Genomic DNA, 72,089 nt, shown 5'->3' on the forward strand with positions numbered 1-72,089 from the left:
TTCCAAAGTTGGAAAGCCCAAATCCACTAAGACAAAGTTAGTCCCATTAAGCACCATTTTCTTTATCCGTAATTTAACATTCTTGGATCATAACTATAACTCTGATGAAAAAACTACGACAGATTTTTTCCCGTTTACAGCCCTTTATAAGAAGCAAAAAAATACAACCACATTTGATTTCAGAGAGACCTGAAATAACAATAATACTAAAATTTATCATCCAAATCAAAGTACACAAATTTGAACGGTCTATATATTCCAGAGATAATCATAAGAACGTAATTTTACACATACCAAACAACGACAAACCCATCCCCCACCCAATAAAAAAAAAAAATTACCCTTGGAGAAAACTGGATTTTGGCCACTGAGCTGCTCCAACACCTACATATGAACCAAACATGAGATCCCAAACAAAAAAAAACTAGAATTTATATATACAAGAATATAGGTGGGCAGCATGGGAATTACAAGGGACCGAGAACGAGGATACAAACGAAGATATGCAAAAATAAAAGACACAAGAAAAATACCTTGGCGGCCCTGGTGAGACGGTCACCGCTCTCACCGACGGAGATGTTGAGAACGAGCTTCTGTACCTTGATTTCCCTCATTGGATTACTCAGTTTCTTCTCCGAAGCCTGCTTTCGTTTTTCGTTTTTCATAGGAAACAAAAACAAAATACAGAGTTAGAAATCAGCACAAAATTCAGAGACAGAATATTGGAAACAACTAGGTAGAGGAAGGAAGACCATTTGAGTATGTCAGAGGGGTGTCGGGGGGAGGGCGGAGAAGGTCTGCTGCAGCCGAGAGGGTCTAGACTTTAGCGTGGGAAAGGAAGCCTAAAATGTGTGCTAGGGTTCTTCGTGCGCCTGTTTCATTCGGCTCTGAAAAATCCATTGCGGGCCGCGGCTCCGCTGATCTATCGTAATAGCATATGCGCCGGGTTTTACGCGGATGGAGGACACCTGGCAAAAAATAAAGAATAATATTAGTATGCCGCTTTAATTTATCTCCTTATTTTGACTGCTCATATATTTAATTTTTTTTTTTATATTTTTTTCTTTTATTTATGGATTAAGAAAGTGACTATTAGTATATTGTTATTTTTTTATACTTATTAAAAATGTTTAAAAATATTAAAAAATATGAATAAAAAATTATTATTATTATTATTATTATTATTATTTTGCCTATGGACGTCATTAGGGATGAAAGGCAACGGTTTCGGTGAACCGATAACCACTACACATGGATAGAACTGGCCGAAACTGGCCAGTAAAGGGGAGGAAACCGGAGTCGTTGGTTTTAGTGTGATCCCGATTGATCATTGATGTCCCTTCGACATTGTGACTAGTGCGAAACTAAAAAATGGAGAATTAGATATGCGAATCGCAATGAGAGAGAAAGAGAGAGAACGATATGCGGCAGATGGCAGAGAGAGAGAGAGAGATGCGCTCTATGTAATGCGTGAGAGAGGAGATAGAGAGTGAAAGAGAAAATTAGGAGAAGAAAAAAAAGAAGGGGAATTAAACTTAAATTGAACGGCATCATTTCATTCTATTTTTTTTTTTTTTATAACCGGTATGTGTATAAGTGAAACGGTGTCGTTTTATTTAAAATATATATATATATAATATAATTTATATAATCGGTCCGGTTCAGCGGTCCAGTTCAACTTCAAATCGAGGCCGAACCAACCTAAGACGGTTTTGACATAATTCTACCGCTAGCCGACTGATTCTACATCGGTTTTGGCAGGTTCCGTGCGCCGACGGCCGGTATGAGGCAGTTACGGTCGATTTTAACGGTTTTTGTACACCCCTAGGCGTCACCCTAGCAGCACTCAAAAATAAAATCTAAAGGTTAGCACATAACCAGGTTAAAAATAAAAAAAAAATAAAATAAAAAAAAAAAGAGAAAAAAACCGAGTTTTACACGGTTTGAAGTGTTAGAGCATTAGGTCAACTAGCCAAACTTTTAAAATACATAAAATAATTGGTTAGCAAAAGCTACACTAAGGCCTGAGTTGATCTTAACTCATCTTATCTCAACTAATTATTATAATTTTTTTCAAATTTTCACACAAAATATAATAAATAATTCAACTTTTTCAAATCTCAAAACAATAATAATATTAAAAAATAATATTCTAACAATATTTTATTCAACTTTCAACTCTTATATTAACTCATATCATTTCAACTCATTATCCAAACTTAACCTAAATTGAACACACCAATAGGAAACTTGAAAAGAGTCTTTTCCTTCAACTTCTCCCATTCGTGAGGAAGAACCATAGGTGAAGGTGTGGTTGTTTTTTATAGGATTGAGAATAAACTGTGGACAAACTTGGCAAATGTATGGAAAAAGATCTCTTTGATTGAGGAAGAAAGTGTTGTCATAGAGACCCATCCAGGATATCATGATAAATAGTTGATACGATCGGAAGCAAGGGATCGGAGAATTGCTTGGTGGGTTAAATTGAGACAGAATGAACAACAGGAAGAAAAGCCTTGCTCATTTAACCATGTTGAAAGTGTGGAAACTAAACAAAGAAGTTTTCTTTTTGAAATTGGCAGCAATGTTTTCTTAATTGGGTTCAATGACGTTAGACATAAGGAGAAGGTGAAGAGTGGGAGGCCGTGGTTATTTGACCAAACTCTATGGTACTAAAACCATTCACTGTCGAGACGACATCAAATACGGTTTGATTTAGAACTTTAATTTATGTATCCAACTACACATGCTTCCTTTGACTTGCATGAATGTGAGGATGGTAGTGAATGTAGATGATGTTCAAGAGGATGGTACAAGCTGGTAGGGGAACTTTCTATTGGTGAAGGTTGAAATTGATCTTAGGAGACCTTTGGCTAGAGGAAGACATGTTAGGTTGAAGGATAGAAGTGTAAGGGTATCGTTGAGGACGTGTTTCATTGCCAACTGATCACGACTTCAAACTTGCAACAAGGAAAAAGGGTGGCCTGGTGTGGCTGATATACCTCCGATGCCTAAGTAAAAGATATGAGTGTATTGCTTGGTAAGAGGGGTCTAAAATCATACCCGGGTTTACTGGTGTTGGTCCCTTATACAACAATGAACTGCTTGCTGATAAAGATAATTTTTTTTCTCCAAATCTCAGGGTAATGATCGCCATATTCTCAAGATATGATCCCATGAGGAATGGGTTGACATATCAGAGACTAGTACCCCCAATATCTCGCCGTTTCCTTGAGGGTATATATTCGTTATTAGTGTAAGTTACCATAGTAATCTTATTCGGAGGTGATATGATCCTGTGGCACCTAGTGTATGGTGTTCATGCAAATTTCTGGACTCACAGGACCCATTATATGGGCCTTTTACTTTGTGTCACTGGGCTCTTCTAATAGCAATTCAAATAACTCTCCAGTTACCCTGCAAATTCTTGCCACGTTGGCATGACAGGGATTTAAAGATTATGAAACATTCTGGCTTGTCACATCATTTATCGAAATTGATCGTTCATGCTTTTGTGCCAGAGGGGTTGCAATAGCCTCACATCTGCCCCCAATCACATCACCAGATCGTGGGATTTGCTTGCGGTGATTGTGCTATCAGACTGCCCGTATTGTTCCTGGGGCATTTCCACCATTGCACCCTTGGTTATAAATGGTCCCCTCTGTTTCACTGTTACCTTTTTTAGTTTCGCGCATTCCCCTTCCTTATTGTCTGTGTTCTTCATGGAGACCCATTTTCTTTTCTCCATAGTTCTTCGTTTGATTCCATGGCTCATCAGAGTTCTTCTTGCCCTTTTTCTCGCAGCTCTCGCCCTCTAAAGTCCTCTATTGCTCGCGATGTTCCTTATTATGAGGGTTATGACTGGACGTAGAGCCTGATCGTGGCTGACCTTTGAAAGCTGAGGGATTTGTATGGAATCCCAGATTTTGTGGTTCTCGAGGTCCCCCCTCAAGGGGCTGTCAATGAAGAGGGCTTTGTTGAGAAGGTGGCCCTTACTATTTGCTCCTTCTCTCATGAGTTGTGACTTACCTTTCTATCGCCCAGTGCACGACATTCTTGACTACTTGAAGAGTCACTCAGCTTCGCTCAAATGCCTGGAGAATCCTCATGTGTTGATGTGTCGCATGGAGGATGGTTTTGGAACCCTTCTGTATTTTTTATCCCGATTTGATGACCCGTGAGTTTTTGGCTACCCACGCGGTCAAGGCACTGGAGGGAAACAATGGTAACTTTCACTTTTGCCCTCGCTATTGCCTTGCTCGTTCCGAGGGTCACCACTCGAATACCAAGCTGATAAGGCTGAAGAAGTTTTTCTTTGTTTTCGGGTAGGGACGAGAATTCCTTGGTAGAGAAGCTGATAACTGAATTCCCAGTCTATGCCATCTGGGGAAAAGTCCCCGACGACAAAGTCATGGTTGTTACCCTTTCCCAACGGGAGCAAGCCCATGTGGAAGGAATTTACTCTTAGGTTGAACACAACCAGGAGTCTGTTTGGACATAGGCCGTATTGATAAGGGCCCACATTGATAGGTTCTTGGTGATGCGTGACCGCTCTTGCATCATCGATTGCTATTTGTCGAAGGATTCTGATGCCTCCCAGGGTAGGAAAAGGCTTGCCGCTACCCCGCTGGAAAAAAGAGGGAAGTGCTCTCACCATGAGGCCGAGGGAGCGACTGAGTCATAGTCTCACGAGTCTTCTATCTGAGAGGGTTCCTTGGACTCTAATGGTATGGATAACTTAATGGGGTAGGCTCGGACCTAGCTACTGCCCTTGATTTTTAGTTCCTTTCGCAGGGACTCAACTCCATTCGATCACCCAACTATACTTTACCTTCAACCCCACTAGTCGTCTTGGAGTTGGTCGATGAAGGGGATGCAGACATCGATTCCGCTTTTGCTTGTGGCCTTATAGATTCTGCTGTAGGCCACTATGATGCGACTTCGACGGGAAGAGTCAAGATTAGAGCCCCGATTGACGAGATTCAAGTTGATATTCGCTCTCAACGGGAGGCTGGGGAAAGGGAGCCTACTCCAGGCTCCCTTCCCTCAACTATCTTTGGATGTGAAACTCAATGTTTCCCCTCGACTACTTTGAAGGTTCTGGGTTTGAATTTCCAATTTTTGAATCTCTCCTCACCCTTCAATGCTTCTTTCGGAGGCGAGGAGGGGACTTCTTCACCTCCCGTCGCTAAAGGGGTTCGTCTTTCCCCGTTTGGGCAAATGACAATGTGGTGGGTAAGGAAGTGGTGCAACTGCCGCCTATTGACTTCACTGCAGTAGGTTCGTGTCTGCCTACTATCAAGACAGGGGTGGGGCCCCCTGAGGGCAATCCCAGCCTTTACCTTTTGGGATCTTTCCCTGGCACAAGGCCTCTGCCCCAAGGCGAAGAGGGTGTCGGTCCATCTCAAGCCCTAAATGTGGCAGGGTCCTTGGAGAGAGATGACTCTGTTCATGCCATGGCTTCCTAATTAAAGGACTTCCCCTCCTCGGTAAGTAGTTTGTCAAATTGAGTTATAGTCTCTCCTTTTGGGCTCGGATCCTTATTGGGCCTATAGCTTTCCCCGTCCCCCCTTTGTCAGGTGGTGCTTGTGTGGGCGGTGCGCCACCAGAAATCGAGCTTGAAGCTCTTGCCTTACCAACGAGTCGACAACTAATGGTTGTTGGTCACGACTACTACCAAAAAGCTCTAATGAAGATGATTATTTCACATGGGGAGTTTGCATTTGTATGTTGGGTGTTCTTCTGTCGTGGGACTCAGTAGCTTATGTGTGATCTTTGGCCCATGCCTATTATTTGCTTAGGGCGGGTGGCATAAACTTTGATTCGATCCGGGTATTCAATCCTGCCTTTGAGATGATCAGTTTACTCCTTAACCTTGATAGGAAGATATGGCTTATTAAATAATTCATGCATAAGGGTAAGGAACTTTGGATGAATTAATGCGAATGAGTGTAAGCCTCACTGCTTGAAAACACCCAGTGCTGACCACACTGCGAGACACGAAAGCCCAAGTAGCGCCAGTTGGCAAGTGGCCTTAAGTATCCCTAGCTGTATGGAAAGAGAGATCGTGATGATATCATCTATGTCCATACAACTCCTTGTGGAGTAGACCCAGCACCCAACCAAGTCTTTGACTAGCAAACGGGAAAATCCCCACAATCGTTGGGCACGATGGAAATAGGCTTCCCAAAAAGCCAGCTCCGAGCTGGGGTCAACATAGAATGAAAGGGACGACACTAATTTTGTGTTGACAAAGCCAACTTCTTAGGTAGTGGGTGAAGAAGAGTGGACATGGGGACTCGTGTCAGGGCGCAACGTAACTAAGAGAGTCATTCCATTTAGGGTGAGATAGAATGGACAGGTACGGTCGGTCTGGTGGCCGAGCTAATTATTCAAACGACAACTACTTCACTTATTAGATTCGTATTAGTCACCTCTTCCGAAATGAAATGGGATGGAATATAAATAACACAAAGCTCTAGCACTATATGATCAATTTTTTTTTAGGGGATAAGCTTGTGAAGAACCAAGCTTATCCCTGCACTGACCGGCAACTGCTGGGTCTCCCATCTTTTCTAAACTTCCCCAGGTCTTCGACTCGATCTGTATGAGGCAGAAACTCGTCTCAAGCACAATTAAGGCTTGTAATGTGTCTTCAGCGTTGACGAAGTAGTCGGTGTTATCCATGAATTCTCTTAATGATGATGGAGTCCGTCGTGCAAGTTCTGCCATAAATGGACTTTGGGGCCATACTCCTCCTAGAAGAGCCGTCAATATGGTTTTCTCATCTTGGTCGTCGATAGTTAATCGCTCCTTATTGAATCGGGTGAGGCATGCCTTCAGGCTTTCTCCTTCTCTCTATTTGATGATAAGGAGGTATGCAGCAGATCGTTTTCATTTCCTGTTGGCCATGAACTACATTAGGAATTGTTTGGCCAATTCCTCAAAACAATCGATTGATCCTAATTGTAGGTCCCCAAACCAACTTCTCACCACGCCCTTCAAAGTTAGAGGGAAGTCCCGGCATTCCATCTCTCTTGGGAACCCATGGAGGGCCATATGTGCTTTGAAGTTTTCCAAGTGGTCCACCGGATCTAGCGATCCATCATACAACTCCATCTACGGGACCTTGAACTTTGGTGGGAGTGGCACAACCATCACCTCTGCATTGTATGGTAGGTCTGTGTGGTTAAGCAATTGGTCGACTGAGGATGATCCCCCCATCTTCTTGGCCATCTACTTATATTTGTTGATGAGGATGCGCAACTCATCATACAGCTTCTTTTTCTTCGTTTCCTCAGTGTTTACTCTTCTTGCGCCGAGTGCCTCTCCTTCTGGCACAATGCCCTCGCTATAAGCTTGATTTGTTTTTGCTTGAGGCTCTCATTCTCTTGTTAAAGGGCCTCCATCATCTCGCTCATATTCTTTAACTGCTCCACCATCTCTATAAGTCGCGCCTCGATATTCGTAGAGGCAGTATCCTGGTCACAGGTTGTTTGGAAGTGTGTAATAGTATACATGTGAAAATCATGTTGAAAGGTGTTCAAGGAATCTATAAAGATCTCACAGACGACACCACTATTGAGGACGTGTTTCACCACAAATTGATTATGACTCCAAACCTTCAACAAGGAAAAAGAGTGGCCTGGTGTGCCCGATACACCTCCTATACCAAAGTCAGAAATATGAGTGTATTGCTCGATAAGAGGGGTCTAAAATCGTACCTAGGATTACTGGTATTGGTCCCTTATATAGGTGTGAATTGCTTGCTAATAAGGATAGTTTATTTTCACCAAATCTCAAGGTCCTGATCACCATATTCTCGGGATATGATCGTATGAGGACTGAGTTGACATATCAGGGACTAGTACCACCAATATCTCGTCATTTGCTTGAGGGTATATACCCACCATCAGTATTAGTTTCCATAGTAATCTTATCTGGAGGTGATATGATCCTGTGTTAGTGAGCGTATGGTGTTCCTGCAAGTTTCTGGACCTGTCTAATAGCGATTTCAATGACTCTCCAGGTACCATTCAAACATGAGATGCTCCCAAGGCTATGTTTTACGTGTGGAGTGATTGCTCATAGGGAGAAACAATGTGAGCATACCAAGCTTCGTCAATACTATAAGAGTGAGGTTGGGGAACAATTTGGTAGTTAGTAAAGAGCTCAATCATTAATTAAGGTTAGATCAATGCAAAAACTAAATGAGAAGAGGAGTAGAGATGGAGGCTATTAACCTAGATCATTCTGTTGTAAAAACACTAGGGAGACTTTAGTATTTTTCTATACTCAGATTTTATTCTTTTATCATTCTCCTTGTAACAAAATAGATTCCCTTATAGTTGTGTATAAAAGGGACCCTTGTTCATGCATTAATAAGATAAGAAATTTAAGAATCGTGCCTCTGTTGACATGGTATCAGAGTTGCTCGACTAGCAGTCTCACAAATGATTTGAGTAACTTGAACTTATCATCAGACCAGTACCAAGGTAGTGAGTCAATCTGTGTTGGGGATGGAGCATGCCTACCCATTCAACATCTCAGTGACTCCACTCTTCTCTCAAACTCTTCCTCCTTTTATTTACATAACTTAGTTCATATTCCTAACATCACAAAAAATATTGTATCTATTCTTCAATTCTGCACTAACAATTCATGCATCTTTGAGTTTCACTCTACCCATTTCTCTGTGAAGGACTGTCGGACCAAGACCATCCTCCTCACCAGACCAACTCGTAATGGGCTTTACGTGTTTCCTTCCTCAGTCTCTTCGTCATCGTTGTCATCCACTTATACTGTTTCCTGGACCTCTCTTCCTCAGTGGCATCGCCGCCTGGGTCATCCATCGCTTGCCATCGTCTCTAACATTTTGCACAACAACTGCTTGAGTTTTGCTCCAGATGACTCTCCCTTTTTTTGTTCTGAATGTCGGTTGGCCAAGAGCCACCAATTACCCTATGTTTCAAGTCGAGCCATGTATAACAGACTGTTAGAATTAATGAGTGTCGATCTTTGGGGCCCAGCCCCTATACTATCCAGACATGGTTTCAAATACTACATCTTGTTTGTTGATCACTTTACACGTTTCTCTTGGGTTTTTCCTTTAAAAATAAATTTGATGTGTATTCCATTTTTTCTCAATTTTTACCATACGTTGTACACTTGTTTAATGCCAAATTAATAACACTACAAACGGATGGAGGGGGAGAATTTACACCTCTTACCTCTTAATGTCGAAAATTTGGTAATACTCATCGTTTTTCATGTCACCATACACACTAACAAAATGGCATGGTTGAACATAAACACCATCATATAGTCGAGACTGGGCTTGCACTTCTAGCCCAGTCCTCTCTTCCCCATAAGTTTTGGCTCGAAGCGTTTGAAACCACGGTTTATCTAATTAACCGTTTTCCTTTCAAAAACACTTCACAATAAATCTCCCTATTCTTTGGTTCATAATTGTGAGCTTGATTTTAATTTTCTCAAGGTCTTCGGGTGTAAATCTTGGCCCAATCTCAGGCCCTATAACAAGCACAACTTCCTTCCTAGGTCCATTTCTTGGTTATAGCCCAGTCCACAAGGGCTACAAGTGTTTGGACTTAAAGTCCAACAGACTTTACATTCCACGAGATGTCCTCTTTAATGAGAGGCCTCTTTCCCTTTTCATAACCTGAAGCCCAATACTCCTTCCTCCTCTCCTTTGTCTCCAACGATCTCACTTCCTCTCTTCTCTCCTTCTATCCTTGGCCCAGGTCCATGCCCACAATTATCTTCTCCCTCATTTGGCCCACAATCACCTTCCAATTTACTTGGCCCACCTCTGTCTTCTACCTCTAACCCTAATTCCTCTCGATCTTTAGCTACCATATCTCCTTCTCAACCCAGTTCCTCTGTTCCACCGCACCCTCCATCGCCCCCCTCCCCCACTACTCTTCAACCTCCACAATCCCCCATCATCACCCTTAGCCACACCCATTCTCCTCGACCTCGCGTTCCTACTAATGGCACCATTCCTTATCCGAGATGACACTATCTTCTCACCACAAGTATTGTACTCGATGAGCCTTCAAGTTACTCAGTCGCCTCCAAGTTCCCTGAGTGGTGTGCAACCATGAGCACCAAGCACAATGCCTTGCTTCAGAACTGAACCTGGAGTCTGGTATCCCCTCATCCCTCTTTTAATATACTTGGCTGTCGTTGGGTTTACCGTACCAAGTTTAATTTTGGAGGTACTTTTGAACATAGAAAAGTCAGGTTGGTAGCCAAGGGCTCCACCAACAATTTGGCTTGGACTATAATGAAACTTTTAGTCCTGTAGTCAAGCCATCTACTATCAGATTGATTATCTCTGTTGCTGTTAACTGTGGTTGGCCTTTGCACCAATTAGATGTCTAGAATGCATTTTTGCATGGGGAATTATCTGACACTGTGTATATGCAACAACCACAAAATTTTATTGATGCAAAATCTCCCCAGTATGTGTGCAAATTGCACAAAGCCATTTATTGCCTAAAACAAGCACCGAGGGATTGGTTTGCCCAATTATCTTCATGGCTAAGTGGTTATGGTTTCTCCGCTTCCCAATTTGATCCTTCTCTATTTATTTTACACAACGGTGATCTCCATATTTTTGTTTGGATTTACGTTAATGACATGGTCATCACATCATCAAAATCGAATGTAATTGATGATTTTATTCATGACTTGGGTATGGCTTTTCCAATTAAGGACCTTGGTAGTTTATCCTATTTTTTGGGTCTGGAAATTGATTACTCTGCTGCTGGAATACTTCTATCTCAATGCAAATATATTAAAGATTTGCTTATGAGAAGTAGCATGTTGCAAGCAAAACCTATGTCATCCCCCATGGCAGCTTCTCTAAAACTTTCTCAATTTGATTCTCCATCCTTCGATGACAGCACACTTTTTCAGAGTATTATTGGGGGACTGCAATACTTGTCATTTACACGACCTGACATATCTTTTACAGTAAATAAAGTATGTCAGTTCATGCATTGTCCCAAACTTTTCCATTGGTTTGTGGTTAAAAGGATACTACGGTATCTTAAATCCATTATCAATTATGGATTATTTTTTTAAGTAGTCATCCTCGTTGACTTTGCAAGCATACTCGAACATAGACTGGGCTGGCTATCCAGATGTTAGACGGTCCACTGGTGGTTTTTGTGTATTCCTTGGTCACCATCTCATCTCATGGAGCTCCGAAAAGTAGAAAACTGTGGCAAGATCCAGCACTAAAGCAGAATACAAAGCCCTCTCTCACATGACTGCTGAATTAATCTAGCTTCAAACCATGCTTCGAGAGCTAGGCATTTTTCTTCCCAAGCCCCCTATCCTATGGTGTGACAACATAGGGGCTACCTACCTCTCAGCCAATCCTGTTTTTCACTCAAAAACCAAACACATGGATGTCGACTATCACTTGGTGTGGGACAGAGTTGCGACCAAGACTTTGCAAGTATCATTTTGTAGCTCAAAGGACCAGATTGCTGATATATTTACTAAACCCTTGGTTTCAAACAAATTTTCAAGTTTTCGTTCTAGTCTCACTGTTGGTGATACCCCAATGGACTTGTGGGGCATATTAACCTAGATCATTCTGTTGTAAATACACTAGGGACACTTTAGTATTTTTCTATACTCAGATTTTTTTCTTTTATTATTCTCCTTATAACATAATAGATTCCCTTATAGTTGTGTATAAAAGGGACCCTTGTTCATGCATTAATAAGATAAGAAATTCAGGAATTGTGCCTCTGTTGACAAAGGCAGTGTCAACAAAAGAGAAGAAATGGGAGTAAAAACTGGTTTCAATATGGCAGAAGCAAGGAGGAGAAGAATTGACGTTCATTGGCGATGGACAACCAGCTAGAAATAGAGTTTGGATACAAGTTCAATACTACTACAAATGGAAAGACCGGAAAAATTAGAAGGGAAGAAATTCTATTATATGTGGGATGAGAAGATATAAGGACAACTAATGAGTTGTTGTTTGAAGAATTTGAGGGAAGGCATTGGCTCTCTATTGCAAACATACTTCTAGCAGCTCTTTACATGTTATCAGCCAACAAGCATTGATGTCTGTTTGGAGAATTTGGCCCCTCGAGTAATTGGTGACATGAATTCTATGCTGACCAAGCCTTATTCTCATAAGGAGGTGAAGGAAGCACTTTTCCAGATTAATGGTTTAAGCTCACCTGGCCCAGATGTATACCCTGTTGTTTCTATCAAAAACTCTGGTCAACAGTTGGATCTAAGGTTTGTGAAGCTGCTTTGTTTGTGCTCAATTCCAAGGGTAATATTGCTGAGGTTAATAGTACTTTTATTACCCTTATTCCAAAGAAGAAATCCCCCTCAAAAGTGTCTGATTTAGGCCTATGTCGCTTTGTAGTGTGTTGAATAAGGTCATTTCAAAAGCTATAGCCAATAGACTTAAGAAGATTATGCCACTCATTATTTCTCAACATCAGCCAGCTTTTAATCTTGAAAGATTAATTACTGACAATGTAATTGTAGCTTTTAAGGCATTGCATACCATGAAATGTAAATTGACAGGCAAAGAAGGCTACATGTTATCGAAACTAGATATGAGCAAGGCTTATGATAGAATCGAGTGGAGCTTCCTACAAGCTGTTTTATGCAAACTGGGGTTCAGTTCTCAATGGATAGATTTGGTGATGGGATGTGTTGAAACTGCCTCTTATGTTATACTAGTAAATGGTTTTCCTCAAGAGGTTTGCCATCCATCTAGAGGCATAAGGCAATGAGACCTTCTCTCACCCTATTTATTCATTTTATGTGCTGAGGCCTTGAGCAATTTAATTGGGAAAGCAAAAGAGAGGGGACTGATTCATGGGGTTCCAGTGGCCAAAGGTCAGATGAGGGTCTCTCACCTTTTCTTTGCAGATGATAGTCTCATTTTCTACAAGGCAAATTCTATTGAATGGAGTAGGCTCTTTGGATTGCTTAAAGTATATGAAGATGCTTTTGGTCAAAGGCTCAACATTGAGAAAACCTATATCATATTCAGCAAGAACACTTCAAAGGTGACTCAATCATATGCAAAACATAATGCTTTCAAGGGCATTTTAGATAAAGTTAGAATGAGATTGAACAGTCATATAGTGAAGACATTATCCCAAGCAGAAAGAGAGATCTTTATCAAAGCAATTGTTCAAGCACTACCTACTTATACCATGAGTGTCTTTAAGCCCCTTAATTCACTCTTGAGAGACATTAATAGTGTAATACAAAAATTTTGGTGGGGGCAATAGCAAAAGGAAAACAGAATCCATTAGGTTTCTTGGAGTTGAATGGGAAAGGCTAAAATCGCAAGTAGCATGGGTTTTAGGGATCTTGAATGCTTCAACAAAACTATGCTTGCAAAGCAATGTTGGAGATTAATTTAGACTCCAAACTCTTTAGCAGCCAAGGTGTTGAAAGCAAAATATTTCAAGCATTTTGACTTCCAATCAACAAAGTTGGGAGCTAGTCCATCTTTTATTTAGAGGAGCTTCATTGTAGCAAGACTAGTCATCTTTGAAGGTTCAATTTGGAAGGTGGGCATAGGTGAAAATATCTACATTTGGCAAGATAAATGGTTGAATGCTTCCCAACATAAAAAGGTACTCGGTGCTGTCAAAGTCTTGGATAGAAAGGTCACAGTAGCAGAACTAATTGACCCAAACACTAAAGTTTGGAAGAAAGACCTTGTGCAACAGATTTTGGATAGTGGTGAGGCGAAAGCAATTCTATGAACACCAATCAGCTCTTTGAATAGCAAGGATAGATTGATATGGAAGGGCACTCATAATGGCTATTTTTCTGTGGGGAGTGCTTATCACATGGTGAAGGAGAGGGAAACTCTAGACCAGGGTTAGTCATCAAATAGTGACCAGTTTAAGGGGGTATGGCAGTAGATTTGGCACTCAAATGTGCCCCCTTGTGAAAAGGACTTTATGTGGAGGTCTTGTCTTGAAGCACTTCCCACTCAATCAAGTTTATTCAAAAGAAAGTTGATAACCCTTTATGCCCCATCTGTAGCTTGGAAGAGGAAACTGTGGTTCATATTCTTTGGAGGTGTGGAGTTGCAAGGGATGTTTGGAGTCAGTGTTCAAAAAAGCTTCAAAAGTGTTATATGCCTCAACTTTCAATGCTGCAACTTCTCGAAGCCATTACAGTCTCTATGGATCATTGTGTGTTACAAGAGTTTATGGTAGTAGCTGAAAAGATATGGTGGAGAAGAAACAACTTTGTTTTTAACAAAGAATTTAATCATCCTAATTCTTTGGTTACGGAGGCCAAGCACATCCTAGAACTGATTAGAGAGGAAGAACAGAGAACTGGCAGCAGAGTCATACCAGTGTGCTCATCAGCAGAGGTCTGGTCACTTCCTCCTTCCAACTGGTATAAAATTAACTGGAATGAGGCTATTGATAAACTTAAAGGTTTGATTGGCATTGGCATGTGTGTTAGGGATTGCAAGGGTTTGATTGTTGCTACTTTGAGGATTAATAAACAACTTTTTCCTGATCCACTGCTAGTTGAGTCTTATGGTGCATTGCATGCAGTTAAATTTAGTCTTGACTTAGGCCTTGGACAGTTGGTCATTGAAGGGGACTCAATGCAGGTTACAAATGATCTTAAGGTCACTGCAGAGGTTTGGTCCAATGCAAGCATGTTTGTGAGTGAAGCTAGAGTTTTATTAAGACGTTTTGCTAAGTGTGGAATTTCTCATGTTAGGAGAAATGGTAATATCATAGCACACTTGTTAGCAAGAAAATGCTCTTTCCATTTTAGATTTCATTGTAACAATGGAGGAGGCTCCTCTATGTATCTCATCTTTGTTTTAATGAAATGTGAGAGAAGATTTCCTTTTAAAAAAAAAACTAATGAGTTGCTAAATGGTAAAATATTGTATACCATGGTTCTAATATATATTCCTGGAAGAAAATCTTTCCAAAAGAATAACTGAAGAGGGTCAAGTGGTAAATGGGCTGCCATGTAGATGGAAAAGAAGAGGACGGACAACTCGAGGGTTCCCACATTAATGGTAATAATGGTGGTGGATGAAGCCAATGATGTGTTTTAGAGTAGTGCAAAAATGGTCCAATAGGAAGAGGCTAGGGGATTAATTTACTAATGGAAATAGTGGAAATGAAACAGGCCTAAGCAATGAAACACGGAATGAAGATAACAACTTATAGCCTGAAAGGGCAAACAAGGCTCAAGTAGATGGAGAATAATGTCTAGAAGCTTCAAGAACGAGCAAGTAGTAAAGACTTAGGCTTGCATGAGTACTAAGAAGAGAAAGGGGATTTCGGCAAAGGATGCAAAGGTGCAACGGAAAAGGGTCAAAGAAAGGAATGGGGTTAATGTCACAGGTATTAGGACATGAAGATGAGCAAGTGGAGGCTGGTTATGAGCCCCGTTACCAGTCATGATTCTACTAAGGTGAAACTTTTGGGAGATTGGAACCCTTAAACAAGTCGATACGTTCACAATTTGGTAAAAGTAAGGAAACCCATAATAGTATTCTTATTGGAAATGACCAGTTTTGATGATGAGATGAGATGAGATGAGATGGTTTTAGATGAAAATTGAAAGTTAAATAAAATATTGTTAGAATATTATTTTTAATATTATTATTATTTTAGAATTTAAAAAAGTTGAATTGTTTATTATATTTTTTGTGAGAATTTGAAAAAGTTGTAATGATGAGATGAGATAACATGAAACGAAACCTTTCTGCATCCAAACGGGGCCTGAAAAGTAGGATTATTTAACAATGAAGTTTGGGTATGAATGATGTTTTCCCGTTGATCCTGTTGGGTATAGTGGTCGTCTGGTTGTGTTATGGAAAGAGGGTATTGGTCTTACAGTAGGCATGCAATTACACGCTAAATATTCATATATATATATATATATATATGTGCAAAAATTCATGGTTGATGAGGCCTGGAGGTATGGTCCCTAATAGGACTGTTCTTCCGGGTCGGGTTTTTTTCCAGCCCGGTCCGGAACCTGGGTTGCAAAACTCGGGTACACCTGGTCCTTGCACCGGGTTTTTAACCCAGAACCTAGACATTTTTTTTTTAAATGTTTGGATCTTTCCTTTTTTATTTTACAGAAAAATAGGCAAGAGTAATTGATTTGGATATTAACTTGCTAATTAAGCAGCATAATTGCATTTTTATGCCTAGAATATATAAGAAAGGAATAAATAAATTTGCAAATTAATGTTTAAAACTGTCATGCAAAATATCTCTTATGTAGTTATGTTTGATCCACCAGGCACCGATCACCAAAACATTAAATCAGAGCAACTCTCAATTATTGCATGCAACATTGTTTTCCACGATGCCGTAATTTATTTTTGTAAATTAGGTTGCATAATTTATGCCATAATTTAGCATAATTTCCTAATTTCTGTAAAACAATGGAATTTTCGTGAAATTTTTCTTTTATGCATATATATAAAGTTACATGAGATGGGATTTCTCAATCAAATGAAAAAGGAAATTAAGGTAATTTCCTAATTCTATTAAGATACCGCGTCCAAGTTTTAGCTATTTTTTAATTAGTCATAAACCTCCATTCAAACTAACCTGAAACCCGGAATCTAGGTTTTGAAAAATCTGAATTCACCCGGGTTCTGGCCTAGGTCTAACCCGAACCAACCCACTCTAGGTTTCGGTCCAGGTTTGAAACCCAAGACCCGGTTCGGGTATACTTGAGTTCCCAGATTGGAACCCGGACAAACACCCTTAGTCCCTTATAGAATTCTATGGTAGACCTGAGGTAAATAGAAGATATGAGTTGCATGTGGAACTTACTAGATCAGCTATTGCGAGATCAGTCCAATAATGCATGGTTTTGCCTCAGCGATTTTAATGAGATTCTCGAGTAGTAAGAGAATGAAAGAGGTGGGATACAAATGGAGAGACAAATGGATGGGTTTAGGCATTCACTGGAGAGTAGTCAGTACTTGGGATTCAAGGAGATAAGTTCAGCTGGAGTAATGTAAGATCGGATGCAAGCTAGTTTCACAAATGAAAGGTTAGGCAGTGTTAGAATATGTTAGATATTCATAATATTCTAGTATCTTTTCTATTATAATAAGTGGCTATCTAATTGCTACAATATTTTTTGTTGTTTTTCCGTTAGTTTTCTTGTTTTCTCGTTTATATTGTAATTAACTCCATTACTTGTATACTTCTCTAGAGAGAGAAGCTCCAACTTCTCTCTAACAACTTCTCACTTTCGAAATTAGCTTGAGGGGCTGAGGGGGAAGAGACAACGCTCCCACCCCCTCACCCCCTCCCCGTTTTGCATTTTTTTGATTTTCTTTTCCTTTTGTGTTTTATTAGATCTAATAAAAGCAGAACACGTTCCTGTTCCCCCAGTCTCAGCTCTTTCTTTCGATCTCTGTTTCTTTTTATTTTAGATCTGTTTTCTCTCTCGGCACCATCTCTCTCTTTCATTTCTGTGTATCCTCACATGGTGCTGCCGGTGCTGGGGCTAAGCTTTTGAGCCACAAGGACCAGAAAACCTGCATGAGATGGTACCGAGATGGTGCTTGTGCAATGGTGTCGTGTGTTGCTGTGTGCTGGTCTAGTGGTTTGGTGCGAAGGTCTTGTGCCGTGTTCAGTGCGATGTCGTGTGAAGGTGCGTTTGTGCCGTGAAGGTGTGAGGATGCCGTGCGTTCATGCTCGTGCGATGGGTAGTTGTTTTTGTCTGATGGGTGCTCGTATGGCCTTTGTTCGTGCGATGGGTGGGCAAAGCCGGGGCTGGGTGAGAGGGACGGTGGAGGAAGCTATTTTTGAAGCCTAGGTGGAGGCAACTGAAGCTCACATGGAGGATGGGTGACGGAAGAAGATCGGGCTAAGGAGGAAGAGTTTCGGGTGATGGAGGAAGAAGAAAAGAAAAGAGAAGAAAGAAAATAGAAAATAGAAAAAAAAAGGAAAAAGAAAATTGAAGAAGGGTGGCGGCAATTAACTTAGAGATGAAACCCTAAGACTGCCCTCCCACTTGCAAATAGGCTGGACTTTTTTTTTGGCTAGGCCTTGTGTTTTGTTTATTGTGTAGTGTACCTTTGCTCTTTTTGTTTTCTAATGTATCCAAATATATAATTATTATACTTATCGACCTACTATTATCCAAAGATATTTGCTAAAGTTTGTTTTTTTGTCTCTATGCATTAAATTATTCATTAATCAAGTTTTTTTTTAACAAATCATATTTTTTTTGTAAAAAACCTGTTTAACCCAACTAGGCAAATGTGCTTTGCACGTGCTCCTGACCTACTATACAGAAATATGACTTATTTTTCTAATATATTTAGTTTATTGTGTAAGTCAATTACTATTAATTAGTATCATTGTTTGATTGTATTTTTATTATTTCTCTAACCTCATTCTTCTATAAATAGGGACATATGTTATATATTAAAAAAATTTTCAGAATAACATAGATGTAGTCCTAAAAGTGTCTCTCCTCATTCTCCCTATCCCTTTTCTTTTCTATATTTTATTTTATTTTTATTTTCTACATAGTATCAGAGCCCTTGACTAACACCAAGCACGATTCTATATAATATTTCATTTTCTATTTTATTTTATATTTTCCAAAAAAAAAATCTATTCTATTTTTTTTTTCACCTCTCTTCTTAAGCTGCGTACGTGTAGTCACAACTTGGTTTAGCTTACCCATTCGGTGTCTCGGTGTTCCTCAAAGTCTTTTACACGAATCCAAACGTTATTATTGCTGGCATGCTTTGGTATTGTTGCAGCTTGGCTTGTTTCTAGCCATTGGATTTTAAATAATTTGTTGGGCATCTCCATATGTAATGCATTTGAGAGCCAGGTGGGTACTCCTTTGACATCACATTCATGCGCATCCGGACTTACAACTCCAATCTTCTCTTCGTCTTGGTCTTTTTAGATTATCTATATTTTACATATACTAAACTACCATTCTATTCATATAATAATATAAATACATAAGATAAGAGTATTCTCTCAACCGTTTTATGTTTCTGGAAAGCGATAAAGGTGAAGTCGTTAGTCATCTTTCTCAACTGAGGAAGAGAGAATCTCTTTGCTTGCATAGTAAGTAGAGGAGAACGATGGAAGAGATGGAGGATGTATGGAGGAGGTTAAAGTTGAACGATGAAGAGGAGTGTCCGATTGAAATTCAACAGGATGTGCTAGGGTTGACGAAATTGAAGGGCGAAAGAAGTTTGGTTGGGAAAGTGATTTCGGATCGAAGGATTGGAAGGGATATTGTCAGATCGATGATGGAGAAGGTGTGGAAGGTTGGTAAACCATTAGAATTTCATGATATTGGGAATAATTGCTTTGTTATTACTTTTGTTAATCGAAGAGATAAGGTGAGAGTTCTCAATAGTTGTCCGTGGCTGTTTGGTAATCTTCTATTTGTTCTTAAGGATTTTGATGGCGAGACGCAACCTAGTCAACTTGATTTTGATCACGCTTGTCTATGGGTGCAAATGCTGAATTTACCTCTGAGCTATATGAATAAGAAAATGGGGGAGGTTATTGGAAGATCTTTGGGGGAGGTTAGGGAGTTTGATGTTCAAGAGGATGGTGTGGCTTGGGGGAGGTGTTTGAGGGTGAAGGTGGAGTGTGATTTAAGAAGGCCTTTAGCTCGTGGAAGAACCATTATTGTGGAAGGAAGATCTAGCTGGGTGCCTTTCCAGTATGAAAAACTGCCTAGGATTTGCTTTAATTGTGGAAGGATTAAGCATGAGAAGGATAGTTGTAAGGAAAGGGATGGGAATTCTAGTCAGTATGGTGCTTGGCTGAGAGCTATTGCTCAAACTAGGAGAGGTAATGCAAGAGGCACGAATCAAAGAGAGAGTGAGTTTAATGAAGAGAAGAAGGAAAAGTCAGGGACTAATGGTGATTATGAGGATAAGGGAGAAGTGCTTAAAAGGAGAGGAATGGAAAATGAAGCTGTAAATGAAGGGGAGGATTTGAGTAGTGGTTTGGAGTTACAATCTGCAGTTACATTACACGTGGTGAGCAAAGAAAGGCTAGACGTAGTTGACTGTGAAAAAGATGGCCAGAAGGTTGGTTCTGAAAGCAAGGTGCAGCTGGAAAGAAAAAGTCCTAATGTAGAGGAAGAAGTCCAAGAAAGCAGGAGATCCTCGAGATGGAAGAGAAGGGCTCGAGCTAAGCCTGAGGTAGGTAAGCTTTCTAGTTCCCTTGTTGCTTTGAAAAGAAACTATGAACATGGAGAAGATGAATGTGAAATGATGATGGATGGGAAGAGGATGAGAGTTAATGATTTTTTGGTATGTGATGAGGACAGACTAGGCATGGTGGCTGCTGAGCAGCACTACCTGGCATTATGAAAACTTTATGTTGGAACTGCCGAGGGCTTGGCAACCCTCGGACAATTCAGGACCTTAGCTATATGGTTAAGGAGAATAGGCCTCCTCTAATTTTTGTTTGTGAAATTAAGGCTAAAGCTCATAAAATTGCAGGATTGCAAAGAAGATTAGATATGGAGGGTTGCCTGGTTGTGGATTCTGTTGGGAGGAAATGAGGTCTTGTGATGTTCTGGAAAGAGGGGAGTGGAGTGGAGGTGATTAATTACTCGAAGTGGCATATTAGTGTGCTTCTTAATGGGGATAAAAGGGAAGGAGATTAGACTTTTACTGGTTTTTATGGTAATCCTGAGACAAGTAGGAGATATCTTTGTTGGGACTTATTAAGGATGTTAAAGCCCTTAAATGATGTTGCCTGGTGTGTAGGGGGATTTTAATGAAATATTGTGGCAGGAGGAAAGATGGGGGGGGGGGGGGGGTAAGAGAAAGGCTGAGAGTCAAATAAATTTGTTTAGAGAGGTGTTGGAGGATTGTGGACTTGGGGACCTTGGATGTTTTGGCAATGGTTTTACTTGGTCTAATAAGCATTCTGACCAGTCTTTCACAAAAGAGAGGTTGGACAAGTTTGTGGTTAATGACAAATGTTGATCTCTCTTCAAAGAAATGAAAGTTGAGGCTTTGAGTGGAAGGTGTTCAGACCATTTGCCCAAGCTGTTATCTATGGATGAAGGTGAGCAAAGAAGGTTGAAAAAACATTTTCCTTTCATATTTGAAGCTTGTTGGATTAAACAGGAGGAGTGTGAAGATGTTATTAGAAGAGGATGGGGGAAGGGGCAGTCTAGTGCAAAATCTTTTCAAAGTGTTCAGTCCAGACTCAAGACTTGCAGTGGTTCTTTGTCTTCAATCTTTAAAGGAAGGGATAAGGGGAGAGGGAGAGAGATTGAGCAGATATCATGCAGAATAAAAAAAATTCAAGAAAATCTATGTCAGGAAAATATGGAGGAGCTAAAGGCTTTGCAAGACCATGGTTTGGGTTTTGTTGGAGCAAGAAGATGTGATGTGGAAACAACGTGCAAATAGAAACTGGTATAACTCTAGGGACAAAAATACTAGATATTTTCATGAGTGTGCAAATCAGAGGAGGAAAAGGAATAAGATTGTGGCAATTAGGGATGAGCAGGGAGTACTGAAGGAAAATGAGGAAGATATTGCTGCTGCTTTTAGAGATCATTTTTCTGTGATTTACACTAGTGCCAATCCTTCTTGTCAAGCCATTCAAGAGTGTATTGATGTTGTGGAGCCAAGGGTAACAGTGTCTATGAATGAGTTTCTAGAGAATGAGTTTCAAAGAGAGGAGGTAGAGGAGGCTTTGAAAATGATGGGTGCTTTGAAGGCCCCGAGACCTGATGGTTATGGGGCATGCTTCATTCAATCCTTCTGGCATATAGTAGGGGATGATGTGTGTAAAGCAGTGTTGAATTTTCTAAATGGTGGTAATTTGCTTGATGCCATTAATAAAACCTTTGTAGCTCTGATTCCTAAAGTAGGTGAGCCTGAAGTCTTTGCAATGTTGTTTATAAAATCATTGCAAAGACTTTAGCTAATAGACTGAAAAAGGTGCTAGATGAGGTTATTTCTAAATGCCAAAGTGCATTTATTCCTAGGAGGTTGATCTCTGACAATGTAATTGCAGCATATGAGATGTTGCATTCGATGAAATGTAGACAAAGAGGAAGAGTGGGAAGCATGGCAGTAAAACTTGACATTTCAAAGGCCTATGATAGGGTGGAATGAGGGTATCTGAAGGCTGTTATGGAAAAACTGGGATTTGGTGCTAGGTGGATTGGGTTGATTATGAGGTGCATTTCATCAGTTTCATATGCTATTCTTGTAAATGGAAAGCCAGGAGATTCTATTAATCCAACTAGAGTATTAAGACAAAGAGATCCATTATCTCCTTATCTTTTTCTGATTTGTGCAGAGGGGTTAAGTGCTTTGTTGGATCAGGCTAAGAGGAGAGGTGAGATTAAAAGGGTTTCAGTGGCTCGAGGGGGGTTGAAATTGACTCATCTCCTATTTAATGATGATTGTCTGATTTTTGGGAAAGCTTCATGGAATGAATGGATGAAAATCAGTGGGATACTGGAAATGTATGAGAAGGCATCGGGGCAAAGCTTGAATAAGCATAAGACAACTATCTTGTTTAGTCCTATTGTTGCTTCTGAGGTAAGAGCAAATATTGTGAAGGATTGTGGGGCGAGAGTGCAAAGCAATTGTGAGAAATATTTAGGGTTGCCAATTATGGTTGGTAGAGCTAAATATCAATCTTTTAGTAACATCAAAGAGAGAGTATGGAAAAAGTTGAGTAACTGGAAGAATCAATTTTTGTCACCCTCAGGTAAAGAAGTTCTTCTCAAGGCAGTCATCCAAGCTATTTCCACGTATTCCATGAGTGTGTTTAAGTTGCCTTTGAAGCTGTGTCAAGAGATAGCATCACAAATGGCTAAGTTCTGGTGGGGTTTTAAGCAAAGGGATAATAGAATCTAGTGGAGGAATTGGGCAAAAATGGGATTGTCAAAAGTTGTTGGAGGTTTGGGGCTCAGGGAATTAGATGCTTTTAATAAGGCCCTACTTGTAAAGCAGTGCTGGAGGTTGTTGTTAAACCCGCAATCTATGGCTACAGTAGTTCTAAAGGATAAGTATTTTCGAAATTCTATGATTTTGAAAGCTTTTTTGGGGAAGTCTATGGGGTGCTATGGAATTATTGAAGGATGGTTTGGTTTGGAGAGTTGGGGATGGGAATATCCTAAATGCCCTGTGAATATCCTAAATGCCGAGGCAAGAGTGGAGGATCTGATTATTGAGAAGAAAGGGTGGAATGAAGAGTTAGTGAGGCAAGTTTTTAATGTTGATGAAGCAAATATAATTTGCAGATTACCTGTTAGTATTGATGGGCTCCCAGATAAGCAAATATGGGATTGTTCAAAGGATGGTTTGTTTAGTGTGAAATCTACCTATCATGCTAAAATGAGCAAAAGAAGAAGGGATAAATGGGAGTTATCAGAAGAGGTAGAGAAGGCTTGGAGGAAATTATGGAAGCTGAATATTCCAGGGGTTGCAAAAGTTTTTGTTTGGAAAGCTATTACTAATTGCCTTCCAACAAAAAGAAATCTGATGAGGAGGAAGGTTCTAAGAGAAGCCTTATGCCCAATGTGTAAGATGGTTGAGGAATCAGTTTGTCATGCCTTGTGGAGTTGCAGTGGGGCTAGTGATGTGTGGGCTTGTGAGAGGAGTCCAGTGCAGAAGTGGTCTAGTTCTGAAATGGATATGTTTGATCTATGGACAGAATGGACCTCAAAGCTTTCTCAAGACCAATTGGAGGTGATAGCCGTGGTTCTGAGAAGTGTGTGGCTAAGAAGGAATGGTGTGGTTTTTGAGAACAAGTTTGAGGGTCCAAATGAAGTTGTTAATCTAGCAGCAGAGATGTTGAGTGACTTTCAACAAGCTCAGAGCAAGCATGGAAGTGGCCAGAGGTCTGGGACTCAAGGCAGTAGGATTACCCGTTGAAACCACTTGTTGGGGAAACAGTCAAGGTCAACTGGGATGCAGCCTTGAAGATCGATGAGAACAGAGGTGGGATTGGGTGATTATCAGGGATAATTGTGGAGAAGTATTAGTTACTTTATGCTGTCCAAAGCTAAATGTTGCAGATCCTGTTATGGTAGAAATCTGTGCCCTTTGGAGGGCTATGAAGTTGTGTAATGAATTAAATTTTGTAAGGGTGCAGTTGGAAGGGGATGCCTTAACTGTGATTGAAGCTGTCAACAAGGCGAAAGCCTTGTGGGTGTGGCATGGCCAAATGATAGAAGAATTGAAGGTGGTTTTGACTAATAGAAGACATTGGAGGGTTGGGTACGTGAATAGGATATGTAATAGTGTTGCACATAGTCTTGCTAAAAGTGCTTTACATGTAAATGAAGAGATAGTGTCGATGGAGGACTATCCTTAAGAGATTAAGAAACTTGTGAAAATTGATAAACTTTGTAATTCTGTTGATTTAAGACACAGATTGTTCTTTTCAAAAAAAAAAAATATATAAATACATTATTTTATAATAATTAGCACATTCTAATATAATATTGAATTTAACTATAATCTATATAAGTTCTAAACTTTTTATGAGTACATATGATCAAATATATAAAAATGTATCTCCAAAAAGAATATATATATATTATAATTCATTATGCCAAAAATGTATTAATCTTTATATATATATATATAAAGTAAGCTTATATTAATAATTTAATATTAATGTTCATGTTTAAGATAAGATTTTATGTTATATTAATTTTATGCTATAAGATTAAAATTTTATTTGTTATATTAAAAATTATAAGATTAATTTTATCTTATATAAAATGTTATATTAGTTTTATGTTATAAGATTAATAGGCATGGATAGTAAAATTAAAATTTTATTTTATATTAATTAGCAATTTAGCATAAAATATCTATAATATAATATAAAACATATCTCTAACCAACACGGCTTGACACAGGCATTCTCTTGAGAGGATACTTTGGTGCATTTAATGTGGTAACCTCTCTTGGGTATGACGTAACGAGGGCCACTCTAACTTGACTTAATCATTATCCAAGTCAATAGTGATGCATTGGCCTATCTTGATGGTGTTGGTTCTCACAGGTTGTAACCCGCTGGGGCATGGCGGAATGGGCATGTCGGTCCGCTGGTCTCTCCTCGATGGGCCGATCTTTACCTTGGGGAAAAGGGCCTCCTAGTCTACCAGTTGTTGCCCTTTTGTGCATATTGCCCCTAACTCAATCAGTGCTTGTATGGATTAGTTGGCCCAACAAGGTTCAGCCCACTTTCTAAGGTGAAGATTGGGCCTAATAGTTACACCGCAAATTTCCATGTGCAATGAGAATTTCACTTCTTCCTCTTTCTTCTTTCCTTCCTATTTTTCTCCTTTTTTTATTTTTTATTTTTAACATATGTTCCCTTGTCAAGTTCTGATGTTTCCCATGTCATAATTGGTTTACTCGTGCAGGGCAACACCCATTGATTCATTTCCTTCACATCCCTTCATTAGTGTGTTTCACGGGATGCATGTGATTTAACCTTAATGGGCGACATGTGTTGTTTTTCCCTTTGGATCAAGCCTTTGTTTCTCAATTGCCGATGTTCTCCTTTAAACCTTTACACCTCTTCCCTTCGCATTGCTTCTTCATTTCCTCTTGCATTTTTCTAGTGCGATTATTTTTCCTCTTCTCGAATCCTTGTTGTCCCCTTGGCTTCGATGTCCCCTCGCAATGCTCCTCACTTTGGTGCTTATGGTTCTTGTCCTACACATCCTCCCATGTCTCCAGATAGCTATGGCGACACTAGTTTTTGTAACAGCCCACCATAAATTCAATGGATGAATTTCTTTAGGTTTTAGAAATCTAGTAAAAACTTCGAATAGGCTTCACAAGTCAATCGATCGCGTAGTTTTAGTATGTCATCACAATCAATTTTTCTACTCACTATGGTGCACAAAATGGGATTTTATTTATTTGAGGTACATAGAAGCGTTAGAATGAGAAACGGTCTATGCCATTAAACTCTGAAGAATATTTATGATTTTATGGTGCAATAAAATAATTTTCAATTTTCGGAATAACGCTTGTTTGAAAATGCGTTTTGAATTATTCGAGTCACCTAGGAGTTGAATTTCATGAAATGAAGTACGCTCCTATATCATATGAGTATTTAGAATTTTATGGTGCAAGTTATTTTCTCCTTTTTCAGAGTGAATAGTACCCTCAAGATATTAGCACCTATATCAGTGTTTTCAAATTACAGTAGAAAATGTCTAAATTAGGTTAGAGAAGTTTTATTTGGACACTTGACAAGATCTTAGCCACACTTTGTGAATAGTATTAGACACTTGGAACCAAAAGGAACCATGAGATAGAAAATGTGAATAAAATCAAGTTTTGTGATCATGCCACTTAAGCAAAACCCTATTCCATCCAACCATCCAATTTGTGCCAAACCAAAGAGGCTTTCAATCCTAGAGAAACCCTAAACACTTGGAATCCAATTAAAAACCTAAAAGCTTGGAGAAAATCGAAACCCCAAATGGTTTCACCCCAAAGTTTGCCTCTAGCCCTAATTGAACTCGGTTTTGGCCTAATGTTTAATCACTTAATTAAATCACTTCTACATGCTATTAACCACTTAAACTAATGTTATTGCATCTTTATTTATTATTTTAAACCTTAGTGATTTTATTGGCCCAATAAAGATTGGATTTGGGCTTGATAATAACCCAAACCCCAACCAAAACCCATTGAAACCCTAAATATAAGCCCATTTGATTAAGGCTCATTAAGGCCCACAAAATTGAGCCACCAAGTCAAGGCTTGTGGAGGAAGTTTCCCCTTGCCATGGCAGTCCTATCACTATGCAAAGTATCCCCAAACAATGCTTGATGGGAAGGCCAAGAGCGACCTCACCCTCCCTCTCACATGGTAGTTGCTGGTAGAAAACCATGGGCTGGTTTTGCCCCTGGTTTTGGCTGACACTCCATCACTCAAAGTATCTTTCACACACCTCTTGTCACCTCCCCAGATGTTTAAAAGTTTTCCATGTCCATTCCCCTTGCATTTGTTCACTTTCCAACCCTTTTCTTTTGAGAGAAAACCAAAGGAGCTCTCGGATAGTTTTTCTAACTTACCTTGCTCTAATTGTTTGAAACTGTTGTAAGTGTTTTCTTATAAAGTACCCTTCACCTAAAATGTTCCTATTCAATTTTAGTTTCTGTTGGTATATTTTTTGTTAATTTTCATGGTAATTTGATGGGCGAAAAGTTGGTTTAAGCTTGAAGAGGTCATTTTAGGCAATAGTTTGGACAATGTGTGATATTTTGATGATTTTGATGAAGCTATTGACAATATCTTGGCCTGATATTTTTATGGGTTATAGTTAACATGCTAATATACAAGTTTGATAAAGATTCGTTGCATGTTATATGTTTTTGATAAGAGATTTACAAAGATCTAAGATTTTTCCTTGCTCCGGCCTCCACTAGCACTTCCTATCGTTGACCACCACCTAACCTTTGTTTCTTGTAAAAAAACAGAGCACCCACAACCATGAATCAGCCACCGGCCAAGCAAAACAGTGAGAACCAAGACACCCATTAACCTCCCAGCCAAACCATCACCCAAAATCAGCCGACTGCAAGTTTCCCTTCATCCTCGCACAATTTCGGTGAGCCTACGTCCATTTCCTTTTCTCTTTTCATTCTCGTTGTTTTCTTGGTTTAAGGCACCACATATTCTTCTATCTTAGCATTTTGCCACCGTGCACAGAGGGGTTCATATATTCACCATCGTAGTCCTTGGTTCAGCTATCAGCTTTGTCGTACTGTTTTTTTCTCGGTAAGCCACATCCATCTCTCTCCCTTTGCTCCGTTGTCTTCTATCAGGGCTCGACTAGTAACTCATAATAGATTAGGAATTACCACCGAAAACCAGAACGAGAAGAACAAGAATTCAAGAATCCAACAACTGAAATCTTGGAGAGAAAATGGATTTATTCGAGGTAAATCCCACCTCCAAAGGAATTAACAAACAACGAATTCGATACCTCTTACCTTTAGACTTACGCTTTTATACTTCAATGTGTTTACAAGGTTTACACATAAAATGCCCCATTTCTACCAATGTTCAAATTACATCTAAACTCATCGTTTCACTTATGGATGCTAAACTCACCATTTCACTAACAGCATTGCTACATGCAACCGGCGTGCGGAACCGTTGTGTAATCGTGATGTCAGCATCTGTCAAAAATTAAAAAAAAAATTGAAAAGTGGACTAAAACCGATTGAAACTCATTGTTTGAGTCCAAAATTCACTAAAAAAATAAAAAACTCTCGAACTCCAATATGTTGTCCCACACGTCCCTCTCTGGAACGTGCTTTCTTAGAGAACCTTTGGCCTCATCCAAAGCATACATCACCTCCTCATCCATGGCTGCCACTGGTCCTCTCCATCCTGCTAGCATGCCTTCTGGCATCTCATCCTAAGCATCCTTTTCCACATCGTAAATCATCTTGTAAGTGCAGGTCCCGATTTTTTTTTTTTAATGGGGTGTCGTCATTTTTTTTAGGGGTTTCTTCATTTTCTGATTCTTAATCTTGAGCTAAGGTCATTGGTGTTCTTTTGTGGGTAGAAAATTTACACTACATAAATATTAATAGACATTAGCCTCTTGATTCACCCTGACAATTACAAAAGATTCCACCCAGCAAAAAAAAGGACAAAAAAAAAATAGAGAAATAAAAGATTGGGGACATAGGAACAAGGGAAGTGGTGGAGAAGATTAAGACAGTGACTTCGGGTGTTCGTGTGGGTTCTGTGGGTCTGTGGGTTCATGAAGAACACAACGACGGCTGTGGAGAAGACGAAGATTGGGTTGCGACGGGCTTCGACTTTGTGGGGCGGCGACTTCTTGGAGGATGATGGGGCTTCGTGTGGATGTAGAAGACGAAGAAATGAAGACAGAGTGGAGGATGTAGCATTCGTGGGTAGGGGTGTAACTGGTCCGGTTCAGTCCGGTTTTGGACAAAATTTAGGACCAAACCGGTATATACCGGTTTTGTATTTTTCAAAACCGATTACGCACCGGTTACCCACCTAAACCGGTGCTTCCAGTTTTACCGGTTTCCAGTCCGATCTGGTTCGATTTTCCAGTTTTTTTAAAATGTAAGTTTTACAATTTTTCATTAAAAATTTGTTTATAAAAAAAAATTTGATTTAAAAAAAATTGTTTTATACTTTTATTAATATATTAGACTATATAATAGTGTATTAATATTAGACTATTGGTATAGTTATAAGTTATATATTAGTATTAGTTATAATTTTTTAGTGATTTAGTATTAACATTTTATGTATTAATTTATAAATTATAATAAGAAATTATTTCATATATGAATATATATAATTATATATAAAAATTTCACATAAAAATTTATAATTATACATAATATATAAAACTTATATATATTAATATATATATATATATATAATATTTTGTATAAAACTTATATATACAGTAATACAAATATTATTTTATATATATATATTTTTTATCAACTAGTCTGGTCCGGTCTAAAAAATCCTAAAACTAGAACCAGACCGGAACCGGCCGGTTTTCACATTCTAAGAACTGGTTCAAAACCGGTAAAACTGGTTCGGTCCGGTCCGGTTCATATCTATTTTCTGATTTTTCGGTTTGAATTTACACCCCTATTCGTGGGGATGGGGGTGAAATAGGAACGAAGACAGAGTGCTAACGACGTCGTTGCTTTGCCACGTTGGACACGATGCCGCAGGGGTTCCCCAAGGCGGTTGCGGGTAGCATTTTTCTTTCACTAATTACAATTACATCATATACAACATTTGACAACGCACCGTTTAACTAAACTCAATTCATGTTTTTAACTCTTTAAATTTCTATTACTTTAGCCGCACCCATGACAATTCTCCCCTGCTTACAAGAGCCTTATCCACAAGGTAGTGGCTATGAACTCTTCTACTCTTCCTTGTTTGCCTCTATACTTCCTTTCCCTTACTTGATAACCTTCTTAAGACTCCTCTAGCTGCAGATTCATAGGCCATCGTGACATTCTGAACCCTTCCTCTTTTAAGAACTTTGCCCACAAGGTGTGGGTAAAGGTCCCTCAACATAGACTTTTCCAAGTGCTGTCCCTGATGAAGTAGCCAACCATTTCACTAGTACCTCGATCACTACCTGGCCACCGTTTTTTGCCATTCTTCTTTCCAAAATATTTTCCTAATTTTAACAACAATATTCTCACACCTACCTGTACTCAACAACTTTTTCACCATTTGCAACTTTTACTTGCTTTCTCTTCAATTTTCAAACTTGCTAACTGTGCCACCCTTGGATCCAGGAAATTGTGTACCTCCTGAATCAACCAAAATCACTATAGGATGAACTCCAATCATCCCCATTAATCTCATAGTATTAGGACTTGGTGAACTAGAAATTGCATGAGTTGAAATATCCAATTTATCTTCAGGCACCTCTACTTCTTCTTCTTGCAACACTGACTCATTGACTACACTATCAAAAATTAACTCCTCCCCATCACCCCTTTCATCTACCTGTAACAAGTACACATTCGAGTTTACAAACATGGCTTGGGTTCCACTTTTCATCACAGTGGTAACACAAGCCTTTTCTGCTCTTCTCATTCATCTGCAAGGAAAATATCTTCCTACTAGGCCCCAAAGTTTTCTAAAATCTTTTGCCAATATCTTCACTGCTAATAGAAAACTGTCCCTAACTATTAACTACTGATCTCAAGGCCCACCTAGTGCTTCATGGTTGCTTTTTGCTGGTGAACTATTAATTAAAGGCCTTTACTCCACACACTACTCACATGGCATAATTTGATTCGTAAGATTCAAATTTTAAAATTTATCTTCCAAATCAAATTATGCCACGTAAATGATATATAGTGTAAAGACATTCAAATAAAATTATTCATAGCCTGAAGCCCATCAAACATTGCTCATGAAGAGTATGACGCCCCCAGGTTTCTGCTTGGGATTGGACATACTCTGAAGCGTCGGGATATGCAACACAAGCTTACTTGCCCCCCTTCATGACAATTAAAGATGCAATGTATGCAACATGCATCTAACAATATGCAATATGCAATATTCATAGCGGATAATTTTTTTCTTTAAGTAATACTTTGCACCAAACAAGATATATCCCAAAACATAAAAATCATAAACTTAAAGTGATAGACGTTTCAGATTACATCATAAGTCCAAAAGATCTATAATCATAAGTGTTCATAAGTGTACGAGAGATAGGGCTTCTTAAGTACAAGCGTAAGTGAAAATATCTATTAGCTAATCCGTCGAGTAGCTCGCGCAACTTAGTCAGAGACGTCATAATATTATCTATAAATAGAAACATGGACGCTATGAGCTCCACATCATGCCTTTGTTGTCTAATCAACCGTCTCCAGTTGGTCAGCCTCCGGTTCGTCTCTTCGTCCTGACACATGGTTTACCATTCTGAGGGGAATGGTATTTAGGACTACTACAGTGAAATTTCAAATCTCACCAAGTTAATGAAGAACTTCAACTGACAGTTTAAAGATGCATGTATGATAGTAAAAGCATGAATGCATATCGTGTTCATGAATAAACTTGACGTGACTTGATGAATAGCATAGCACGCACTGACATGATTTGAACTGGTGTGAGATAAACTGAACTTGAACATGGACCAAACTTGAAACTGGACTTGGAATGACATGAACTTGAACATGAATTGAACATGTACTTGAACTTGAAACTGAACATGAAATGACATAAACTTGAACTTGAAACTGAACATGAAATGACATGAACTTGAACATGAAATGCATGAACTTGGAATCTTGTTTAATAATTAAACATGATTAATAAACGTGAACATATGGCTGCTACACAGTTCCCATTGAGCCATGTGCCCCTGCCGATATCGCATCCCAACACAAGTATCTACACTAGATGTAAGTGCGTAGCATACATATTAGCTCATAGGTATCTGCACCTGCTATGAAAAATGTAATGTACATATCTCGTGACAGGTATCCGCACCTGCACAAGTATGTATAACATGAAATTAAATGTATGGGTTGCATCATTGGCGTTGGTGCCTTACTTCGCTTCGGTGACCAGTTAGTTAGGCTTCATTTGAAGCCTATTGATGGTACTTTATCAACTTAGGAAATTTCACACTAATTTAGATACTCTAGCGTGAACAAAGGAGTTCTACTAGGATATTACCCTATCCTAGCACTTCGAGTCGTGAACAGACTTTACTTGACTTAGAAAATCTATTTTCGAGATACACTCTGTACTCGAGATATAATGTGACATGAAATAACAGCACAGATGAGTTGACGTATCGTAACGTGACATATATGTGAGATGAATGCCAAGGCATAACATTAAACAGATGAGCATTTCATGAGATGAAGTAGTGTGTGATAGATAACATTTCGTGACATGATATAACATATACCACATAAACATTCCATGACATGGCATAATATGTGATAGATAAACATTTCATGACATAATATAAAGTGCAACCGATAAACATTTAGTGACATGATATAATGCGTAACAAATAAACATTTCATGACATAAGATAACGTGTAATAGACATACATGTAGTGACACAGCATATCATGGCATATATAAGAACATAAAGACATGAACAATTATTCTCTTACAAACACACACACTATTCTGACAGTAAATTAGAAACTAACTTACAGTGATTGTAGCGTGACAAATTAAACTCGTGAATTACAGGAAATTGTAAGGAGAGAGTTCTATACAGTAGGAACTCCTTACTAACAGCTTAGAAACATAAAAATACCAATTTAGAATAAAATTGTCATTTTACCCCTCTACATGTGGGAAAATGATCATTTTACTCCTAATTTAAGGATTTTACATCCTAATTCAAGAACTCACCAAAATTTGCAAGAAAAATGTAAATTTTGTCATAAATCCAAATATCTAATTACAAAAATTTAAAACTAAAATATGCAACATAAAAAAATCATATCCGATGCTCAAATAACACACTATAAAAACCAATAAAACTCACATCACAAAACCACAATTTCTTCAATACAAAACTTCAAGTTTTTTAACATTAAGCACAACCCTCAATGTTCAAGGTTTTAGCTCTTTTCAAAATAACTCCAAGAATTCCAAATTTTAATATCATACTCTCATTAAATTCATAACACATTCGTAAGAACTATCATGCTTTGAATCATCAAGCCAAAACCACAAAAAGTTACAAAATCCAACATAAAAAATTTGGCTTTCACACTTTCACCAAAACCGAAAACTATTTGGTTTGGTTTAGATCAAACCATTAGATCTAAATATTTCACAAATGAATAACATCACATGGTTAATAATCAAGTCCTAGAATATATCTAAGCATGACTGATTGAGTTGAATTATTGCATATTTTATACATCTAGAACCAATATATTTTATTTATTTCATTACATTATTATTGGTTTTAGATGGAAAAATAGTTAAGAAGCATAAATCCAAGTAGTGATTTAAAATGATTTATAGCATAATTTATGTTTAATTTTATACCTTGTGATTTAATTGGGCAATATTTCTTCACGTCCACAACACATCTTTGATTTTTTATTCTTCCACTTTATTTTATTTTTTTCTAATTTATATTTTTTATATATAGGCCAAGATGCACTATTGCTTAAAGAGGCAAAAAAAAAAAAATGTTAGAAGAAAAATGCACAAGAAGAAAATGCATGCATGGAAGGGAGCAGCCAAACATGAGATTTTTTGGAGTTTATTTAAAAAACAAAAAACAAAAAAAAAAAGTATTTTTGGTTTTCACAAAACTCACGCACGCCGCACGAAAAAGAAAAAAAGAAAGAAAAAGCATGGGCTTTTTTGGTTTTGAATAGGGAGAAAATCTAAGGACGCAGCCGCGGCGCCGGGGGGGGGGGGGGGGGGGGGAGGGGGCTTTTCACTTTTGTTTTGGAAGACACAAAAGAGTTTCTTTTTTGTTTGGAGACAAGATGCACGCAGTAATGAGGTTTTGGGTTCTGGAGAAGAAAACAACACAGCGACACGCTGGGTTTTTTTCTAGGGACGAAGCCGCTGCCCAGCCTTCCTCCACTGCCTACCACCTCCATCTCCTTTCATTTGGCTTGCTCTTTCCACTCTCTACTATTTATTTAATTTTAGTTTAAAGTTTATGATATATTTTTGAGATATTTGATTTAGACCTCTGGGCATTTTATTTACTGTTTATTTACTTGATGTTAGTTATTTGTCTTACTTGTTTAAGCTTCCATTAAATAGACATTACAATTGTTTTGGATTGATTTTGAGAATTTGTGATTTAAATAAAGGATGAACCCTAGAATTTTGATTTTGGGGCTTTTCAATCTTCACTTCATATTGCATTAATTATTTTCTAATCTAGCTTAGTTCTTAGTTTAGTGTTGTTAATCTTTTAGTTCCATTGCATATTAGGTTAATTAAGACCTATATAATTTCAGTTTTATTAATTAATTTTCTGATTAATTGAGATTTTTTTAACTTAGTTGGTTCCTTGATTGTTAATTTCAATTTGTTAGTTTTTTACATTTCATTCCGACACTCGAAAAAATCTAAAAATATGAATGTAGTCCATAACTAGTGCCCTTTTTATTCCCGTTGCACTCTTCCATTCATTGCACATATCACAACTTTTATTTTCTCTTTGTGAATATTTTCACCATTTTAAACGAGTTTGATTTTAAGCAACTTTCCCTGAGGAGACAATCTAAGAATTTATTCCTAATTATTACGCGACATCCTCCTACACTTAAGACAACATTTGTGCTGCTCATTTTTGAGTGAGTCAATGACACCTAAGATCACTTGAAAAATTTGCATTGAATCATAGATATACCCGGAAACCTCAAATACAAGACCTATCCGAACCTTTTTATGCATAAAAATTAGTATCTTTAAAACCAACACCATAAATTCTCAAACTAATATCCTAACATATAAATCAAAGTCCTAAGAATATCATATATAAATATTAAAGTCATTGGAGCATGCTTTCACAACAAAAGATTCAAGTTTAGTCAAAACAAAATTTGTTTTCAACCTCCCAGTTTTCAACTTTTTAAATCTTTGGAAAACTCTCATAAAAAACTTATAACACGCAACAAATCTTCATTAAAATTTTATATTAGCATTTTAGCTATAATCTATAAAATAAAATAAAATAATCAGACCAAGATCTTGTTAATAACTTGGTCAAAAGCATCCAATTATCACATACTATCCAGACTATCACCAAGAATGACCTCTTCATTCTTAAACCAACATTTCACCATCAAATGACCTTGAAAATTAACAAAAAGTATAGCAACAAATACGAGACTCGAATAGGAACAACTTATGTGAAATGTACTTTGTGAGAAAACAATTACAATTACTTCACAAAAGTCCAATAAGTTTAGCCATAAAAGCTATCCGAGAACTCCTCTAGTTTTCTCTCCAAGAAAAGGCTTGAGAAGTGACCAAATGCAAGGGGAATGTACAAGTACGACACTTAAGCATCTATAGGGGTGATAGGAGGTGTGTGAAAGACACTTTGAGTGATGGGGTGTCAACCAAAGCCAGGTGCAAAACTAGGTGCTGTTGCCCATGGATTTCTACCTTGCTGCTGCCGAGTGAGAGGGAGGAGGTGTGGTGGCTCTTGGCCTTCCCATCAACCACTATTAGGGGTTTACTTCGGTAAGGGGAAACTTCCTCCACAAGCCTTTCCTTGGTGGCTCAATTTTATGGGCCTTAATGGGTCTTAACCGAGTGTGCTTCCATTTAGGGTTTCAATGGGGTTTGGGTTGCTATCCAGCCCAAATCTAAATTTTCTTGACCCAATAAAATTACCAAGATTTAAAAGAATAAATAAGGATGCAATAACATGAATTTGAGTGGTTAATGAAATTTAGAAGTGATTAACTAAATGATTAAATACTAAGCTAAAATCGAGTTCAACTAGGGTTTAGAGGCAAATTTTTGGGGTTTGGGGAAACCACTTGGGGTTTTAGTTTTCACCAAGATTTTGGGTTTCAATTGATACCAATTGTTTAGGGTTTCACTAGGGTTGAAACCCTTTTTGGTTTGACATAAATTAGATGGTTGGATAGAATAGTGTTTGTCTTAGATGGCATGATCAAAGCTTGATTTCCTTCACATTTCTATTTCATAGTTCCTCTTGGTGCCAAGTGTTCACTATTATTCACCAAGTGTGGCTAAGATCTTGCCAATTGTCTAAATAAAACTTCTCTAACCTAATTTAGATATTCCACACTATGATTTTGAAAAATACTGATCTAGGTGCTAACATCGAGGTTACTATTCACTTTGAAAAATGAAAAAAAAACTTTGCACTATAAAATATTAAATAATCATACAAAACTAGGAGCATACTTCGTTTAGCAAACTTCCGCTCCTAAATTCCTCGAACAATTTAAAATGAGTTTTCGAACAAGCGTTATTTCAGAAATCAAAATTGTTTTATTGCTCCATAAAATCTTAAATATTTATCTGAGACTAATGGCACAGACCATTTCTCATTCTCACAATTCTAAGTAGTTAAAATAAATAAAATTGCATTATTGGCATCATAGTGAGTAGCAAAATTGATTATATCAATAGACTAAAACCTAAGCGATTATTCGATTCGTGAAAACTTTTTGGTGTTTCCACGAGATTTCTAAAACCTAAAAAAATTCATCCAATGAATTTCTGGCGGGTTATGACAAAGAGCACTAAGAAGATAATGATAGAACACCTATGCAATCATTGAGTGCTTCAATCGCCTTACAAATAGTATTTGAATAAACTTATTACATGATCTCCTACCTAATTTAAAAGTTCTTTTAAGAAACTTATGTTTTTAGACATTAATGGTTATAACTTATTGTGCATATATGAATGTGATTTATTTACTTTTTTAGCAAGTAATTATCTCCATATCTCGTAGCTAACGCTCATTAAATTATATAAATAATTATCACAAATAATAAATAATGTCATTATTTTTGGATAAGGATATCCTTATCCAAAAATAATTACTGTACTGGCCTGCCATGCATGTTTGAATTACAGGTTTCACTACATATAGGGAATTGGAAATGATCTAGTTTATGAAATTATTTATTACGAGCTTATAACCTGTGCAATGTGCGAATTGTTGTGTATGAGGGAGAGAGATTTTGAGAGAGACCGGGTTTTATAGTAGAGAAATTTGAAACGGTTTATAGGGAGGTTTATTTGATGAAATAATATAAAGGTTGACATAGTGCATTTGAGTGGAGATTTGAATCGGTTTATATCTTTATATGTAAGAAAAGAAATGAAACTTAAAAGTTACAACAGTTCATGATGAAACATTGCCTTTATAAGGATTACCGCTCCATAAACGTAACACTTCAAGTTTAATGGGTAGAATGCCTATTTTTATAGGTAAAATGTCACGTCGAAATTATATGACTCCGCTTTTATATATAGTAATAGATATAAAGGTACTTTATAAAATTATTTAGAAAATAAATAAATTCCTAAAATGATAATGTTGTTTGGATTTTGAGCAGAATAATTAACAAAAGCTTTTTAATTATTTTTGGGCATTGTTGGTAATGGGTAAATCCCATGATCAAGTAGTGTCCACATGGGTGGGGAAGTTATTTGTTAATTCCCCACCACTATCACAACTCTATGAAGGTTATTTAACTTCCACATATTTAGGGAAGTTAATTAACTTCCAGATGTGAAAACTCTTTAAAATAAGAGTACGTACATTAATTGTCTGTGTGTGATATAGAGTCCTACAAACACTCATTTCTCTCTCTCTTTATTTTCCTAGAGAAACCATCTAAATCTCTTGATCTTGAAGTATGCAATCTTTTAGGAGACTCTAGTAGCCTCCTAAACGACATAGAAGTGAAAACAACAAAATGATGTGGATTGAAATACGAGCAAAGATCCGACCTTGTGGGAATTTTGCTCCTTGAGATAATTAGATTTAACCTTATTTAACATTGGTATCAGAGCCTGTGATGCTTGTTTTCGCCCATATGAATATGATTACATGTTGTTTGATGTTTTGAAATGAGTGTAAAAAGCATGTAATTGATGATATGCCATGGTCATTTATGTTTCAGTTTTTTTCATTAGAGCCTATAGTATGACATGTTTAAGGTTGAATTATTTACATGAAAACATTCCTTATAATTTCATAAACATGTCTATTAAATTTGGTGAAGTCTCGTTGCATATAGAAGAAGAAATCTGAAACCCTAGTTTTAAAACTTCTTGTTTGGATTGTGACTTTGAGCCAAATTTTAGCCAATCCAGTCTTTTTTTTTATAATAAATTTTATATTGTTGGAAATCTTGGTTCATTAGCTTTAATTTGATATATCATATGCTTAATTTGGACTTCATATGAGTAAGTTAGGATTGATTGAATATGGTTGTTCGAAATCTAAAAAAACCAGAATTTTGGCTTGAGGAAGAAGATGATGAATTGTATTTTTTTTCCAGTCCCGCTCTCGGTTGGAGAGAGTGTAGTCCACCCATCCACTTGGCTCATTTTTTAATCACTTTATCGATACACATACACATTAAGATGATTGAATTTTAAGTTTAGAAGTCTGAAAACACTATGAGCGGAGGGGGTGATGTACACTCTCCGTTGTGGCAAGTGAAGTAGAGGCATAACAGCCTCTAGAGCCAAAACGAAGCCCACATGCATAGGCGGCATATGGAGGTGTGTACGGTGGCTTTTGTTGACATTTTTTGACACGTGTGACACGTGTGACACATGTAATCATGTGTTGGTGTCTAAAGTTTATTCATATTTTTTTTTGTTGAAACAGAGAGCCTAAAAAAGTTTTTTTTAAGGAAAAAAAAAAAGGACATTTGTCATACTTCCTCAAGTCCAATTTTTTTGTGTTATGTAATATTTATATAGATTAGTTGTGGATGCATCTATTGAATTATTATTAAATGCATGTCCATTATATTGAACATGTGTCCCTAGATTTGATGACCTATTAAACCCTTCTCATTAGTTGAGAATGTGGGCTCTCTATCCATTAAACCATCATGCATACTACTGTGATCGAATGTTATGAGTTCATTAGTTTTTTTTTTTTTTAGATGGATAGAGTTGACATTGGTAATTTGTTGGACTTATGTGTAATGTATGTATTTATTTTTATGTGAATGAATAAAGTGTACCTTATAAGTATATTGATGATGTGACATTCCTATTTATTTATTATTTTCCTAGAAAATTTATTGTAGGATTTTTTTTGGAAATATAACATTGAGAATGTAATTTTATTGTTGAGACCATATAAAAGGATGTGTTTCACGTCTATCGATATATTTTAAGGTCACCTTAACATGATGCACCAAATTACCAATGTGGCTTCGGGTGGAGCTTGCACTATATGTTTAGCGCAATAATTGTTGATTTTTCATATTTGATGAATAGACTATATGTGTATGAGTTTTGAGGATTTAAAAAAAAATCATTCATAAATTTTATTCAATATTAATTAGATATGGTATTTGGACGTATATAGTAGGAGATGATTACTAGTTCTTTGCGAAATTTTCGATCTCACTATATAGGAAGGAATTCCATAGTCTAATTAGATTTTAGAATAAAATTAAATGTGTGCTAATGTCAATCTCGCGCAATGAATGTAGTGATGGCTACTAAGATCGTAGTTACTAACCTTACTAAAGGAGAAAAACTGGATGAAACCAACCATGATATGTGGCATAGAAAAATTCAATATATGCTTAATGAACAAGAGGTCTTTGAAAATCTATCTCACCTTATGATACAACTTGAGAAAGGGAATACTTCCCAACATCATTGTGATATAGAAGCCTATCAGGCTTGGGTAAAGAAAAATCGGTGTGCGCACTTTAACATGCTTAGTAGCATGCACAATGATCTTATTGGAGAGTTTGAGAACTGCCCAACTGCCCAAGATATGTGGAACCAGCTGAAAATCATCTATGGGGGACATTAACTAGCTTCGTGCTCTCACTTTGAGGTTTGAGCAGTATGTTATGGACCTTAAACATACCATGACTGAACATTTGAGGTCGATGTCTGCCTTGATTCGTGATCTAAAGGCTGTTGGAAATAATCTCACTGATGAACAACAAGTTACCAATGTGATACGATCTTTGCCCGAGTCAACTCTGGGGCAAATGAAGCTTGTTTTGACACACAGTGAGAATATTAAGACTTTTGGAGCTAGAGGCGGAGCACATAGATGTGCACCGTAATATTCTACTTGTTGCCTAAGTTGGGAAGCGCAAGACATTCAGGCCTAAGTACAAGCAACATGGGAGATTTGCTAAGCGTCAAATAGTTTTGGGCCAAGGGATGGAAAAGTAGTAAAGTGCTACAGAGGCAAGCGTGCTGGCAAGGACAAGTCCAAATTGAAGTGCTATAACTGTGGAAAAGTGAGACACTTTGCTCATGAGTGCACTGAGGCAAACAAGGTATCCCCTAAACACAACTCTCTCATTACTTATGTTTGTTCACATATTTTTGTTGCTCACTCAATCCCTGAATGGATTGTAAACATAGGAGCAACCAAACATATAGTTTGAGATTTAGTTGGGTTCATAGATTATAGAAGAATATCAGTTGGCAGATAATACGTTATATTAGGTAACGAAACTTGAGAGGAAGTGTTTGGAGTTGACACCTACCAACTCAAGATACGTCTAGGGTGCTTGTTACTTCTTCATGATATGCTATATGCACCTGGTGTTCAATGTAATCTATTTTCAGTTATTTTTATGTTGGAACTTGGTTTTACTTTTCACTTTGATGACCCTCAGCTAAACTTTTATTTAGATATGGCTTTATATGGACATGGTTTTTTTTCGAATGGTTTTCTTATATTGGATTTAGATAATTCTTCATTTTCTTTTATGGCTTCAAATGATGATGATGTTGTTTCTAACTCATAGAAATGACATGCTAGACTAGGCCACATAGGAAAATATAGAATGGCTAGACTAGCTAGAGAAGGAATACTGGGGTCTCTCGCTAATGTCCGCTACCTGTGTGTGAGCCTTGTTTAGCTGGTAAGGCTTGTAGGAAGCCTTTTGGAAAGGCTCTTAGGGCATCTTATCCTTTAGAGCTAGTCCATTCTGATATTTGTGGACCAATGAATGTGAAGGCACGCCATAACACCTCTTATTTTCTCACATTTATAGACGACTACTCACGTTTTAGTAATGTCTATCTGATCTCTCATTGCTTTGAAACATTAGACTGCTTCAAGTGCTTTGTGGCTATGGTTGAGAATCAGAAAGAAAGAAATTTAAAAATTCTACGAACTAATCGTGGTCGAGAGTACTTGTCTAAAGAATTTCAGGGATTATGTGAGCAAAAAGGGATACACAGACAATTAACGATTCCTGGCACACTACAACAAAATGGTGTTGCCAAAAGGAGAAATCGTACATTATTAGAAATGGTTCGATCAATGATGGCACAAACTAACCTGCCAATATCTTTTTAGGGGAATGCTCTTCTAGCTGTTGCCTACATTTTGAACCGTGTGCCTTCTAAGTCCATTCCTTCAATCTCATATGAATTATGGAGTGAAGCAAAACTAAATTTGGAACATTTGCAGTCTCGGGGTTCTATGGGTTATGTTCACACCACATCCCAAAAATATGAGAAACTTGGCCCTAGAGCAAATAATGATATCTTCATAAGATATTTAGAGACCTCAAATGGCTATGTAATGTTTGGTGAACATCCTAACAGAAGGATGACAGAAATAGAGTCACGTGATGTCACATTTATCAAGAATGATTTCTCCAATATTTGTGAAGCAAAGAATGATCTTGAACTTTTTGAGTTGCAAGAACTTGAGAGAGTTACACAATCTTTAGGCGAGGGTGGAGAATTATCATATCCTAGAATCACAAAAGATAGTGGGAGTAACTTACCTCCTAATGAGAGTATACCACTAGAATGTAATTCACAAGAGTCTTAGTCACGTAGAAGCGAACGTGGAATCATTCCTCGTCGTTGTTTTGAGAATGAAGGGAAATTTTTCATGTGTGTTCCGTGTGACTTTGATGAACCTTCTTCTTATGAGGAAGCACTAAGTTCACTTGCTTCAAATAAATGGTTGGTTACTATGAGAGATGAGATGAGTTCTATGGCAAAGAACCAAGTTTGGGAGTTAGTTGATCTTCCATCTGGGAGCAAATCTATTGGAAACAAATGGGTTTTAAAAATTAAGCGTTAGGCAGATGGATCAATTGACAAATATAAGGCCCGACTCGTGGCGAAGGGCTATACTCAAAGAGAGGGTATAGATTATGAAGAAACATTCTCCCTTATGGTGAGATTTGCTTCCATTCACCTTATTCTAGCTATAGTTGCACATATAGATTTAGAACTTTTTCAAATGGATGTGAAAAAAACATTTCTCAATGGAGAACTAGACGAGAAGATCTATATGGATCAGCTTGATGGTTTTGAGATTCAGCGACAAGAGCACAAAATATGCCAGCTGAAACGTTCCATTTATGGCCTTAAACAATCGTCTAGACAATGGTATTTCAGATTTCATGATGCCATTACTTCAATTGACTTTGAAATACTAGAAGAAGATCATTGTGTGTATGTCAAACGTACAGGGAAAAGTTTTTTAATTTTGTCGTTGTACGTGGATGACATCTTACTAGCTGGAAATGATATAGAGATAATTGTCGCCACAAAAAAGTGCTTGTCCTCTACTTTTTAGATGAAGGACATGGGGGAAGCAAATTATGTGCTGGGAGTTAAAATTTCAAGGGATTGATCTAGGAAGCTTCTTGGTTTGTCTCAAGAGACTTGCATTAAGAAAATTTTAGAACGATTTCGTATGCACAACTCCAAACCCATAGACACTCCAATTGAGAAGGGTTATACTTTTAGCCTAGAACATTATTTTAAGAATGATGAGAAAAAGAAAGAAATGACCAGAGTTCCTTATGCAAGTGCAATTGGAAGTCTGATGTATGTTATGTTGTGTACAAGACCTGACATTTGCTTTGCGGTTGGATTGGTTAGTCGTTATCAGAGTAACCCAGGACCTATTCATTTGTAAGCAGTTAAGAAGATTTTTCAATACCTTCATGGGATAGCAGACCTTGTTCTTTACTATCAGGGTGGAGATATGAGATTAAAAGGTTATAGCGATGCTGATTGAGCTAGTGACAAAAATGAGCGAAAATCCACGACGGGTTACGCATTTATGCTTAGTGGGGGAGCTATTTCTTGGTGTAGCAAGAAGCAATCATGCATTACTTTGTCCACGATGGAGTCAGAGTACGTTGCTTGTTCAATAACTGTACAAGAGACTGTTTGGTAGAGGATATTTTTCCAGCGCCTAGAGGTTATGACTCTTGCAGATGAAGCCATTAAAATATACAATGATAGTATGGTAACTTTAGCATATGCCAAAGATCCCAAATACCATGGCAGAACCAAACACATAGATATTCATTTTCACTACATTCGAGATGTTGTTACGTAAGGTGATGTGATCCTACAACATATCTCTACTAGCAAGATAGTAGCTGATCCTCTTACTAGGGCTACTAGTAGAATTGTTTTCCAAACTCATGTTAGGAGCTTGAGACTTCATCGGATTTGATATATGTTGTATTAAGGATACCTTAAATTTTATTGTATATTTAACACTATTAGTATCTATTGCAGTGAGATTATTGTGTTTATTTCATATTATTAATTAATTGATACTAAGTGAAAAGCACATATTATAAAGAAGTGACCAGACAAAGATTAGTTCACTCACATGGATGATCATCTTGGTGCTTGAGTAGCGAGCAAGATGAGACAAGTTGATTACTTTAGCGCCTAGAAAGCGAGCTAGTAAATATCTTAATGCTTTGAAGTATTTAAAATAAATTTAAAGAATGTCGTCTTAACTTAGTTAAGATGAGACTTACAAGTGTAGTATATAAATTATTTGCACAAATTCAGAAAGCCTGATTAAAGCGGAATATGAGATCTTAGACAAACGCTAGATGAGTGATTGTGCTAAGAAACTCAAGTTAGAGCGTTTTTGTGGTGACTAGACTAAGATTCCTACGGCATTTGAAAGTGACAAGCCCAATTAAATGGGAGTTTCGTCGTAACATACATTTTATACTGTGTGTTGTAGACGACCATATGAAAGAGTGATTGGATAGGTCCCTGCTCCACCACTAATGGATTAATAAATGATCTATTCATATGCCCTTGAACTTGGAACTATGTCATGAAATGAAAACTTGATGTTGCTACTTTTGCATGTTTTCTTAAGGTCACAAATAATATGGTCTAGCAGAACATGTATAGAAAAGTAGTCAAGTCTAATTGAATTGACACGAGTGTCTAAGGAAGATTGTTTAGATTCTTACTTGTTATTTTATGTCTCATAGCCTGGGTGATTGTGTCGTTTTGACTCGATATAATCATGAGCATATTATATATATGAGATCAAGAATTGCTTTGAGTTATAAACTTGTGAGGGATTAAGGACGCTTGATCTAGTGAGATCAAATAATTTAGGGGGATCGCACGCTTTGTTTTCTCGTCAGATCGCACGCTTTGTTTTCTATATGATAGATAATTGATTGAGAGAACATGAGGGGATTGTTAATGGATATAGCACCAATAGTGGACAAGTGGGAGATGTTGGTAATGGATAAATTCCATGACCAAGTGGTGTCTACATGGGTGGGGAAGTTATTTGTTAATTCCCACCACTATCACAAATTTAGGGAGGTTATTTAACTTCCATATATTTAGGAAAGTTAATTAACTTCCAAATGTGAAAACTCTTTAAAAAAAGAGTACGTACATTAATTTTGTGTGTGTATGTGATATAGAGTCCTAAAAACTCTCCTCTCTATCTCTTCATTTTTCTAGAGAAACTATATAGATCTCTTAATCTTGAAGTGTGGAATCTTTTAGGAGACTCTAGTTGCCTCCTAAACTACGTAGAAGTGAAAATAATAAAGTAACGTGGGCTATAAGATGAGTAAAAATCTGACCTTGTGGAAATTGTGCTTCTTGAGATAATTCAATTTAACTTTATTTAACAGACATGGATGCATATTTATAATTAGATAGTATAACTTCCAAATATGTCCATCAAATATGCCCACTCATATATTTTAATTTTTTTTATCTTTTCTTAATGGTTAATTCAGGAATTGACTATATATTAGTAAATTTATATTATTTATTTATTTATTTTAATGATTAAGAATGTTTAAAAAATACTTAAAAGAAAAAAAAACAAAAATATTTACACGAGTGTACATATATATTTAGGGATGTGCACCCTAGCTCATTGTCCATTGTCAATCTTTCCGCTGCCCATTCCCATTGACCAATAAGCTAGGCTAGCCTAGAGTTTGGATTGCAGATTTCTACCAAGCAATACATCAAACAATAACTCTACTATTTCAAACTTTGTCCTGAAGTTAATATATAAAACTATCTAAGAAAATGAGTCAAATACTAAACTGATATGGTTTGGATTTTGGGATATTGATCCCTGGCCGCCAGATCATCTCCAATAATGGTTTTTTTATATTTGTAAATCCTTATCTATTTTAGTTAGCAAAAACCTAGTTACTCTATTTAGTTTCGGTGGCCAAATGAATTGTATAATCGCTGTATAATCATTTTGAAAAAAATAATAAAATATGGGATTTAAATTTTTTAATAATAAATTTTACTTTTTTCAAAGAGATTTTTTACAGTTGTATATAAAATTACTCGTATAATGATAAATTTGTAACAATAACATGATGCTTTAAAGCAAAACGATTTATTGACGTACGTGGGAATTAAACCCATAGTACGTATAATTTATGCGATCTATATCCATATTAATCAACTTCAGGTCTAATTTATTGTTCCTGTTGGTGTCGGTGGTGGTTCCAAAGGGTTCGGTCCACCTGGAACTAAATGGGCGGTCCTCGCCATAGGTGTTGGTGGTGGTTCCATAGGGTTGGGTCCAGTACCTGGAACTGAACGGTCGATCGTCATAAGCGTAGGTGTTGGTGGTGCATCCATAGGATTGGGTCCACCTGGAACTGAACGGTCGATCGTCATAAGCGTAGGTGTTGGTGGTGCATCCATAGGATTGGGTCCACCTGGAACTAAACGGTCGATCGTCATGAGCGTAGGTGTTGGTGGTAGAACTAAACGGCGGGTACTCACGATTCGAGCTGCATCGGTAGTGCTGATCATGATGAGCAGCACTGAGAATATCACCACAAAGAAAACCTTTGCAAACATTGTCTCTCCGTGCCCGCTGATCTTTACTTCCGGCAACGTACGCCTTCTTGAAGAACAAAAACACAATGGTGGTTTAAATTGTTGAGATCATGAGATTTGCTGGTCTCATGCATCATCATTTATATAAGGATCACCAGCATTTAGAATACGTTAATTAATGGCATATATAATTAGATATTTATTGTTTTAAATGCGAATTATCCGGTTTATTACTGTTTTGACCTGTACCTACGTAACGCCATATAATTAAGAGTTGGATTATTCTACCGTCTAGAGTAATCCATTCCATTTGACCGAATGTGTTTTTTAAGTTTTATTTTTATTTTTATTTTTATTTTACATTTTTTTAATATATTTAATTATTTTAAAAAAATAAAAAAAATTTTAATACACTTAAAATCACTTACTTAATCACTAAGTTAAAAAAAAAAAAATTTCTATCAAGCGGTCAAATAGAGCGGTACATTAGAGAGGCAAAGTAGTTTTATTCTATAATTAATTATAATCTCTAAATTATATCTCTTCTATTATAAATATTATAGCATTCATTTCATTCTTAAGATCTAGAAGATCAAAATTTAATTTATTATTGAAAAAGATATCATGTTGAGATATTGATAGGTACTGATCTTGTGTTGAGAAAGAAATCAAGGTTGACGTATAGGGAAAATAAATCCTTAAACGCATATATAATAAAATCATAAGATATGAAAATGATTTATTATATATAATTAACTCGATTTTGTTTCTTACCAAAATGTAATAATATTGCAGGTTCTACAATTAATGTCTATTTTTACTTTTTTTGAAATAAAATAATATTTGACATTAAAAGTACATAAAAGAGTCATAATTTGATATAAATTAAATGATAGCTGTTGGGAATTCAAACATGATTGAAAAGCGAAAATGCCATGAAAAATAAAATAAAAATACCCAATTCTTTTGTTTTTACATGACCATATTAAGGATATTTTCTTAAAATAACTAGTATTAATATTTTACAAAAATATCATTATTTTAAAACATAATTATATAAAAAATTGTAACAAGAGTCATCTATCTATTGTGAAAAGTCAAGATAGGCTGCATGACATTAGATGCAATAACCAGATTAAGTCATGTGATAATATCCAATCAGTTGTGCATAATTTTACCATTTTAAATAAAGCATTATCATAATTACTTACATTTTTCTTATTTAAATTTAAATTTTATTTTAACGAAGGAATTGAAGTTGAGAAATAATTGTAAAGTCAATATTATATTTAGATGTGTGTCAAAAGATAGATTTCTATTGAAAATAGAAAATTGATATTTGCAGTCATTGGTTACGCAAGCATCTCGTATTCATTTTGAAAAAAAATAATTAAATATGAGATTCATATGAAAAAATTAATTTTTTAATAGTAAAATTCACTCATTTTTAAAAAGAGTGTACGCCACTTGCACAACCTATAACTGTATCTAATACTACTAAAAAATTTGATAAAACAGTCTATCCTTTGGGGCTACACAACCTATAAGTGATGATTGATTTTATATCTTTAATCAAAGAAGAACATACTTTAGATACTTTTTTTAATAAAAAAAAATATATTCAGCGATGATATTTTTCATGATGAGAAGATTGATTTTTAGATCAATTTGGATTTCCTTCCATTAAATAGGATGGATGAAATTTATAACGGAATTAGCTAATTATATACTAGTCATATAATGGGATGCTAATACTAAAAAAAAAAAAAAAAAAAATTAAATTATAAGAGGGTTGTATCTCAAATAAAATAAAATAAAATACAGGAATTAATGGCCAAAAACTCCTTTTTTTCAAAAACAAGCAACAGGCAAATATAGGCTTATAATGATCCGATTTAAACATGACATGTCACTTTGGATTTAAACAAACAACAGGCAAATTTTATTTTTGTAGTAACGCGACATTTCACTTTGGATTTCCGTTAGAAAAGCTATCAAAAATCTAAGATAGGGCGGTTTTAATTGGAAAAAAAAAAATTACAAGAGGAAATTGCCAATCGGTAAACACTATTCTTTATATATAAATCTTTTCAAAACTATATTTCAAATTAATAGCATTTATATATAAATTAAAAAATAATTATAAAAATACTATCATATTATTAAATATCCATATTTTTAAACATAATTCTGAAAAAAATTTGTAAAGGATTGTATGCCTATCCTTAGACTTTCTTCTATTATTTCATCTTAAACGGCTGAAGCACAACCCATACAGTTGCCGGTTGTCATCCTCCCATCCAGTGAGCTTTGGCCATCATGCTAGGCTTCACCTTTTTTTTTTTTTTTTTTTTTTTCTTTAACGTAATATATACTCAATAGATGGGTGACTTTGGGGTCTTAGGTCTAAATTGTTTGGTTTTCTTTCAACTTTTCAGAGGTAATTGATGGTTTTAATGAACTTGTGCGTTTTAGACTTTAATGAAACTATGCGTTTTGACGTGGCGGTGTGGTTGGATGTGGCATTTTTTCAATTTACAAGTTATAGATATACGATCAGTTGATTTATTTTAATTGTAAGCGGGCGTGTAGGACATATTATCCACATAATTTATATTTTAATATCTGATTTGTATGATTCAAATTTTAAAAAGAGAAATGCCTTAGCCAAATTATGAGAAGTAAGCATTTTGATAAGTGTGTTCTACACATTGACTTATACATAGAATTTTCTTATATAATACTATAAGAAAGGGGCACACATAGTGGACACCCGTTCACTTTTTCATAGAAGTTATGAAGTGGTTTTTAAACCACTGCATGAGGCTTGATGGCTGGCCCTTAATGGCCAGTCTGGGGTTACTCTTAGAGGGGCAATTTACATAACCATTCTTTAACACCCCGCTCATTTTTTCTGACGTAAGCAAATTCTATTGTGAGCCTCGTCATGCGTGCCAAACCTTGATGGTGTGTTCTTAAAGATATTATGTGACTTCTAAAGTAAGCCTAGTATTTTAAATGCACTGAAAATATTTATATGGAGTATTTTCAGTGTTATTAAATTAAGCTTGATTTTAAATAAGACAATTATAATATTTTTGAAGAGTTTCAAAAATATTATAATTGTAGGAAATCATTTTAATATCATTTATTAAAATGATTTCAGTTATTTAAAATATTATGAGATTTAAATTATGTTAAAAACTCTAATTAATTAAATGGTTTTATTCTTTTAAAGATATTAAATAAGACTTCATCATTTTATTAATGATGAAGGAATATTATTTTATAAACTAAAGTTTAGTTTAAATAATATTCTACCTTAATTCCTCTCAGTGTTTTTAATTAAGTTAATGTTTACGCATTTTCAAATCAGTATTTAAAGCCCACCGTTGGATCGTTTTGAGATCCCCAAGATAAAGGGATTATGATTAAAACTCAAACCCCTCTCTCTTTCTCCCTCACTTTTCCATTCCCTCTCCCCCAACGTACGCCGCACGCCTCTCTCCCTCTCACCCAATTCTCTTCTCCTCCAGCCCAACGCAGCCTGGCCTCACCGCCACCACCATCGGTGTCCACTCACTCCGGCGAGCTCCCACCACCGAACCCAGCCTCTACCTTGCAACCACTCTCTCCCACGCACGCACGCAGCCCCTCATTACGCCTTCACCATGCGCATTTCCTAGAGCAGCCATATGCGGCTACCCAAGCCACTGCACCTCCACCACCTCACACCGGCGACCACCTCTTACAAACCCAACCATCACGAACCTCCCTCTCCCTCTCCGTCGCATACACGCACGCAACCCATAAATGGGTTTCACAAGGTTCTACCACCACCGATAGCCCTAGCGCTGCTGTGCGTCAGTCCTAGCCCCACCGAGCACCTCCATTGACCACCATGACTCCTCTTCGAGCTCCTCCAAGCCAGCCAAGCCCTCTACCCCTCTCAAGCCCTCTCTCTCTCCCACGGCTCCTCTCCACCTCACAGCCTAGATCTGCAGCCTCCAGCCATCGTGGCGCCTCCCCAACGCCACCATTGCTCCACCAGCAACCCCCTAAACCCCTCCATGGCCAGCCACGACTAGCCAAGCGTTTTCCCCCCATTTCCATGCTTTGAGACACACAAGTTCCCCTTGGAAGCCCACAACTCCGCCGTGCTCTGCTACCTCAGCCACCATGAGACCATCCTCAGTCTCCCTTGGCCTTCCCTAGCCTAAGCCTAATCCTAAACCACCACTTTATGTGGTGGACAGCCACCACACATGGTGAATAGCCACTGTACGTGGGTTAGCCGCCATGTACGACCCTTTCAATGTCATCTACTGTGATGGTCAACGAGCAACGCACGGGGTTACCCCGACAATGGTATAACCCTCTATCCCTCATTATTTATGTTAAATGTTAGTTGGTTGGTTAGGTTGTGGATTGTGCTGTTAGTAATTGTGATGTGACGTGTAGTGAAGTGTTGGACGTAGTTGGGAAGTACGTTGTGTAGTGTTGCGGACCGTGCTGTGAAGTGTGGTTGTAGAGTATGTGTTGTAATGGTGACGTGATGTTGTGTGGATTGGGAAGGGTACACGTGTAGGGTACTCTGTGAGGCATAGCGTGTGTTAAGGGAGTACACGTGGAGTGTACTCCATGTGGTAGAGTGATGCACCATATGGTTAGTATGCCACAGTGGTGATGGGTCGTAGCATATATGGAGGGAGTACATGTGGAGTGTATTCTATGAGGTGAAGCGACACACCGTATGGTGTGTCACAGAAATAAGGATGGTTGTGTAGTTGGTGGGCGTAGAGCGTGGTGAGTAGTGTCGGGAACTGTGGAACAGGGTCCCGAAGTAGCAGTGATGTGGCCTATAGTCTGAGGTGACTAGTGTCATCGTGATTGACTTATGGCTGGGAGTATGTGTGAAATGATAGAACAAGTGTAAGAGTGCGCAGCAGAAGCATGACTGGGGAATGTCACGAAGTGACATGGTTAAACCAAAAGTCATGCTTGTGATGGGTGAGGGGTTAGTGTAGGAGTGGCGTAGCAGGAACATGACGAGATGTCACGATATGACAGGAGTGCGTGAGGGACCGTACTCACGATGAGTTAAGAGTTGGTGTAGAAATGACGTAGCATGATGTCAAATGACGTGACAAGGTCACGGTGTAGCTTGGCAGTAGTCTCAAACTATATGACGTGACGTAAGGCATAGTTATGAACGAAGTCTTGTCTTGTTAAGTATTTGGATGAACTATCAAAAGGGACTGGTAGCATGAAGAATCATGCTAGCCGAGTTAAGAGAAGGTTGGTATCGGAGTATAGCGCTTGTCCTTACGAGCATGTGATCAACGTGTTATATGTTGGTCTGAGGTGATGAAGGAGTAAGGTACATGTGTAATCTGGTGAGACATATGTGCCGGACGGATTCACCATATGTAATGGGTAATCTGTCCTAAGCACAAGCACACGGTGCTTAAGCATCATAGTTGGCTTAGAGTTGTGTGGCATGTATGGATGAGAATGAGGATTAGTGTGAGCTAAGGTGCATGGAGGTAGTGATGAGTGTATTGTTTAGGATTGGGATGCGTGACTCTGTCGGTCGGAATCATGCGTCGGAATGTGGTCAATAAGAAGAATAAGATGAAGGTCTTAGTGTTTTAATCCTAAGGTGAATCATGAGTTCACTTTAGTGGATGGGCACTCGATATAAGACCTTAAGTTTGGAAGATGTAGTGATTGTAAGTGGATCCTGAAGGTTTTAACATAGTAAAAGGCACGTAAGAGTACGGGATAGAAGGATAATGTTCCAAGTGAATTGTAGTTTATGTCTTCTAAGTTTAGTTGCTTATGCATTAGATAAAGAATGACGTCAAGGTTATGTGTATGCATGTAGGTTGCCATCTGACACGCACATGAATGGACTGCATGATATGAAAGTAGCATGGAGTCTAGGTAAGTATTATGTTCATACATTTCTAGAGTTTTCCAAAATGATACAAAATGAAAACAAAATGATTTTCCCTTACGATGCATTACGAAACGACACTAAAGATGTTTTACGAAAGCATGCTAAGTATAAGTGTTCAAAGGTATACATATGTATGGCCCTTCTTGGCAGCCCTTTTTTACGCAGCCAAAGTATTAATTATATGCATGTGAATGGATGACTATATGCAGTATCTATTGTATGTATTTTCTAAGAAAAGATGTTGAGGCTTAGCCTCGAGCTTTAACTAATGTTTTAAACGACGCGAAGAAAGTGTTTTAAAAAGGTCCCTATGAACTGATGTTTTAAAAGATGCCATGAACTGATGCTTTAAATGATGCCATGAAAGATGATGTTTAAGCCCATGCTCTTAAATGATGTTTTTCTATGAATGAACTGCTAAATGAAAAGGACTGAAAAGGAAATGACTGAACTAAATGAAAGGACTAAAAGGACTGAACGTTTAATGTATGAAAATACGTAACGACCACATGAATGAATGAAAAGGGTATCAAAGGAATGGGCAGATTGCAATGTCGGGTAAGTAGTACTGGTAGTGCACCCAGTGCTGCCCCCTAATGGAAAAGGGATTCCCAACTCGTGGCCACGTGCAGAGTCCTGGTCCAAAAGACTGCTAACCCCAACACACGGGGCGTAACAGTGTGTACCGGCTAATGAAAGTGATAAGAAAGAATGTATGAATGCATGAATGCATCAAACTCTTGAAGAAATGAAAGCACTGATGAGAGATACGTTTTACGAAAAGAAAACTCTTTTTAAAGAAAAACCTCGTACAGTGATGTTTTCAAATGAATGCATGGATGTATGTACATATCGTATATATGGAATGATGAATGCATGAATGAAAACCTATGTTATTATATTTTAACTGTATGAAGTAATGCTTACGAGTCATTGACTCATTTTAGTTTTTATGTATGCCCCTCCCCCCACAGGGATTGAATGAGTAGTACACGTCAGGACTGACACGACCCAAGGGGAAGAGCACGAAAGTCTAGGCATGAAAGTTTTAACTGTATGAGAGGCCTTTTTATCTTAAGATTAATGCTTCTCATTGTAAATCTCTTTTATTCTCAAAACATATTTTATTTTATAAGGTAGAGTCTTGTACCCTGGTATGAAAGCAAAATTTTTTAAATTGAATGGTAATTCCCATCGCCCTTTCTAAAATCATTTTATAAAAAGTCTCACTACAAGGACGGGCATTACACCCTCTTCCTTGTGAATGACACTTGACTCAAAAAGAACGATCTCTCTCTCAAATGGTTCTCTCTAGTCCCGGCATCTAAGCTGTGGAATTTGAGAATGTTGCTCTGGTATTACCACATAGCACACTCCACCATCGATGTGAAGATCGTGGACGAACAACGACGTTGGAGAATATGTAGAACAACTATAATAGATCTACGATTTACCAACGAGGTAATATCGCTTCTGCTGTCTACTTTCATCTAGTATTTCTAATATTGGTATCAGAGCTCGATCGATTGTTCCCTATTTGTATTTTTTGACGTGCGCATTATAATTTCATTTACGGAAATATTTCTGCACTTTGAGAATTTTTTACCAATGAGATGGTTGTCATTATGATGGTAGCGTCGTTGTGGAATGGTTGCAACCATCGAATCAACAAGGACTCGTGCACGTGGAGTTCAAATCTAGATGCTGCGCCGTGTGATCCAGGTGCTGCTAGCACTATTGGAGGTGGCGGCGAGCATCGAATGGGTGTTGCGTCATGTTCACTGCCTCGATAGTGCAACCACCACAGGTGAAGGGTTTCCATCTCTCCATTGTTGAGCAGTTGCACCTCTGTGCAAGTGGGCAGTTAGATATGCTTAACCTAGAGGTGCGATGAGCACATAGCTGTGACTATAATTGTCATCTCGGGTGAGGCTCATGGTGCGATGCACACCCATGCCCCGCTGACCTACGAGCACCAGTCTTACACAGTGCTGCACTGGTTGCTGGGCGATAAGAAGCGCCATTCATGGCACTGCGCTGGCGAAGGGGTTGTGTTGCCATGGCACGGTGTCCACCCACTGGTTGCACCATACCGCGTCACGGTGTGGAAAACATGACTGATTTTTTTTCTATTATTTATGTGTTCAATAAGATTAAATTTCGTATATGAGTTTAATCATGTTTTTCTCATGATGTGTAATAATTTTAACCAATTGAGAACCTGATTCATAATTTTATTAAAAATAAAATCTATCTTTTATGATCTATTTTAACAAATATAAGTGATGATTTGATTTTATATCGTATCGTAGAATAACATACTTTAGATATTTTCTTTAATAAAAGAAAAAAAATTCAACGATGATATTTTCCATGATGACAAGATTGATTTTAAGATTAATTTGGATTTCCTTCCATTAATAGGATGGATGAAATTTATAATGGAATTAGCTAATTCTAAACTGAGCAATGTTATGTACAATCTCTAAATAGGGATTGCATTGCAAGTCTAGTCAATTTTATTTTTAATTTTTTTTAAAATTACATTACGAACAATGCTACATACAGTCCCTATTTTGGAGACTGCAATGCATGCCTAGGTAATTTTATCTTTAGAATTTTTTAAAATTACAAAAATATCCCTTCTAAAATGATGATTTTTCTCATTTAATAAAGGGCCTGCATATACAGTCTCCAAGTGGGGACTGCAAATATAATTTCTCATTACAATAATATCTTTATTAAAATGATACTTTTTTTCATTTAATAAAGGATTTGCACATGCAGTCCCTATTTGAAGATTGTAAATAAAATTTCTCTTCTAAACTAGTCATATAACGGGATGTTAATACTAAAAAAAAAAAAATTATAAGAGGGTTGTATCTCAAATAAAATAAAATAAAACACAGGAATTAATGGCCAAAAACTCTTTTTTTAAAAAAACAAACAACAGGCAAATATAGGCTTATAATGATCATGATTTAAACAAGACATGTCACTTTGAATTTAAACAAACAACAGGCAAATTTTATTTTTGTAGTAACGTGACATGTCACTTTGGATTTCCGTTAGAAAAGCTATAAAAAATCTAAGATAGGGCGGTTTTAATTGAAAAAAAAAATTACAAATTAGAGGAAATTGCCAATTGGTAAACACTATTATTTATATATAAATATTTTCAAAACTATATTTCAAATGAATAGAATTTTTATATATAAATTAAAAAATAATTATAAAAATACTATCATATTATTAAATATCCATATTTTTAAACATAATTTGTAAAGGATTGTATGCCTATCCTTGGACTTTCTTCTATTATTTCATCGTCAACGGCCGAAGCACGTGCACAACCCATACAGTAGCCGGTTGTCATCGTCCCATCCAGTGAGCTTTGGCCATCATGGTTAGTACGCTTCACCACCTTGGGGTGAATTTGTAAAGGTATTTTTTTTTTTTTTAAATTTTTTTTAATCCTTCTCTGCGTAATATAGAGGGGTGCATTTGGGGTCTTAGGTCTAAATTGTTAGGTGTGCTTTCAACTTTTCAGAGGTAATTGATGGTTTAGACTTTAATGAAACTATGCGTTTGACGTGGCGGTGTGGTTGGATGTGGCATTTTTTCAATTTACAAGTTATAGATATACGATGAGTTGAATTATTCTGATTGTAAACTGGTGTGTAGGATACATCATCCACATAATTTATATTTTAATATCTGATTTGTATGATTTAAATTTTAAAAAGAGAAATGCCTTAGCCAAATTATGCGAATTAAGCATTTTGAATCTTGATAAGTGTGTTCTACACATTGACTTATATATAAAATTTTCTTATATAACACTCTGAGAAAGGGGCACCCATAGTGGGCACTCCTTCACCTTTTTCTTAAAAGTTATGAAGTGGGTCTTAAACCACTTTATGAGACTCGATGACTAGTCGTTAATGGCCAGCCGGAGGGCCAGCCAGGGGTTATTCTTAGAGGGCTATTTACATAGCCCCTCCCCCTTGTGAATGACACTTGACTCGAAATGAACGATCTTTCTCTCAAATGGTTATCTCTAGTCCAGGCATCTAGGCTGTGGAATTTATGAGTGTTGTTTTGGTATTACCACGTAGCACACTCCACCATTGATGTGAACATCATAGACGAACAACGACGCTGGAGAATCCGTGGAACAACTGCAGATCTACGATTTTTTTTGTAAAAGGAACAATTTCATTCATCTCAATTACATAGGAGGTATTTCATTACAGTTGGGAATAACAACCATTTCGGAAGTTTCCACCGTGAGTTCTAAAGCTTTCTTTGCAAGATAGTGAGTAATTCATTTCCATTTCTTTTAACAAAGTTAAATTGCCAATGTACTACTTGAGCTAATAACATTCTGGTATCATCAAGCACCGGTCCCACACTGTCCCATCTCTCTTTGTGCAGATTTATTGCTTGAACAACCTGAAGAGAGTCTTCTTCAAAGATCACGGATTCCAAGTTCATTTCAGATGCCAATTTGACATAGGCTCCTATTGCCTCAGCCAGTAATGGTATCACACAACCAGCCTTAACCACCTTTTTAGAAGCTATAATTCTACCTTCATGATCTCTTGCTACCAAGCCTATTCCCAGTTTATCTTGATCTTCCCACAGTGCAGCATCCCAGTTTACCTTGGTTATTCCCGTAGGAGGTGGACTCCATATCACAGCTTGAATAGGATTCCTTCTAGTTGTTGAGTTAGAGCCAAGCTGAGCAGCCTTATATTCTTCCAGCTGTTGAGCCGCATTCTGGGATATTAGGTTAGGATGCAAGAAGGACCCTTCAAATACGCTTTTATTCCTCCTCTGCCAAATTCCCCTTGCAGTCATAGCAAAAAGTTCCATTGTTTCTGTTTCACATTGGGCATTTAGCTGTTCAAAAATCTCCTTGAAGCTTACTGCCCTCAACGTACTTTTTTGCAGCACAATGGGCCCTTGGCACCACACATCCAATGCTGATTCACAGTTCCACAGCACATGAGCAACTGTTTCATCTTCTTTGTAGCATATTGGGCATAATGGAGAGTCCACTATCTTCTTTTTGAAAAGGTTATTTTTTGTCGGTAGAGCTTCTAAGCATGCTCTCCACACAAAAATCTTAACAGCATTTGGAATCTTGTACTTCCAGCAGCAAGTCCACTCTTTAAAGTTTTGGTATCCTCGAGAAGACTGACCCCTCTGTTCTGCTATTAGTTCCTTCTGAAGGTGATATGCACTTTTCACTGTAAAGCCTCCATCCTTTGTGCCTAACCACATTAGCTTGTCTTTTGCACCTGTAGAACTCACGGGAATTCTTTGGATTATGGCAACATTTAAAGGACCTAGCATGCTAAATATCTTCTCTCTACCCCATTGCTTCGTGTTTTCATTAATGAGATCAGCAACTTTCGCTTCTTCATCTATAGTCTGCCCTTGACAATGAATCATGAAAGAGGAAGGTTTAGGAAGCCACCTATCCTTCCAGATTTTTGTCTCCTTACCATCTCCAATTCTCCAAATAGATCCTTTAATTATGAGGTTTTTAGCAGCCAAAAGACTTCTCCATATGAGAGATGGTCTTGCACCCATCTTGGCCTGGCAGAAATTAGAGCTACTAAAATATTTGATCTTAAGAACTTGTGAAGCCAACGAGTCAGGGTATTGAATTACCCTCCAGCCTTGTTTAGCCAACAATGCTAAGTTGAAGCTCTCAAACTCTCTAAAACCCATTCCACCAGCTTCCTCAGCCTTTCCCATAAGATTCCAAGAAACCATTGCAACTTTTTCTCCCTATCCTGTTGGCCCCACCAGAATTGGTGCATCACTTTATTAATTTCCTTTAACAAGGACTTTGGCAGCTTAAAAACACCCATGCAGTAGGTTGGAAGAGCTTTTATCACTGCTTTGAGGAGGATCTCCTTCCCTGCTTGAGAGAGGAATTTCGACTTCCAGTTACTCACCTTGCTTCTCATTCTATCAGGAATGCTTTTAAAGGCATCATGTTTTGATCTCCCCACTAAAGCAGGAAGCCTAGATACTTATCATAGAATGAAGTAGCTCTTGTACCAGCAATGCTCAAGATGAAATCTCTAGCTTCTTTTCGGGTATTAGCACTAAAATAAATAGCAGTTTTACCTTTGTTTAGCTGCTGACCCGAGGCCCTCTCATAAAGACTAAGCAAATCGTGGATGGTGGCCCACTCCTCTGCCTTTGCTCTACAGAATAGTAAACTGTCATCTGCAAAAAACAAGTGATTAATGATGATCTGGCCTCTGCCTATAGGATAACCATGTATTCTCTTTACCCTTTCAGCATGATTGAGGAGATTACTGAGTACCTCTGCCACCAAGATGAAAAAATAGGGTGACAATAGGTCCCTTTGTCTAATTCCTCTAGAAGGTTTGAAGAAGTCTTGGGGAGATCCATTGATAAGAATTGAGTATGAAACTGATGACACACAGCCCATCACCAGCCTGATCCATCTCTCATTAAAACCCATTTTCACCATCACAGCTCTCAAGAAATCCCATTCTACCCGGTCGTATGCCTTGCTCATGTCTACGAATTACCAACTAGATAATATCGCTTTTGCTGAATACTTTGATCTAGTATTTCTAACATTGGTATCAGAGCCCGATCGGTTGTTCCTGATTTGTGTTTTTTGACTTGTGCATTATAATTTCATTTACCGAAATATTTCTGCACAATGAAATTTTTTTACCAACGAGATGACTGTCATTACAGTGGTAGCGCCGCTATGGAATGGCTGCAACCATCAAATCAACAAGGACCTGTGCAAGTGGAGTTTAGATCTAGATGCTGAGCCATGTGATCCAGGTGCTGCTAGCACTGCAAGAGGTAGCGACGCTCAATGAATAGGTGCTATGTCGTGTTCACTGCTTCGATGGTGCAACCACCACAAGTGATGGGTTTCCATCTCTCCATTGTTGAGTAGTTGCACTTCTGTGCAAGTCGGCAATCAGATCTGCTTAACCTGGAGGTGCGATGAGCACATAGCTACAGCTAGAGTTGTCGTCCCAGGTGAGGCTCATGGTTCGATGTGCACCCATGCTCCGCTAACCTGCAAGCACCAATCCTACATAGTGCTGCACTGGTTGTTGGACGATAAAGCTACTGGAAGATCCACGTGCATGATTGCACGTAGAGCTTTGTGCTCTGTTGAAAGAGACAGCACCGCTGAAGGCACTGTCCAATGGCGTTGATCTACTGCGCACCTCGACTGAGGCGCTGTCATCTGCTGCCCACAGAGGAGCATAACGATACCACGACACTACGAGGCGCAGCGTTTCCCAAGCTGTGCACTGGGAGCATCGGGCTTTGCAATGATCTTGGACGGCGGCAAGTTCTATTGCACATACTACCGCGCACTTGGACAACGTAGCCTGCCTTGATCTACTGCAGAATAGCGCCTACCAGGCTGGTGCAACATGTTCTGTTGCAAAACTGTGCACACAGGGTTGTGCACATGTAATGCTTGTCTTTGTGGTGGAATTTTTTATAAAATGATTTTAGAAAGGATGACGGGAATAACCGTTTGATTTAAAACTTTTTACTTCCATACCCAGGGTGCAAGACTCTACGTTATAAAAAATAATGTACTTTTAGAATAAAAGAGGTTTACAGAGAAAAACATCAACCTTACAATAAAATAAAAAGGCCTCTCATGCAATTAAAATTCTCATGCCTAGACTTCCATGCTATTTCCCCTTGACCCGTGTCAGTCCTGACGCTTATTGCTCATTCAGTCCCTGTGGGGAGAGGGGCATACATAAAAACTAAAATGAGTTGAATACTCAGTAAGCATTACTTCATATTAAAATATAATAATATAGGTTTTCATTCATGCATTCATCATTCCATACATACTATACGTACATGCATACGTGCATTCCTTTGAAAACGTCACTGGACGAGGTTTTTCTTTAAAAAGGATTTTCTTTTCGTAAAACGTATCTTCCGTCAGTGCTTTCATTTCTTCAAGAGTTCAATGCATTCATATATTCTTTCTTATCACTTTCATTAGTTGGTACACACTATTACTCTCTCGTGTGTTGGGGTTAGCGGTCTTTTAGACCCGAACTCCGCCCATAGCCACAAGTTGGGAATCCCTTTTCCATCTGGGGGCATCATTGGGTGCACTACCAGTACTACTTACCCGACATTGCAATCTACCCAGTCCATTGGTACCCTTTTCATTCATTCATATGGCCGCTACGTATTTTCATGCATTTCATTTCAGTCCTTTCTTTCAGTTCAGTCCTTTCATTTCTTTTCATTTAGCAGTTGTTCATGGAGAAACATCATTTTGAAAGCATAGGCTTAAACATCATTTTTGCATGGCGTCATTTAAAGAATCATTAAACAAAAGGCATAAACCTCAACATTTCTTTTCGTGGAAAATACATACAACAGATACTGCGTATAGTCATTCATTCACATGTATACGATTAATACTTTTGGTGCGTAAAAAGGGGCTACCAAGAAGGGTTGTATATACGTATACCTTTGAACACTCATATTTAGCATATTTTCATAAAACATCTTTCATGTCGTTTCGTAAAACATCGTAAGAGAAAAACATTTCATTTTCATTTCGTATCGTTTTGGAAAACTCTAGAAGAGTATGAACATAATACTTACCAGGACTCCATACTACTTTCATGTCATGCAATCCATTCATATGCATGTCAGATGGCAACCTACATGCATACACATAACCTTAACGTCATTCTCTATCTAGTGCATAGGCAACTTAAACTAGAAATAGAGCTATACTTTACTTGGAACACTTTCCTTCTATCACATGCTCTTACGTGTCCTTTACCATGCTAAAACCTTCTGGAACCACTTACGATCACTACCTTTTCCAAACTCAAGGTCTTACCTCGAGTGCTCATCCACTAAAGTGAACCCATAATTCACTTTAGAGTTAAGACATTGAGACTTTCGTCTTACTTTTCCTATTGACCACATTCCGATGCATGTTTCGACCGACGAAGTCACGCATCCCAATTCTGGACAATACACCCGTCACTACCTTCATGCATTTTACCTCACATTAAATCCTCATTCCCATCCATACAGGTTTGCACGACACTAAGCCAACTCTGAGGCTTAAGCACCGTGTAACCATGCTTAGGACAGATTACCCATTACATATGGTGAATCCGTCAGGTACATGTGTCTCACCAGATTACACACATGCCTTACCCCTTTATCATCTAAGACCAACATATAATCCGTTGATCACATGCTAGTAGGGACAAGCACCATACTCCGATACCAACCTTCTCTTAACCCGGCTAGCATGACTCTTCATGCTACTCGTCCTTCTTGACAGTTCATCCCAACACTCAACACGACAAGACTTCATTCACCACTATGCCTTATGTCATGTTATATAACTCGAGACTACTCCCAAGCTACACCGCGACCTTATTGCATCACCTGACATCCTGCTACGTCATTTCTACGCCAACTCCTAACTCATTGTGAGTACGGTCCTTCACATACTCCTGACACATCGTGACATCTCGTCACGTTCCTGCTACGCCATTCTTACACTAACTCCTCACCCATCACAAGCACGACTTCTGGTTTAACCACATCAGCTCGTGACAATTGCCCAATCATGCTTGCGCTGCACTATTCTGATACAATCCTGCCACTTCACACATACACCCGACCATAAGTCAAGTACACGGTGACACTTGTCACCTCAGACTATAAGCCACATCACAGTTACTTCGAGATACTGTTCCACAGTTCCTAACACTACTCATCACGACATTACTCATCACGTACTACGCCTATCAACTACTCAACCATCCTTGTTTTCGTGACACACCACATGGTGCATCGCTGCACCTCATGGAGTACACTCCACGTGTACTCCCTTCACACACACTACGACACACCACCACTACGGCTTACATGCCATCCACAGGGTGTACCGCTTCACCTCATAGAGCACACTCCATGTGTACTCCCTTCACACACGCTATAACACATCACTACTACGGCATACACGCCATATGGTGCATCACCCCACTACACGTGTACTCATTTCACACATGTTATACCACATCACCACTATGGCATACAAGCTATATGGTGCATCACTCCATCACATGGAGTACACTCCCTTCACACACGATACACGACACAGAGTACACTCCGCATGTATTGTTCCTAATCCACACTTCACAGCACAGTTCCCAACTACGCCCAACACTTCACATACACAACACATCATATCTCCACAACCTAACCAACCAACTAACATAAATAACAAGGGATAAAGGGTACGTGGCGGCTAACCCATGTACAATGGTTGTATGGGTCCTTAATGATGGCTACGGGTGCATATCTATGCATATTAGGGTTGGGTTGCGGTCTTAGGGTGGTGGTCTCATGGTGGTGCCTAGGTGGCACACTTCGGAGACACTGTGGCTCGTGGAGGAGTTTAGGTCGTGGATCTCAAATAGGAGAAATTGGAGGGAGGGCTTGGCTGGTTGTGTGCTGGCCATGGAGGAGCTCAAGAGGTTGCTGGTTGAGCTATTGTGGCAAGGTGGAGGTGGCACGGAGGCTTACGGCGGCAGATCTAGGCCATGTGTGAGGGAGAGTGAGAGAGAGTGGGGGAGCTAGGTTGCTCAGCTGGACTTGAGGGCGGCTATGGGAGGTCATCGGTGGGAGGCGAAGCCTCAGGTGGTGGTGCGGTGGCCGTGGAAGGCTGAGCTCGGCTGTGGGTATGGAGAACCCGTGTGTTAGAGGAGCTCCGTGTGGCTGAGGAAGGGGCTACCGGCTTCGGGTCAAGGGAGGAGGAAGGGGGAGGGCAGGGGGTGCTTTTGGTGGTGCTCGGTGGCCTAGGTGGCAGCGTACGATGACACAAGGAAGAGATAAATGGGTGAAATCCATTTCGGTTGGGCCACCGTAGGAAGAGAGAGAGAGCTATGTGGGGTTCACCGGTGGTGGGAAGGTGCTCGCCAGTGTGAGAGGAAGCCGATGGTGGTGGCAGGGAGGCTGGGCGGCACACTACGACTCTGGGCTGGGCTGGGCTGAGGGAGAATCGGGTGAGAGGGAGAGGGGCATCCGTCGGGCTCAAGGGGAGAGGGAGGAGATAGAGAGGGAAAGGAAAAATGGGGGAGAAAGAGACAGGGCTTGGGTATTTAATCCATGCCCTTCATCTTGAGATCCTCAAAATGATCTAACGATAAGAGATTAAACACCGATTTAAAATGCGTAAACATTAACTTAACTAAAAGCACTGAGAGGAATTAAGATAGAATATTATTTAAACTAAACTTTAGTTTATAAAATAATAGTCATTCATCACTAGTAAAATGATGAAGTCTTATTTAATATCTTTAAGATAATAAAACCATTTAATTAATTAGAGTTTTCAATATAATTTAAATCTCATAATATTTTAAATAACTGAAATCATTTTAATAAAAATGATTTTCCACAATTATAATATTTTTGGAGCTCTTCAAAAATATTATAATTGTTTTATTTCAAATTAAGGTTAGTTCAATAACACTGGAAATACTCCATATAAATATTTTCAGGACAGTTAAAATATTCAAGGGCTTTAAAACACTAGCTTACTTTAGAAATCACCTAATATCTTTAAAAATACACCATCGAGATTCGACACGTATGACGAGACTCGCAGTAGAATTTGCTTACGTCAGAAAAAAGGAGCGGGGTGTTACAGCACACTAGGTCGGTGTAACGCAGTGTAGCAGCACATGGTTGTGCGATCAAGTGAGCCAGCAACGGTGGTGATGGTTGCTTCAAGCGCCATGGGATTTTTTTTTTCTTTTGTTAAGCAAATAGAGGGTGGCTGCCTTTGGCAAATTTTTATATGAATAGTAACCGTAATTACGATTTGAGAAAGAATATGAATAGCCTTTTTTATTTGTGTGTAAAAAGCATAGGGGCTTGGGCTATGGGCTTGTTTCAAAAACAAAAAAAAATTGGGCTGTTATATTTTATTTACTTGGGTTTGGGCTAAAAACCATAGGGCTTGACTGAGCTTGTTTTAAAATTACATTTTGGTGTGAAATTTGTTTTTTGCTTGGGTTGAAATGTTTTGGGCAATAAACAGATTTATTTTTAAATCCGGCCCATCTATGTTCTTGTATTTAAAATGTAGCAGTCCATTATTTTTTAAAGGGCCATTGGCCGATTTGGACCATGAGCTTAGAAGCCTTCAGCCTGCTCTGCAGCTGGGCGCCCATAGGGGTGCAGCCTATTGGTTGTCCAAGAACAGTGGCAGAAAAATCGCTTTTGACAAAATGCTTGGTTGGTGTTTGTTGATTTTATTTAGTAATTCAGTATGTAATTGTGGCATAAAATATTTATTTTTTCTGAAATATATTTTTGCATGTGCTTATTGAACAAATGCATGCCATGACATTATGAGATATTGTTGTCACATTTGTGAGGCATTTTATTTTAGTTATAATACTTAGATTATTATTTTTTGGTGAATAATAATTGTTTGGGTGAAATGTGATGAATTTTTTGTACATGCATTTTGTCTACAAATTACATGTCAAAGTATGAGTTTATTTTATCACTTGTATTGTTACACTATTTTTAAGAATTTGTCTTCAATTTTTTGGAATGTGATAAACTAGAAGATCAAGTAGCCCGAGTTTGATTAGTCCATGCTTATGATAGCTCAAATGAATTTCTTCGATCCTAGAAGAAATTATTTTTTACATGTGACTAATTCGGTAGATTGCTTAACCTAGTAGGAGTAAGGTTGAGACTTATTTGGAATTAATCTCCTATACGATATAAATTTACATGAAAATTAAGGTAGAACTTAATAATTAGGCATTGAGGCGCAATAGATGATTAGGAAGCATAACAAATTTTTGATCTTGTGACATGTATTAATTATTTTTGTTTTGACTTAGATTAAAGCGGCAAGTTTCTTAGATGTGTGTGCAATTATAGGTGCATAGATTAGTAACTTTGAGATAACCGAGAAGAAAGCCTAGAGATTATTTATGCGACTTAATTGTCGCATTAATCTCCTTCATGAGCAATAGTTGGAATCGAATTAAGATCATTATGAGTGTCAGTAAGTCTTATCATTATTGTAAAAACCTATGAAAGGTCTAGAATAAAATTGTAAGTGCGCATGGGACGCATGCACTATAAAATTTCATAGATGTTGATAGGATCAACTGTCAAATAGAGCTAAACCACTATTTTGCCTTTGAGAATCTTGTCGGTAATAATGAAAGTTGCATGTTGTTTTTTGTAACACAAATATTAATTGCTCTTATATTTGAAGTTGAACATTATAATCTTGAAGTAACTTAGATTAACTCACATATAAATGCATACTCTCTAAAACTTACTAGTATGTCTAGTAAGTAAAACATTAAAACATGAGTGTGCAGGAGTGTTGAGGACATTCTTGATTGGCGCATTCATTTTAAAGGTTTTGTCAATGCACCTTAATGTGGTATTAGTACTAGTAATTTTGCTCAAGTTTTATTTCTCTTTAGCGAGAACAAATAGGTTCTTGCAGATATATAAACTTTCAAGTACCCCTTAAGAGTAATGTAATACCAAGCACCTTGGAGGTTTGCTTGGTAACTATGGCAAAAAAATCTGAATACTTAGGTACGGCTTAATTAAGCCTAAAAATCTTGCTCGTGATTGCACTAATGTAAGATAGGTTTTAGGCTAAGACAATTTCTTACAATTTTTTTTCTTTTCTCTCCTATAGTGGATTGGAAAATATGAAAAATATTGGAAGCAAGAAATTGGGAAATATCGCTAGTTAGTAGCTAAAACATCACATACTGCATTTATTGCACAAAAAGATTTTTTTATTAGCACTTTTAATGCGATATTACAGAAGTCTAAACCTAATTTGATTTAAGACTCATTGAAAACGGTGGTGTTAGTGGGAATTCCTAGAAGTTTAGAAGTTGGATAGTCACTCATTTACTCAGTGATATTATTTCGCGGGTGGAGAGATATACTAAAATGTGTCGTGGAGGCATAGGATGATGGGAGTGAAGCTTGAGAAATTGAATCTTTTCTCGCTAATGAGATCCCTCTCCTTTATTTAGAAGAGTCAAAGAGAAAAGATAAATATGAGCATTTTCTATGTAAAAGTTTCTATACATGCATACTAAGGACTTGCATAATAAAAATATTGTTTCATTATATAAATGCAATTTAAATTTTTGTTAAGGAAAAAATATATTTTTTTTTAAGTTAATATATATATTTTTTTTTAAATCGCAATCATATGAGTTATATGATGAAAACAATTATCTTGTAGTTTAATGACTTGCTAAGAATAGAGTTCTAAATGAATAATGGCGCAAAACAATAATTAGATCACACTTGGCTTGATTTAATATGGAGTTGCGGCCTTAATTCTGATTTGTTGTCCTTAGATCAAGTTCATTCTCCATTAAGAAAGATTGAGTGACTATTTTGTGCAAACGTGAATTATATTAAAAATCAAGAGGATCTAAACTTGATCATTTTTTGGTTGAGTCAAGAAAATTACTCGTATTTTTTGCGAGGGTGGAGAGTTATGGATTTTTGTAACACTTATGTTTTGGAAGGAACTTTTTCATCACGTTTCATTCCACATTAACGTTTCATTTCACATTACCTTAACCCTAATATTTTCAAAAACATTTTTTATAAAGATCGTCAAAAATAATGGGAGTAATTCAACAACTAGTGTGATTATACATTTGAGTGATGGTGTACCACTAGTGATAGTGACTCCCAAAAATTTATAAAATATAAAGATCCTCATAAGTGTGGAATCGATATATCAATATTATCTTGTCGTTTAGAGACTTAAAGAAAATATTTGTATTATGGCTCTACTAAAGGTATTGAATTCACATAGTAGGAATCTCAACATAGAATATATGATCCAACCTGGGTTGTTGATCTGATTGACACAAAAAAGTGAAGTTGATAGAGGTATAGATCCATCTATTGGCACAAATTGAGTTGCCTTTAGATAGTTATTGATCGCATATTTATTGAAACTTTTCTTGAAGGAGTTAAATAGCTGGTTCTCATAGCAGAATTAATGGTTAGCTTTTGTGATGTTTAGGTATGAAGTGCTTTGAGCGCATGATTGTTGCTAATACTATTTTGGTACAAAAAGTGAATGAATGCTGCTAGTGTTGTTTACATGCGGCATAAACAAACCATCTATTCAAAGATACCCAATGTACCTAGTTGTTTTTTTATTAACAACCTATCGAATAAAATGAGATTCTTTGAACGCTGTTGACAATCTTAAAAAAGTGTCATCCTAAGAGATATTGCAAAATAGCTATCTTAGATAATTAATTGTCGTCTAATAAGAGGTTTTCCATACTATGAGGTGATGAACATGAGTTTGTAAAATGTAGCTAAGACTTCACGTCTTATGAGACTGGGTACAAGAAAAACAATTTCTAGGAGCTTTTGTTCAAAATCTATAGACAATTACTGAGATGAAAAATACCAAAAAATCTAATTTTGCCTATATTATTTGGTGTTTCCATTATGGTTTGCTCATGGGACTTAGAGGTTAAAATTTTGTTAGAGAATAAATATGACTTACTTGATTAAGTAAGTTTGTGATGCGATTGTTGTTAAAAGTAATGACTAGACTATTATGATTGTCTTTGGGGACAAAAGCCCTAATCGTTTTACCCTTAATGAAAAAAAATAAATTATGGTTATCTAACATGCTTTTGTTGAAGTCGCAAATTAAATTTGCTGAATGACATTTGTTGTTACCTTGTAGATTCTTAAAAATCGCAGTTGGACTTGCTGACTAGAATCTAAGGTTTATGAGATTTGCAATGAGTCATCTTTGACTTCATGGTTGTGTAAAAGCATTGTCTCTTGGTAGGAGCATGTTTTGAAAAGTTACTACACATTAGAATGCACACGAAAAGAAATGGTCCTAAAACTTCACTTTAGAGTTGTGGTTTGATTATGTTTTAGTTAACCATGTGAGTTCTCTTTGTCATGGTATTGCTCGTCATGAACATGATACTAATGTGTTCTATGATCATGTGGTGTGATTGGAAATATTTTTTGGTAAGCACACACATTCACCATAAATTTAGGAGTTGTGGTAAAAAAAGATATGTTAACAGGCATAGATCGGCTCACTCACACGAGCGATCGCCTTTGGCGCTACAAAGAGATAACAAGCAAAGATGAGACAATATGTCACTTAGTACTTGTCCAAAGAGAGATAAGTTGTAAGGCATAAAAGATATGTCGCCTTAGTGGTAGTTAAGATGAAGTCCATCATATTTAAAAGCATTGTGCATGGTTACCCACAATCCATGTAGCATGTGGTTTAGCCAGATGTGAGAACCTCTTTGGCGCTTCGGATAGTGAGCAAATGGAGGGACTTGGGTTAGGCACTGAGATAGAGACTAGACTAAGATCTGTACTGTTAATTGAGATTAGATATACGCTCTTTCTTTGGAAAGAGAACTCCACCGTAGCATGTATTTCATACAACATGTGCTTTTACAACAACCAGTAGAGGTGAGTGAATGGTTCCCTACTTCCTCACTGTGTGAGTCCTGTAGGTCATAACTGATGACCTAATTTATTTATGCCCCTAGGAGACCTTTGACTATGTTAAAAGGTTGATGTTTTAGTGTCTGCTACTTTGGCATGTTATCTATAACCATAAATGATATGGTCTAAAGAGACATTGTTGGGAAAGCGACTGAACTGAAACTAAATGATATGAGGGTAAAGGGAAGACTATTTGATAACACATTGATAATGGTATGTACTCACTGTCGAAAAATTATGTTGCTTCTTGGGAGTTGCAATATAGCTGTGAGTACATCATGTTTTATGGAGATTGAACATTGCTTTGAGTCATTCAGACTCCAGAGGGATTAGGGATACTTAGTCTAATATGACCAAATGAGTCGGGGTATACCGAGACACTTTTCGGGATGTTGCTATGTTGGTCTTCTCTCGGAGAGATTTGGTATAGTGCTCCTAGTTTTCTTTTACAGTTGGGCTTGATAGTCGCATGGCCTATTTGCCAGTATGAACAAGATTGAGAACATAGGTCTTGCCCACTATGTGTGAATGAGAGATGTAAGAAATGGGCACCCATAGTGGGCACCCCTTCACCTTCTCTTGGAAGTTATGAAGCGGTTCTTAAACCACTTCATGAGACTTGATGGCTGGGCCTTAATGGCCAGCCGGGGGATACTCCTAGAGGGGCTATTTACATAGCCCATCCCCCTTGTGAATGACACTTGAGTAAAAAAGAACAATCAATCTCTCAAATGGTTCTCTCTATTCCCAGCATCTAGACTGTGGAATTTGTGAGTGTTGCTCTGGTATTACCACGTAGCACACTCCACCATCGATGTGAAGATCATGGACGAACAATGTTGTTGGAGAATTTGTGGAACAACTGCACTAGATCTGTGATTTACCAATGAGGTAATATGACTTCCGTTGTATACTTTGATTTAGTATTTCTAACAAATACCATTAATATCTATACGGATTTAATAAAAAAATAAAGATTTTACACGTTCATCTCAAATAAATGGTTGAAGTCAAAAGACAAAATTGTCTTTTCCTTTAGTTTTGTTTGGATTGTAGTATTATTGTGATATCCCAGACCAAGCTAGGTTCTTGAGATTGAGACCTAATTTTTGTTTCGACATAAGTGGAATTAAGCCCAAGAGATCGTTGGAATTAGAACCATGTAAAATGAAGTGGATCTCATCCTTTGATAGTGGAATAGTCGCCCATGCCTAAGAAGAGGCCCTAGGTGTAACACCCGAGTCCAGAAACAAGTTGTTCTATAAAAGTTTTGTTTTTGGACTTATACGTATGAAGAGCTTAGTTACTTTTTTTTAAGTATTTTTTTTTATTAGACTACGGGCCTAAAACCTTTGTTTTGGCAGATTATGATTTTATTCGGCTTGATAATTAGGTTGTTTTCTAAAGGGCCAAGGTGAGAATTGAGCTGAGAAATTTCTAGAACAAGTTGGATTCTTTTTAGAAATTGAGTCAAGACCCATGACTCAGGAAAAAGCCCAAGACCTAAGCCCACACCCGTTTGTTTTTAAACCATGAAAACCAACTATCCGTTTTATGATCATTTTCGCCACCACGCATGATTCCACTCCCACACACGTCTCCCTCATTTCTCTAGGGTTTTTTCCATCGCCAATAAATATATATATATATATATATACACGTACCAGCATGTGATAGTTTACCAAGCCTATAGCTGCCGCAAAACTCCCACGGAAGTCTCCACCCACGCACGCACAGAAGCAGCTCCATCCACAAACCATTGTCCACCACAAGCCACCACCCTCCACAACCTCCACGCGGGCACTGTCGTTGTCGCTACACCTCCACACCCACGGCATTAGACCTCGCCTGCAACCTAGTTGCACGACCTTACCATCATAAAAATCCATGCATGTATGCACTCAGCCGAACGGAAATCACCCCCCACTAGAACCTCCCTTGTGACCACCATCGGAAGCCACCATGGCCCTGTTTATAGGAAGCGAACCTGAGCGATTTTTCTTGCTCCTTCACGCTGCACTGCACTGGACACAACCCAGGCCATGAGGTTTCAAGCCGCTGCACTTGGGGCCAACCACTATGCCCGGTCTTCCACCCCTCCTGGTACCCCTCTCACACTCTGCCGCCCGGGACAACCACCGTCACTCAACCATGTCGGAGATTCATGGCCGAACCCACAACACACGTCGCATACATACACTGCCTGTGCGTAAGTCACTCTCCTCCATTTCACTTGTTGAGACGTTAAGCCCCTTATAAGTAAATTACATGTATGCCCCTCTTAGTAACTGATCTAGTTTTGTTATTTATAATGATTTTTGTAATAAGACGAGAAGTTAGATGTTGGAAGTTGCAAGTATTTTAGGTGTTTTTAAAGTATTTTGGAAAGTGATGATATTTTATGGTTTGGAGGATTTTTAGACAATAGGAAAATTTAAATTTTGTAGAACTTGGGTGTTGATTTCAAAATATGTGTTCAATTGAAAATGTACAAAAGTTATGCGTGACTCTCTTATAGGTGATGATCGATTTTCTTTTCCGTTGGCACTATTGTGAGAAAATTCAGAGAAATTAAAAAGTCCAAGTAAGCGGGATTCTTATGCTAGACTTTGCATCAAAATAAAATGGGTTGAGGTTGATTTTTGAAAAGTATGCATGTTTTGTTACGAAAGGAAATTTGAACTACCTTAGTTATTTGTTCTTCATTTCTCATGAGATTCTGTTTAAGAACAAAGTATTTTTTTGGCATGACTGATGTAGACATGAGCTATTTTGGCATTTTGTTTCTGAACTGTGCAAAAGAGAGCGAATATGAAATTTTGCTCATAAATTATGTTTTTATGATCTGATTTTGTTCTATTCTGAAAATATTCTATACTCTGATATGATATGATGTGATTCCTGAAAACCTCTGGCATAACATTTTGTTTATTTTTTTTTTGTTCCATTTTGACCTTACCACGAGTGTAAAACTATGGCCTCTGTTTAGGTTGATACCAACTTTTCTGTTTCCGGTGCATCCACTATGGAAGTAAAGTGGTTTTCTGTGTGGTTTTTCCTGTATGCACACTCGGGGCTGCGAGA

The 72,089-nt window shown here is 37.8% G+C and overlaps 3 protein-coding genes and 1 long non-coding RNA gene across 4 annotated transcripts in view; 1 reads left to right on the plus strand and 3 right to left on the minus strand.

Annotated features, from left to right (window-relative positions):
* LOC121251839 (60S ribosomal protein L11) overlaps positions 1-927 on the minus strand; it is a 3,588-nt gene extending 2,661 nt beyond the window's left edge. Inside the window, exons 1-3 of the mRNA XM_041151215.1 lie at positions 753-927; positions 534-641; positions 342-384 (exon numbers count right to left, since the gene is read on the minus strand). Of these exons, the coding sequence (XP_041007149.1) occupies positions 342-384; positions 534-641; positions 753-755 (154 nt within the window). The 5' untranslated portion in view covers positions 756-927. The remainder of the gene's footprint in view (positions 1-341; positions 385-533; positions 642-752) is intronic.
* Positions 928-5,541: 4,614 nt separating this feature from the next.
* Positions 5,542-36,869, plus strand: LOC121251414. Its single transcript, XR_005938014.1, has 3 exons — positions 5,542-5,747; positions 19,141-19,143; positions 36,830-36,869. It is a non-coding gene; the product is annotated as an uncharacterized LOC121251414 (long non-coding RNA).
* Positions 36,870-46,033: 9,164 nt separating this feature from the next.
* LOC121253447 (proline-rich extensin-like protein EPR1) lies at positions 46,034-46,429 on the minus strand. Its single transcript, XM_041153461.1, has one exon. It carries the CDS (start codon positions 46,427-46,429, stop codon positions 46,034-46,036), a length of 396 nt encoding a protein of 131 aa, XP_041009395.1.
* Positions 46,430-58,398: 11,969 nt separating this feature from the next.
* Positions 58,399-58,938, minus strand: LOC121253448 (uncharacterized mitochondrial protein AtMg01250-like). The gene has a single exon (XM_041153462.1). It carries the CDS (start codon positions 58,936-58,938, stop codon positions 58,399-58,401), a length of 540 nt encoding a protein of 179 aa, XP_041009396.1.
* Positions 58,939-72,089: the final 13,151 nt, after the last annotated feature.

This window comes from Juglans microcarpa x Juglans regia, chromosome 2S (assembly GCF_004785595.1).
Source record: "Juglans microcarpa x Juglans regia isolate MS1-56 chromosome 2S, Jm3101_v1.0, whole genome shotgun sequence".
NCBI classification, from domain to species: Eukaryota; Viridiplantae; Streptophyta; class Magnoliopsida; order Fagales; family Juglandaceae; genus Juglans; species Juglans microcarpa x Juglans regia.

Coding starts and splice junctions, on each gene's coding strand:
- LOC121253447 (XM_041153461.1), bottom strand. CDS start 46,429: ATGTTTGCAAAGGTTTTCTTTGTGGTGATATTCTCAGTGCTGCTCATC.
- LOC121253448 (XM_041153462.1), bottom strand. CDS start 58,938: ATGAGCAAGGCATACGACCGGGTAGAATGGGATTTCTTGAGAGCTGTG.